Source organism: Prionailurus bengalensis, chromosome C1 (assembly GCF_016509475.1).
Source record: "Prionailurus bengalensis isolate Pbe53 chromosome C1, Fcat_Pben_1.1_paternal_pri, whole genome shotgun sequence".
NCBI lineage: Eukaryota > Metazoa > Chordata > Mammalia > Carnivora > Felidae > Prionailurus > Prionailurus bengalensis.
In genome coordinates this window covers 201916509-201987906 of record NC_057345.1, presented here as the reverse complement: position 1 = coordinate 201987906, position 71398 = coordinate 201916509, and the positions used below count along the sequence as shown (strand labels likewise).

The following is a 71398-nucleotide window of genomic DNA, read 5'->3' as shown; positions in this document are numbered from 1 at the left end:
GGCCAAAGAGAGTTAAGGGCAGTCCATGAAGATCCACAAAGATTTGTACTCTGTCCAAGGACAGAGGGAATCCATATTTTTATCACATCAGATTTGGGTTCCCAAAGAATCACTGTCTTCGAAGTGTACACAGACATACCTGTTAGGAGGCAAAGGAATCCTTACCACACATGGCAGCTTAGACAGGGCTGAGAAAAGGCAAACTGGCAAAACTGGCAGAGAACTACAGAATTCTCAAGTAAAGGGGAAAAAGGTTACATCATAACCATGACCTATTCACAACTCTTGGAACTTCATTGTTTATTAGTGAGACAGACGATGTAGATCAGCTTGAGCGCTTCAATCCTGTCAATCCTCTACGCAAACTGAAAAATGGAGAATGGTGTGGAATTTTGCAAAATTTGCTCTAAAATTGTTCCGTGTTATTTTCTGCAGATGCTGATACAATGTGTGGTAAGACAAAACACCCAGAAGTCAGGAGGCAATACATACCATCCTATCTTTAGAAACAAAACAAAACAAAACAAAACTAACTGATCTAAAGACAAAAGTCTGCACAACTTGAACTAATGTACCTCAAAGAAGTTGAACTGGCAAGGATACACGCATAGAAAGCGAAGATGCATACCTAATCTCTAAGACTCATATTTTTGTCACATGTCATCTGACTACAGAAAAATGCGCTATGATGATAACCCACCTCAGCACCCTTTTCCAAGAAAATTAGGATTTTTAATTTCCAAGTCTTCTGAGAGCAAAATTAATGCAACACTAATTGGAACATCTAATTAATAAATTTAACAATACGCCAAAGTAATTTTGTTATATAAATTAACCCATTTATTATAGGCTAGCAATGTTTCAAATGGTGAAGCTTCTACTGGTCTTTCAACTCCTTCAGTCTTCTGATGGCCGACTTTACTGTGACAGCAGAAGTGGTGCTGGAAAGAAAAACAGAAGTTGGTTCCAACACAGCTACACTAACATGTGAAATGGCATAGTAGTAAATCCCGCCTTTTAACAGTACAATCTTTTTTTTTTTTTCAACGTTTATTTATTTTTTGGGGGACAGAGAGAGACAGAGCATGAACAGGGGATGGGCAGAGAGAGAGGGAGACACAGAATTGGAAACAGGCTCCAGGCTCCGAGCCATCAGCCCAGAGCCTGACGTGGGGCTCGAACTCCCGAACCGCGAGATCGTGACCTGGCTAAAGTCGGACGCTTAACCGACTGCGCCACCCAGGCGCCCCTAACAGTATAATCTTAACGAGGATGGCATCCTTGAACAATGAGTCTTGTCTTCAGGCTCTTGCAGGATTAGACAGGCAATTTAATTTCATGCATCTCATTTATCAAGCAGCACAAAAAAGGAACAGGGAGGAATGAATGGTTGCAAGAGGCTGACCTAAACTCAGGAAAAGGGAATGGACAGAATGCCAGAAGAAACTAATAAACTGTTAAGATGGTATAATACATTAGAAATATCAAGAAAACAATGTCAAAATAGGTAGAATAGAATAAAGCATATTTTGGAAAGACGGCTATTAAAATGACTACAAAAGTTACACCTAAAGATTCAGGAACTTTATCTGGAAAACCCATAACCATCACATACGGTGGGCACAGGAACTTTATCATCACAACCAAGACAGCACCCTAGTCTCCACTTTCCTTCTTGCCCTCATAAAATCCCCACAAGACACATATATAAAAACTATCATTTCAACACTTTTCAGTATTTTACACTGCTGCAATTTTGCAATTTTTGCTTTTCATTTTTTAAGTAAGCTCCATGCCCAGCGCAGGGCTTGAAGTCAACAACCCTGAGATCAAGAGTCAGAAGCTTAACTGACTGAGCCACCTATGCACCCACACACCATTGTTTTAAATCAACATAAAGTTAAAACTTCAATTCTTTGGGGCGCCTGGGTGGCTCAGTCAGTTGAGCGTCCGACTTCGGCTCAGGTCATGATCTCGTGGTTTGTGGGTTCAAGCCCTCCATCGGGCTCTGAGCTGACAGCTGAGCCTGGAGCCTGCTTCGGAATCTGTGTCTCTCTCTCTCAGAAATAAACGTTAAAAAAAAAAATCAGTTCCTCAACCACACTAGTCTTATCATTTTATATGTAGGCGGCTAGTGTATTGACATCTCGCGTCTACGTACTGGCTAAAGGAAGAACACATCAGCCTTCAGGGAAGGCAATGCATTCCAAGATTAGAGGCCTTCGACGGCGGCTTCAATTCCCAGAAATGGATTAACTTGAATCCACTCAATCAATAACTAGCACAGACAGATATATCTCAGCAGTATCACGGGGCACTTGTCAGGGCCCAGCCAATTCTGTTTAGGACGGCAAAGGCGTAGTGGTGCAGGAGGCCTCGTGATTCCAGATACAGTGACGAGCTAAGTGACCTAATTTTTATAAAAACAGCTTGCATTACAAGTCAAGCTTCAGTATGCACCCAGTCTTGCTAATGGGCTTACAGTATCATAGCGCTCAGTGAGGACCCTTAGGACCCTATACAATTCTAAAGTCAGACTTTATTTCAGTAGTTTTGTTTCTATACCTTAAATAACTGAACATAAACCACAGCTCTCAAGGAGTCGTGGAAGACACAAAAGCACACTCACTTTCTCAGTCTCCTAGAGAGTTAAAATTAGCCCATTCAGCCTCAAACCTGAATTCTGCCGTGACCCACACACTTGCAAATGCCACAAAGAAATGGACTCACTTGTAGGTCCAGGCACCACCCGCTACGGTTTTCATGCAGGAACCACAATGCCAGATCCCCACAGCTCGTCTTTTCATCTTGGTCTGTAAAAGAGAATCAATTTTCCCTGTGAACCAATGAAGTCTTTTATCTCGCACACATCCAGGTGTCTGATTTTCATTAGGAAATCCAAGCTGATGCACTGTTACGAGATTATGTGTGTTTCTAATACCCTTAAGTCCTCTAATGCAAAATTTGCATTCCTCATGGTGCCTTATGGCCAGTGATGTGACAGACCCCCTCCATCTTCTCCCAAAACAGTACTTCTGCACCCCACAAAATTTTAGGGAACCCCAGTAGACAAAACGGGCACAATCATTTCCCCCAACGCAGGTCTGGTGTGGGCTGGGGCTCCGTGTCAAGTTTTACCCTTTGGTTCTCAAAAAGCATTTTGCAAAATCCACAGGTATCAACAATACCCTAACGTCCCGTAACTGATCAGCAAACGTCAGCACGCGCAAATCTAACTGCTCAGCAACTCAGAATCGGCACACGGTTTACAAACTTCCTTCACGAGAGGGCTCACTTCGGAAGAAAGCCTTCCCCTCCCTCCCCCCACCATACACCGACCGCCTTACCTTGCCACAAAAGGAGCAAGTGTACTTGGCGTGCTGGCTTATTTCAATCTTCTTCACCATTTTCCTGAGGGAGGCACCATAACGGGTCCCGTATTTACCGACAATTCCGACCTTCTTGGTGCGTTTAGCCTGTTAGGAGTTGAGAGAGAAACCAACCATGTTAGGACCCGGGACGGAGACCTTGCCCCCGCCAAACCCCTTTCCTCCAATCACCCAGCCTCCGCCTGTGACCTAGCTCCCCCTCATTCCATCCCTGCAAAACCAGGACCCAGAGCGGACCCGATGCTCCCACGGCACTCTGTTAACCCGGCCCGGAGAGGCCAGGCGCCACCAAATCGCCCCCGCCCCTCCGCCCCGGTCGGCGTCCCAGCGGGGCGGCGAAGGCACGGAAGCCAAGGACGACGCAGGGCAGGGCGGGTAAGCAGAGGCCGAGCTAGGGCGAAGAAACCAAGAAAAGGTCAGATGCGAGCGGATAGAACTCCAGGCCTCAGCTGCACCAACACTCACCATGTCGCCGCAAACTAGGCCCGAGCCCAGAGAGGAAGAGACTCACTGCGCAAGCGCGGTTTTAGGCGAGCGGGCGGAAGTGGCGAATGGGAGGCCCAGCTAGGAACTGAACTCTATGCTCCGGAGGTTTCCTCGCCCCGGAAGCCTCCCGGGGAGTGTGGCAAGACGTCTTCTCGCCGCCAGGGTTGCCCTGATTCGCAGATTGTGGCAACAAACGAAGCACGCCTCACACATCCACGTTATCTTACACGTGTGTTACAAAGTCCTGCAAGGCAGGTACGATTTCCTCCATTGTACGGACAAGGGAAGGTTCCGATTTTAAGTGACTTGCTCGCTGGCATTTGGCTTACAGAAGTGCTTAAAGTTTATGAACTGCTTTCTGCATTATACCTTCTAAAAATCGTGGGCCCCGTGCAGGTGGCTGGCAAAATGGGGAATAACGAGACTCCATTCTCAGAATTTCAGCCCAGCCAGGAGACGGTCATGGGACCACATTCACCAGTCATAAAATTGCAAACTGACGATAGCTCTGAAGGAGGTTTTTCCTATGATCCTTTTGAAATCAGAACAGTCGTTTTCTGCATTAGTAGGATAAAGAGAGGATATCTTGTGTAATGGTTAGAAACATAGGTCTGGGTTCAAAGCAGGACTCTGCTACTTAACCCTTGTGGGAACTCTTGACAAATTATTTTGCTTTTTCTTCATCAGTTTCTTCAAGTGTACCATCTGGATAATTATAATACCTACCTTAGAAGTTGTTGTGAAGAGTCAGTGAATTAAATGCATGAAAAGTGTTTGCCACAGTGCCTACAACATACCAAACACTATACAGTTGTAACTATTACCATTATTATTCCAGGTGAAGAAACTAAGATTCAGAGAAGTTAAGTAACTTGCCCAAGGTCACATAGCAATAGGCAGTGAAACTAGAACTCAAATCCAGGTCTGCCTGATCCTCCAGTCAGTTCTCTCAATTATTAGCATGTATCACACCAAGTCATAATATTTAGTGCACTGAAAACTCATAACAGAAAATGTACTTAACTTGTAATTAGGTCTCTGGCACTTGGTCCAAACCAGACTCTGCGACTACCTTGTGGGATGACACTTTTGGTTAGCCACAGTCCCTACATGGCCTGGAGAACCACCTCCCTGCCTCTCAGCAGTGACCAACTCTACAATGAGGTACTGGACTTGATGATCTCCAAGCTGGACACTGAGGCCCAGAGAGGTCATATGACTTGCCCAATAAAAGACTTCCAGATCAGTGTTCTGTCTACTATATCACAAGCTTCAAGCTGTTTCCTTGGCTGCTTTTTCAATCCTATTTTCTGTTCAGGGGTCAACAACATCTGCTTTCTACTTTCCCTTAAAAATATGCGCATCTCTTTTTTCCTTAAGTTTTTTTTTTTTTTTTTTTTTTTTTAGCTTGGGCACAATGAAACTATTCTAGTCATGGCTACTGCTACCTGAGGCCCACTGGGGGAATAGGATGTGCTCAAAATCTCCCCGTTCCACCACAGGCTCCATGTACCCTCTACCCCTTTAGGTGGAAGAATCTCGAGGGGCTGAGGGAGCAAGCCTCTCCTCCCTCAGGAGAGAAATGCACTGCATTTGGGGGATGATTTCTGGAAACCTCCACCAAAACTATGCCCTGCTTCTAGAAAACTATAAATTAAAGCAAAAATACATTCCTAGTGGTGCAAACAAATGGGACTGGTGGAAGAAGGGTTGAGAAACAAACACTGCAATGGTCCGTCTCTTCCTGTCTGTGTCTGCAGGCTGGCCCTGGGTGAGGTATAAGCAGGGCCAGCCTTGCCCGGGAGCGGCCCACACTGAGGTGAGCCCTCCCGGGCTGGCTCGACAGCTTAGTTCAGATCATCATTTAGCAAACTGACCATCTTCCCACGCCATCCCCTGTGTAGCTGCCTAGACTCTGGCCTTCAGGGGGTCTGAGAGACAGCAAGAGAAGACAGAATCCATGAGTAAGAATGCGATAGAGTGGCTGAAAATGAGACACTCCATAGTAGGAGGAAATTGTTCATGCCCAGAGCAATTTTGTTAAAACTGAACAACTCTCTTTAAATAGCAAGCTTGAGGGTGTACAAATAAGGCTCTCGTGAAATCAGGTCTAAGTGGCTTCAGAGAACTGTGCACAAAGTCTCAATTTGTCTTATCTGTGGGCTAATAAATCTCCATTCCCCTCAGACGACCACCAGGTGTAGAGATTAATATGTACCCATAAAAGTCTCAGTAAAAATCTCTGCTGAGTCACCCCTGCTCCTCAGGAACAATCAAAATTCACTCTGGCCTTTATTTATTTATTTATTTATTTATTTATTTATTTATTTAACGTTTATTTATTTTTGAGACAGAGAGAGGCAGACCATGAACGGGGGAGGGTCAGAGAGAGGGAGACATAGAATCTGAAACAGGCTCCAGGCTCTGAGCTGTCAGCACAGAGCCCAACGCGGGGCTCGAACTCACGGACCACGAGATCATGACCTGAGCTGAAGTCGGCCGCTTAACCGACTGAGCCACCCAGGCGCCCCAACACTCTGGCCTTTAGAAAAGGAAGTTAAAAGTTGCCTCTAGAGGAGAGTTCTTTTAGCCGTTGAGCCAACCAGTTCTCTTTGGGGCATATGGAACCTTTTATTCTTGAAAGAAATCTGGGGTTCAAGCGTCATCCCCAGTTTATCTCATGCTGGAGACCAGAAGGGTTTATCCTGGAGTCCCAGGCTCCACGCTGTTCCTTCGCTTCGTGTCTAAAGAGCTCTCGCTTGCCCTTCACTGAAGTGCCTGGTGGCCACGGACAAGAGACAAGTCTGCAAAGAATGTCAAGAGCCCTGTGGGTCAACCTCTACACCAGGCAGGGGATTCAGCAAGGGGAAGGTGAGCCCTGCCAAGGTCAAGTCCTTAACACCTAAAAAGAACCAGGTGTCCAAAATGGGTTCAGCATGTGGATTCATTCCCTCCTCTCTTCTTTCCACAAACATCATCCTAGTTGTTTGCTTTTTTTTTTTTTTTTTTAATTTTTAAAGTAATCTCTACACTCAATATGGGGCTCAAACTCACAACCTTAAGATCAAGAGTTGCATGCTCCACGACTGAGCCAGCCCGGCCTCCCTAGTTGTTTGCTTTTTGTTTTAAATGGACATTTCACGGGGCGTTGACACAGGTAATGCATCCATCAGGATGGGAGTTACTTGGCGACTTTTGAAAGAGATAAGGTCAATCAGTATGAAACAATGGCCAAATATATTATGTGAAATGAGCCATTTTTAGTATGAAATGTTTGATACAATTTTTGTGAAAACAATTCTATGTATATTCATATATCTATATGCATAGGGAATAAATTACCAAAGGCTCTATCCCAAATTGTTTATATTGGTTACTACCTGTAGGAAGTAGGGCTAGGAATAGGAGGAATGAGAATGGAGGGCTTTCATTTTTTTACTTACATATTTTTAGATTAATTTTTATATCAAATTTATAACAGTGAAAAGAAGGCAGTGCAGACACTGAATGAAGGGACAGTCTTTTCAATAAGTGATTTTGAGGGGCGTCTGACTGGCTCAGTTGGTTAAGCGTCTGACTCTTGGTTTCTGTTTGGTCATGACCTCCACAGGTCATGACCTCCACGGTTCATGAGTTCAAGCTCTGCGTCAGGGCTCACGGTGCAGAGCCTGCTTGGGATTGTCTCTCCCCCTCTCTCTCTGCCCCTGCCCTGCTCGTGGGCTCTCTCTCTCTCAAAATAAATACATAAACTTAGAAGCAAAATATGACACCGAGAAACTGCATATTCATGTGGAAAAAAATTAATCCCGACCTTACCTTGCTCCCTGTACAAAAATAAACTGCAATTGGATTGTAGATCTAAGCATTAAGAGCAAAATAAATAAATAAATAAAGCTTCTAGAACATACTATATTCACAACCTTGGGGTTATGGTTACATGAGGGTTTATTTTGTAATATTTTGTTAAGCTGTAAATTTATTTTACGAGCTCTTTTGTGTATATTTCACCCCAAAAGGGGGGGATTAAGAACAAAGAGGAAGAGTCCGTGGCACTCAATAAATCATGTGAATGGGGGGGGGGGATGTGGGGGCAGAGGGTGTTGTAAAACCAGGTAACTGTTGGCCGTCATAATATCCCAAATACTGTGACTCACAGGCTTCTCGGTGTTTTCTGCTGTGATTAGGAATCCATTTCCTTCACTGGGACCTCACAGGAAAACACAAAACCAAAATAACACCTATGTATGAGAGAATACTCCAACAAACTCTCTTTAAGCTTCCGTGCCATTTGTTTTTAACTTTGTAATCCTGTGTTGGTAAGAAGTGAGAGGATAGGCTAGGAAATAAGGTTGGACTTCTTTCCATCCCTTTTATAGTTTAAAGTTGCCTTTATTTTGAGAGCGAGGGAGAGAACCCCAAACAGGCTCTGCACTGTCAGCACAGAGCCCATCGTGGGGCTTGAACTCATGAACTGTGAGATCATGACCTGAGCCGAGATCAAGAGTAGGACGCTTAATCGACTGAGCCAGCCAGATGTTCCTCCCTCTTACAGTTTAAATGTCACCTAAAAAGAGCTTCAGAAAGGGTCAGGATTCCAATAGACAAGAATGCACAGACAAGGCAAAACCTAAGAGTCAGCGGTGAGGGGAAGGCGCCGCCAGCTGGGTTTCTTAGCTCTCCCTCTGACCTAGAAAAAGGCCCGTGGGAAGCCAAGAAGGAAAAGACCCAGTAATTCAAATACAAATGGATCAAGGCTCACAGGATCCCTCGCTCCCTCTAGTCTTCCTGATGCCAGCCTGGAGGCAGAAATTAACCAGGGTCACTCAGGGAATAATGGCCCTGGTGAGGGGAGGCAGAGCCTACTCCAGGGGGCCTAGGGGGCCCTGAGGGCACCACCGATGGCAGGGGCAGGAAGTGGGATGAGATGGGCCCAGATTTTTTTATTACCGCTGACATTTCCAGAAAACACAGTGGATGGTGGCAGGTGTGTTTGGACTGAGCTGTGAAGCAAAGGAGGAAAAGGAATTAGTGTGGAAATCCTTCCTTGAACCCAAAGGCATCCAGTCTCCATGAGTAAGTCTAAGTGTCTTTTCTGAACCACACAGTAATGGCTGAACTGTCCTCAACAAAGTTTCAAGGCACCTTTGGGATGGTATAACTTAGAATATACAGGCTTCATGGTGTCAATAGAATTTGCTTTGGAGGGCCTCAGGGGCATCTCAGAGACAGTTCTTCTGCAGAGCAGCTGAAACGGAGATTTAACTAGGGGCTTCTAATGGAGGTTCAACAGGCCATATTTGTTAAGACGATGGAGAAATGGTGGTTTCAAACATGCACACCAAGTTGTAAGGACCAAGGGCAAACCTTCCCAATAGCAGGCATTGCTCTGACACCTTTTGCAGCATCTCGAGGGCCACCAGGCCACGAGGTGAACAAAACAGGGATTTATTAATTTAACAATGCTCGGGAATTCTAAACAACACTGCATATATATATACATATATCTATATATCTATATCTATATATGTATATGTGTATATGTATATGTATATATACACATATATAGATACAGATGTAGATATAGATATCTATATATCTATATATCTATATATATATATTTGGGACAAAGTTAGAGTAAACTTTAGATAGACCCAATACTTATCCTCTGTAAGCTTCCAACAGGTCACCGTCACTATTATAGAAAAACTGGTACAGCTAACAAAATTTAAAAATAAAACAGAGAGCTGGAAGTGAGAGTAAAAGACCACTTCAAGTGGCCTAGATGAGAGCCCGGACAAGCATCCTCTCTCAGGCCTCTGACTCTGAATTTTCTCTAGATAACACTGGGTCGTTCTTGTTTCAGGAAGGAAGGAGGAAACCAAAGGCCTAATTATCTATGGAGATGTGGCACCACCACAGGGCTCCTCATGGCAGGAGAAGCCGGCGGAATGCAGCTAATCTCCACAGTCCTCAGAAAGACGGGAGAAGCAACTCAGGCCCCTTAGACACAGATGTTTGGGCTGGATTTCCTGAGGAGCTCTGACCCGGCAGAGAAGCTCACAGCCAGAGATCAACACAATAATTAATAGGAGGCTCAGTCATCAAATGCCAGGTTTGACCGAGGAAGGCAGAAAGTCAGTATCCTCCCCATTATTTCCCAAGGCCAGAGCCTTACACGGGACATGGCCCCACAGTCCCGATGGTACTGACAGGTCAGTATGCCTGACTGCCCCTGGACAGCAGTGAAGGTGCTTGGGCGGCTGTCAGAGCTCCCTCTCTCAATTGGAGCTGTCTAGAAGCCCAGGAAAGGGGTTGAAAGGCACAAGAAAGTGGTGCATTCCAGTTTCTAGCTTGAGCAGAGTTAGCTGTGAACCCACAGGGAGGCCAGCTCAGGTTCACAGCCAGGGCTGAGCCCCTCAGGAAGGGAGCCACTCGGTAAACTGCTCACAGACCCTCCAGAGCACCACTGAGGCTCCGGCTGTATGAGCCGGGCCCCTGCCCTAGGGTGGGCTCTGGAGGGGGTGGGCTGGCGGGGGGTCCTGCCCTGCCTCTCCCTAGCTGGGACTCCCTTGGCTTGGTTTCTGCATCTGCACAATGAAAATATAACTACCTTCCTCCAAGATGGGGTTCACTGTGTCAAAATGTGTCGTGTTTGGCCCAGCGCCTGGCACCTAGCCAACAGCACAGAAGCGAAAACAGTCCAAGTCCAACGAACAAATGCACGCACAATCGAGCTGGAACACCTTAGGCATCTGGCATTGCTACTAAGAAAATTGGGCTAGCTCTAAACTTCACTTAAATCTGGCCCACTGTCCTTCAGTAATACTGATTAAAGCCCCAACTCCTTCCTTTTTGAAGCACTTTTTCTTAATATTTATTTATTTTTGAGAGAGAGAGAGCGAGTGAGAGAGAGAGAGCGTGTACAGGGGTAGGGGAGGGCAGAGAGAAATGGAGACAGAGAATCCAAAGCAGGCTCTGCACTATCAGCACAAAGCCAGACATGGGGCTCAAACCCACGAACTGTGAGATCATAACCTGAGCCGAGGTTGGACGTTCAACCAACTGAACCACCCCCGGCCACTCCTGAAACACTTAAAAAAAAAAAAAAAAAGTTTATTTGAGAGAGAGAGAGAGCACAAGCTGGGGAGGGGTAGAGAGTGGGGGTGGTGGGGGGCTGGTGGGAGGTGGGGACAAAGGATCCGAAGAGGGCTCTGTGCTGACAGTGGAGAGCCTGAGGTGGGGCTCAAACTCATGAACGGTGAGATCACGACCTGAGCCGAAGTCAGATGCTTCACCGACTGAGCCCCCCAGGTGCCACTTAAACACTTTTTAAAATCCCTTCCTGGACACCCATTTTCTTTGTCCCTCTCTTTGCTGCTTGGTCTCCTTTATCTTCTTCCCAACCCTAAATGTTGGAGTGCTCTGGGGTCAGTCAGATCTGCTTTTTTCCTGAAGCCACCTTACCTGCTTGGTGGTCTCATCCAGCCCCAAGACTATAATAAACACCACTAAATCTGGTGAGGGCAGAATTCACAGCTCTTGTTGTGACTTTCCCCTGCTGGAGACTCAAATCCTACAGCCTACGGAACATCACCACTTGGATCTTGCCCCAAGTTGCGTTTTCCAGGAACACACAGAGTTTGGGGTACAGCGTGTGTATTAGAGATCAGTGTCTGTGAAAGGAAGGGGAGGAAACAGTGTGGCCAGAAGGAGGTGAACTGGAGCCTCAGACAGCCCAGTGCCCAGTGGGCAGTTCTGCAGCGAATACTACTAACCAGAGATGTCCAAGGGGCCCAGTGTTCGTGCCCACCTTGTTCAGTCACCGATGCTGGGTGCCCTAGGAAGGGTGTAACCTCAGACAAAGTGGCTTTCTGTGGGCCAGCACCAACCAGAAGCTGTGGCCTGGTGCAGGCTAGTCGTGCTCCTTGGAGCTGGGCAGCAAGCTTCCCTCCTGGAAGGCATCTTCATCTCAAACTCAACAAGTCCATGACCAAACCCTTGACTTTGCCCTGCCCCCCCACCCCGGCCTACCCTTCCCCATCTTTATCTCCGTGAGTGGCACAACAGCTTTGCACAGGCAAAATCCTAAGTCTAAGTACTGACTCCTCCTTCCTCCAATGCCTGTCCGTCAATCCAGCTCAAATTCTTTCAGCTCTACAGTCAAAATGTGTCTGACCCAAGCACTTCTCGCTTCCTTCACTCCTCTGCTCTGCACGACACACCCCGCGTCGGCTGCCACAGTCCACCAGCCTCCTCTCGAACTCTTCCGTTGCCCGCTCTTCCTCAACAATTTTCTATCCACAAACTGGAGGGATCTTTTAAAAACATAATCAGGGGCACCTGGGTGGCGCAGTCGGTTAGGCGTCCGACTTCAGCCAGGTCACGATCTCGCGGTCCGTGAGTTCGAGCCCCGCATCGGGCTCTGGGCTGATGGCTCAGAGCCTGGAGCCTGTTTCCGATTCTGTGTCTCCCTCTCTCTCTGCCCCTCCCCCGTTCATGCTCTGTCTCTCTCTGTCCCAAAAATGAATCAACGTTGAAAAAAAAAAAAAATTAAAAAAAAAAAAATAATAAAAACATAATCAGATCGCCTCCTATCCCTGCTCAAAACCAGTCAGTGGTTTCACGTTCAAAATTAAATCCCGTTTCTTACCCGACACAGGGGCTCCACATCACTGGCCTCTGTCTGTCTCTACACTGACATCACCTATTACTCTGGCCACGTGATACCCCTCACCACTTTCTAACCCTGTGCTGCCCAACACAGGAGCTACCAGCCCCAAGTCCCCTGGAAATGAGCACTTGAAACGTGGCCACTCCAGACTGGGATGGTGTCAAATACACACCCAGCCTTGAAGACTGAGCATTACAAAAAAAAGAAAAAAAGGTAATAGAAAGTTTCTCAGTTAAGGTTTTTAAAAAATTTTTTTTTTTTACATTTATTTTTAAGAGACAGAGCACAAGCGGGGGATGGGTAGACAGAGAAGGAGACACAGAATCCAAAGCAGGCTCCAGGCTCTGAGCTGTCAGCACAGAGCCTGACGCGGGGCTCGAACTCACAGACCGCGAGATCATGACCTGAGCCGAAGTCGGACGTTCAACCGACTGAGCCACCCAGGCGCCCCTCTCAGTAAGTTTTTAATAGTGATTATAAATGGTGAACTGACAATACTTCAAATATATCGGGGCGCCTGGGTGGCGCAGTCGGTTAAGCATCCGACTTCAGCCAGGTCACGATCTCACGGTCCGGGAGTTCGAGCCCCGCGTCGGGCTCTGGGCTGATGATGGCTCAGAGCCTGGAGCCTGTTTCCCATTCTGTGACTCCCTCTCTCTCTGCCCCTCCCCCGTTCATGCTCTGTCTCTCTCTGTCCCAAAAATAAATAAACGTTGAAAAAAAAAATTAAAAAAAAATACTTCAAATATATCAAGTTAAAGAAAATATTACTAATTTGATCCTTCCTTATTTTTTAAAACACTCTTTCAGATAATTATAATCATGTCTGTGGCTTGTGTTATATTTCTACTGGGTTGTGCATCTCTAGACTAGGAGTTAGCAAACTGCTCCAAGGGCCAAGTCCGGCCCACCGCCTGCTTTCGTATGGCCTGTGGGCTAAGCACATCTTTTCATGTTTTTAAATGGCTAAAAATAAATCAAAAGAATAATAATTCATGGGGCGCCTGGGTGGCTCAGTTGGTTAAGCATCCGATTTCAGCTCAGGTCATGATCTCATGGTTCGTGGGATCGAGCCCCAAGTGGGGGTCCACACTGACAGTGAAGAGTCTGCTTGGAATTCTCTCTCTCTCTCTGCCCCTTCCCCACTTGTGCTTTCTTTCTCCTCTCAAAATAAGTAAACTTAAATAAAAAGAATAATTCATGACATATGAAAACCATATGAATTCGAATTTCAGTGCCCATGACAAAGTTTCACTGGAAGAAAGGCATAATCACTTGTTTCTGGATTACCTCTGGTTGTTCTGACCTACAGCAGCACAGGTGGGTCATTCCAACGGAGACAACCTGGCCCATAAAGCCAGAACTATTCACTATCTATTTACAGAAAAAGCTTGTCAACTCCTGCTCTCTGCCCTTACCTCCTTCCTTTTCTTTGTAGGATGTAGAACTATTACCCCTCCTGTGAGATCACCTCTGCAAAGACACGAACTTTCATTTGGTGAGTTATTGCTGGCACCTGGAATGCTGCCAGGCACATAGTAGGCGCTCTATAAACACTTGGTGAATCGATACATTTAAAAATCCAGATTTCAGGGGTTGTGTGGGACACAGCTCGTTACTCAAAGAACATGAAGTATCACAACTACAGTCTGCTGTCTCTATTTCTCAGCCAGAAAAGCCAAGCTTAAGACCCAAGCAGATCCACACAGAAAGGCCAGAAAGAAAATGCTGACCGTTGGCCTGGTCACGCGCTGGGTTGAAGACAGACGCCAGCACTGCTGTTATGTCAAGAGGAACGCAAGCTTTAAATTTTTTTTTTTTCAACATCCATCCATCCTTGGGACAGAGAGAGACAGAGCATGAACGGGGGAGGGGCAGAGAGAGAGGGAGACACAGAATCGGAAACAGGCTCCAGGCTCTGAGCCATCAGCCCAGAGCCCGACGCGGGGCTCGAACTCCCGGACCGCGAGATCGTGACCTGGCTGAAGTCGGACGCCTAACCGACTGCGCCACCCAGGCGCCCCAAGAGGAACGCAAGCTTTAAAAACAAAACACTTTATTTTAATGAACTCCATGATTTTTAAATGCCTTTCCCCCCCTTACAGGGGAGAGGTAAAGCTGTCAAAATTATCAAAAAATTCAAATCTCCTTTTCTTCAGGGGGCTGTCCGTCAACGTGCTTTCATCCAGCATGCCTCCCAGGTCCTGGAAACCACTTCCAGGGTCAAAGGATTCTGCAGCCTCCAGGAGCTCCCTGTCGCTTCCATCTTCCTCAAAAGACTTCTGGAAGAAGTCGTAGATCTGCTGCTGCTTTGGGTCCTTCATCAGAGAGAGGAAACAAGCGATGAGCAGAAGAGTGTGGGCTCCAGCACTGCCCGCCCCCACCGCCTCCTCCTCTGGGAGGGAGACACAGAGGTGGGGGCTGCACGTTTTACGTTGTCCAGTGCCGCACGATGGCCGGTGCAGCCCCAGGTGGCCTTACCACCTGACATCTTTTCTTCTCTGCTACTCGTGGGGTAAAGGAAAAGAAAAAAAGAAAAAAAGGAAAGAAGGAAAAGGAAGAAACGGTGTGAGAGCAACTGAAGAACGCACTCTCAAACTATAATATTTGTTGGAAACGTTTTCTGCCTTCTAGCTTTCCAAATGGGTATTGAAATTGCTCCCAAGCTCTCACTTCCCGCAAAGCCGTTCTCCACCAAAGGCTAATAGTTAAGTTGTAATTCAACGCCAAAGCAGTGTGCTCAGCCACGGCTTACCCCTAATTTTCAGAGTGATTAATAAAACAGACACATACTTGACACACCGATGAGCAGATTCCCACACTTGTTTCATACGCCCACCAACTCCACGGGTACACAGTCGGCAACGATACAGTGTCAGGTCATGCCCGGCAGTTGAAGTATCCAACCACAGCGACAGGCTCGCGACAACAGCGACGGGCTCGCTGTTACCCCTCTGCTGTCCTCTCGCAAGTGTGAATTCCTGACCCTGACCGTGTTTCCATCCAGAGGGACATTTTCAGGATCTCCGCGGACATCGCAGTCCCATTAAACTAAAGCTGTTTAAACCAAAACCATCTCTCCTCTCAATCCTACATCCTCCCACCAGCAGCTCTTTCCGAAAAGCCCAGTTTTCATGGTTCCCCACCAGTTTTCTCGTCTCCCTGGCTTGCGATCACCAGGGTGTCCCGACCGTGAATGTCCTACGTCAAACTGGCAGCCAGTCTGCCTCTCCTGTCTGTTCCCTCCTCGATGCTCCACAGGCACACCCTTCACTCAGACCGTGGCACTGGGCACCTGTACGGATTTGCAATGGCTCCCCTGTAGGCCTCTTCCCATTTCAATCCCTGGCAGGTCTCTGCCAGGCTGACTTCTGCCCCAGGCTGTCCCTGAACAGGATCTTCTTGTCACATCCTGGGGTCCCCGTGTCTACCTCACTGATGCTAAAGTAGCTTCCCTGGTTTTTCAGCCCCTTTCTAATCAGGTCTCAACCTAGCTGGCCTCTATTTCCTCACTGTTCCTTACCAGAAAGCCCTCGGCACTGGTGACGCTAAGTCCTTGAAACCTGATCAAAGAGCTCCAGATTATCCAATCAACCTGCATCCAACATTCCCTTGCCTTTCAGGACCCCAGCCTTCCCCAGGAGGAGTGATATTAAAGGTCATTAAGGTCAGCCTCACGTGATCCACGTGTCTTCCTCCAAAAACAGTCTCATCGGCCTCTGTCTGAAGGAACTGCAAGGTCAAAGAAATGCTGCCCCACAAGGCAGCCTGTTCCAAGTAAAACAACTGTTAGCCTGCATTTGATTAGGATGGTGGCAAGACCGTGAGCTAATTCGGAGCATGCATGATTAATGGAAGGAAGTTCCAAGATCAGATTAGTATTCCACTTCCCCTCTCGGAAGGCAGGCTATCTCAGCAAGACATAAACTCTTTTGCTTTTACCTCCTACTAGGAGGCAACGTCTTCTTTTCCTACTAGTTGATGAAATTTTCAGCCCTCTTTTAATTAAAAAAATAGATATAATTATCAATCAAAACAAATATTGATAAACTGCATTTATATTATCTTGCACTTGTACCATAGGCAGAAATTCTTCACTAATTCAGAGTAAGTGACGGTAAGGGCAGTATGATAAATGAGTTCTAAATAAATTCATTCGCACCGACTCAGAATCCTTTAAAAATAAGCCTCCTTCTTTTCAAAGGGCATATGATAACCAAGGCTCTGTTAAAATATTTACCATCCAACTGAATTCGAGAGTTCTTTAAAAAGCTCAGAAGTAAGTTTGTCTTATTTGTTTTTAAATTAGGTGTTTGAAATTTTCAACTTATTATTTTTTAATGATTTTTAATTTATTTTTGAAAGAGAAAAAGTGTGAGCAGGGGAGGGACAAAGAGAAAGAGACACAGAATCTGAAGCAGGCCCCTGGCTCTGAGCTGACAGCACAGAGCCCGATGCGGGGCTTGAACCCACTTACAGTGAGATTATGACCTGAGCCAAAGTCGGATGCTTAACCAACTCAGCCACCCAGGCACCCCAAAACTAAGGTTGTTTTAAAATTAGCTTATTAACTGTTTCTATCTATAAGGATAATTTACACTCTACATTTAAAAATATGATCTCTGTGGGGCACCTGGGTGGCTCAGTCTGGTTAAGCATCTGACTTAAGCACAGGTCATGATCTCGGGGTTTACGAGTTCAAGTCCTGCTTCAGGTGAGCCCGCTTCTCTCTCTCTCCCTCTCTCTCACTCTTACTGTCTCTCGTGGGATTCTCTTTCTCTCCCTCTCTCTCTGCCCCTCACTCACTTGTGCCCCCTCTCTCTCAAAAAAAAAAAAAGGAAAAAATGATCTGAGTATTATTTATCTCAATAATTACATTTGAAAGGAAGCCTTTAGTTGCTAAATGAATGTAAATGAAAGATCAAATCCTCAGACTCTCTGGTCTTCCTGTCACTCAAAGATTTTGCTGATTTAACTCCCCTTCTGATTCTGGGCAGTTCCATGAGAAGGAGAGGACACCGAGGTTTCCAGATGAGCTACTGAGCTACTGTAAGGCCGCCTATCTGCACGAGGCTGGGGGAAGTCCCCAGGAGGCATCCACACCTTCTCTCTCAGGACCCAAGGGCTGAGCAGACAACTTAATGCACACCGCCACCCCCCACCCCGCCCCAGTGGCAAGGAGTCATGTGCTGGTGTTACCTTGTGGAAATAATCAGTGGCTTCTGCCATTTCTGAAAAATTGGTCTGAGAAAGTCCGGCTTCACCCAGAACTTTAATCTTCTCTTGAATCATGGGCCTATTGGGGAGAAATGAGCTGCAGTGACTACAAGCTGCACAGAACCAGCAGACTGATTAAAAGGAGACCACCGTCCTTGATTTTATAGGACTGAGGCATGCTGTTTCACTTCTTTGCAGCTCTCAAGGCACAAATACCCATCCAAAAATATTTCCCCCCTCTCAGCTGTGAACCAATTTAGGGCTCATATCATGAGGTTCAAAGTTCTATTGGAAGATGTAGAGGAAATAAATGTCTCATTAAAACAAAATTCTGGGGGCACCTGGGTGACTCAGTTGGTTAAGCGTCCAACTTCAGCTCAGGTCATGATCTCGCAGTTTGTCAGTTCGAGCCCCACATCAGGCTCTGTGCTGACAGCTCAGAGCCTGGAGCCTGCTTCAGATTCTGTGTCTCCCTCTCTCTCTGCTCCTCCCCCTTTTGTGCTCTGTCTCTCTCTCTTGAGAAATAAACATTAAAAAAAAAAAATTTAAAACAAAATTCTGAACCTGGTGCTCTTATGAGATGCCCAGTTAACAAATCCACAAATCCAAAGAATTGGGAAGCAGGGACCGCCTACACATATGGCAAAGGTAAGACTCTGTAGTCATAAGGCTGGAAACAGAGTAGTAGAAACTAACGAGATAATCAAAAAAGTTAGCATTTGGCAGGGGTAAACAGCATTGGGAAGGAGCATTTCGGGATTTTTTGCTTGGTTAACAGACCTGAGCCCCAGCGTTGCGAATTTTACCCCAGCTCTGCTGAGATAGCACCTCCTGGCCCAGAGTGAACCACTCTCTCCAATGGTCAGCAGCACCGCTGGAAGATGGCCTTAGTGTACCAACACGTGGCGTAAAGGGGCACAGGGGGATATCACTGTGTGTCTCAGCAGTGCTTTCATGGCTGGGACACAGTGTCTTACAAGCAAACCTACACCTACACTTCATCACAATCGGCTCCCCCCACCTTGGTCAGGCCAGTGGGAAAGGAGCCACATCGCCTTATTCCTCATGCACCCAGCAAGCTGTGAGTGAAGGCTGAGAAGGAGGCCCGGCATAGTTATGGTGGAAGTGGGAGGGCATCGTTCCTGGGCCTTCTGCACGGGTCCCTGAAGACACCAGCAAGAGCAGGGGCAGTTAGGAAGGAAAATACATCATTGCTATCAGCCCCACTCAACCCCAGGGGCTGGCCATACCAGAGGTAGTCGTCAGCTGTGCCTTTCGCCACGAGGTAATGGATGCTCACGGAGCTGGACTGTCCGATTCGGTGCACCCGGTCCTCAGCTTGGAGCAGCACCTGTGAGACCCGGGGATGAGGACGGAAGCGGGCGGCCCCCTGCCCCCGAGCCCACCACACCCTTCCTCCTCAAAGGACTTCACTCCGTGACCCAAGGCAGCAGGCCAGAGAGCCTCTACCTTCAAACAAGCTGTCATCCAACTAAAGAGAAAACCAAATAAAAATGCTGGCTGGGAGAACTAGAATCTGTGGCCGGACAGCTGCGAATGGACCTCTGGTACTGGGCACAGCACTAGGTGCCATGAGGGAACGAGCAGTGAGCACGAGGCCGCACTGAAGGGCACATGAAGGAAGCCTGGCACACTTCCATTCTTCTCGCAGTGAAAGAAACCATTACCTTCTAAATAAACGAACACATCGCAACCAAGGGAGAGTCCATATATGATTAGGGGGAGGGCGATTTTTTTAATATGGTGGTAAGCACTACAATAAATAACAAAACCCAAGAGCACTGTTTCTATTATACAAGGCCTCAGCCTCGAAGCCCATCCATCATGAAGCAGGGCCCTCCGTGTGGCCAGTGACCCGTATCTGCTGTCACAGCTCTCAGCTGATCAGATAAGGCCAGTGGGCACAAGGACCACGTTCAGGGAACACTCACACCGGTCGCCTGTCGTGGCCCCATCGGCTAAGCAGCTCACAGTGATGGTTAATAGAAGGGACCCAGGCTGGAAAGCCAGAGGCCTGGGCTGCGGCTGCTGCCGCCACAGGACCCCGTTCGGGTAGAGCTATGCACCTGAGCTACCTGTGCCCCAATTTCCTTGCAGAGGGATGGATGCTAAGGTTCCTTCTAGCTTTCTAGAACTTCCATATTCCCATTGGCAAGACGGAGTAGATAATCCTAGTCCTTATGAGGCTGTCGTGAAGACCTAACAAGCCAATCGATGTGCGAGGCTTCGTTCCTTTTACGATGGATGTGTGGGAAGTAGAAATGTGTCTACGAGGCCCCACAGGGACAGACGGAAGAGTAACTGGTGCTAGGGACAGCTGACAGCTACAGGGAACCTTGTCTGCCCAGACTGACGCTCGCTCCTGCTGCCCCACGGCCACGAGCGCGCCCGGGGAGCTCAGGTCGCGCGCGTCCCTTACCCCTGGATTCCAGAACAGCTCGGCGAACACCACCAGGTCAGCCGAGGAGAAGGTGAGGCCCATGCTGGCGGCAGTGATGGACAGCACGGCCACGGCGTGACTCTCGAACAGCTGGAACTGCCGGCACAGGTCGTCCCGGTCTGCTGAGGAGGTGGAGCCGTCGATGCGGATGTGCTGCACGTGCTGCAGGGACAGGGGCGGGGAGCAGGGTGGGCTCTTTTCACTGGCATCACCCCTAAGATCATCCAGCGTGTTGCAGGTGGTGGTAGCTCTTTCCTGTTTTATTACTGAGTCCTACTCCGTAGTGTGGACGTGCCAGTTTTGCCATTCACCTCTGGAGGGAACCTGGCTCGGCTCCAGTGTGGGGCTAATACACCTGTGTGTTCGTGTGCCGTGAACACCTGCACACGTGTTTCCGTGAACACACGCGCTTTCGCTCCTCTGAGGTTAAGTGCCCAGGGGCCAACCGCTGGGCCACACGGTCCTTGCTTGTCCAGTTTAGCTTTATTGGGTTTTAAGGGGCATTTATTTTTTTCTAACGATAAACATTACAAAAAAATTCAGATATCAGTCCTATTACCAACCTATTTTTTCCAGTCACTCTTTTCTCAACGTGTATGATAATCTTTTAAACACAACGTTTTATATCCTGCTTTTTTCTAATAAACATTATATTGTAAATAAACTAAACTATTAAAGTTTTCTAAAACGCAACTTATAATGTCCATATTTTGTTACGTGGCAACAGTATAATTTATCTGTTCGTGTGTTCCTTCACATTTGGCAGATTCTTAATTTTTACTAAAAAAAGGATGGGTCGGCGAATGCCCACCGACAACAGGTGAATGGATAATAACCATGGTATATGCATATGATGGAATATTACTCAGCAATAAGAAGGAATGAACTGCTCATACCCGTAATACCAGATAGGAATCTCAAAATATGTTGAGAGAAATCAAATTAAAAGAAAGTGCACACTGTATTATTCCACATTTATATCATGCCCTAAAAATGCAAATTAATTTACAGTGACAGAGAGCAGCCCTGTGGTGGCCTGGAGACAGGAGGGCAGGGAGAGACAGGAGAGATGACCAAGGGCACAAGGAAATTCCTGGGGCCAACAGACACATTGACTATCTTCTTACCAAGCTGCACACTTTACATGTAGTTTATTCCACATCAGTTATAGCTCTATAAGGCTATTTCTAATATAAAATTTTCTAATAGAAAGAATTTCTAATAAAAATCTCTAAAACATTTTTAAAGGATGGGTTAAAATAAATCTGTTCATGGTTCTTTGCCCATATTTGGTTATTTCCTTAGACTGTACTACTGAAAATCAAAGTACTTGGGCAAAAGGGAGATTTAGTTTAAGGATCCTGATATTATCGCAGAATCGCTTTCCAGTAAGTAACGAATGAGGATGGCCAGCTCACTGCACCGCTATCAAAAGTGAGCGCTGCATGTTTAAAAAAAAATTTTTTTTTTAATGCTTATTTATTTTTGAGACAATGCGAGAGACAGAGTGCAAGCAGCGGAGGGGCAGACAGAGGGAGACACAGAATCTGAAGCGGGCTCCAGGCTCTGAGCTGTCAGCCCAGAACCCGATGCGGGGCTGGAACTCACAAGCCGTGAGATCATGACCTGAGCCGTAGTCGGACGCTTAACCGACTGAGCCACTCAGGCACCCTGAGCACTGCACGTTTTTAAAACCTCTGCTGATGTGATTGGTTTTCATTTCTTTGATTATGAGTGGAGTTGAATTTTTTCATATCTCAGGTTCTTTTTAAACGGTCCTCTGATCTCCAGAAAGTTAAGAAGCACAGATCTACACTATTATTTTTTATAGTTGAATGGACTATCATTTAGCAGTATGCCTATTGATGAACATTTAGGTCTCTATTTGATATTATAAATAATATCACAAATCTTATGCATAAATCTTTGAAATCTTATACATAAATCTGACCAGTTTGATTATTTCCTTAGGATAAATTCCTAGAAGAGAAGCTGGGAAAAATTCGAGTGTGCATTAAGTTACTGCCAAATTGTCCCGCCAAAAGATACCAATGTACAAAAAAAAAAAAGCCCTTGGTTTAACCACAGTGTATATGTGTGACAGAACAGATCCATATTTTTAGGTAATTTAAAATCAGTTCTTTCCTTTGTGATTTCTTTCATTGTTTTTACATTTAGAAGGTCATTCTCCATCCAATGATTAGCTATACATTCATCTATAGTTTCTTCTAATGCTTCATGGCTTTAATGAGCTTTGATTTGTCTGAAATTTAATAAACAGTGAAGTTGAGTTTCATTTAAGTGTTCCATCCAATTACTTAGCCAATTATCCAAACTTTATCTGTTGAATAAATTAAGCCAAATTTTTGATGACTCCTTGATAGTACACTATTTTTTTTTTTTTTTTTAATACTAAAGGGCTACTTAACTAAAGAGTTCTTAACACTAAAGAGGGCTCTCCATTCTATTCCACCCATCTGAACACCAGTTCTGGGACAAGCATGAGTTTTATAACAGATTTTAATATTTGGAGACACAAGTCTATTAACATTGTTCTTTTTCAACATTGTCTTAGCTATCTCTCCTCCTTATTTTTGAGACTCTTTTAGCACAATAATATAAAGTTCCCTTAAAATACCCACTGGAATTTTTATTAGGATTGAGTTAAACCTACAATTCATTTGGGAAGGACCAGTTTTTTACAGCCTTGTGCTTTTTCAATAGAGCATGGCCCAAATCTCTCCAACTCTTCATTGGTTTCTACACTCTTCTTGGTGAGATTACTTTTAGGTACTTTATGCTTTTTTGTGCTGTGAACTTGAATATTTACTAATTAGTTATAGCTGGTACACAAAAAATCTATTTAGTGTATTTATTTGGAATCTAGGCACTCTCCTAAACTCTTGTGCATTCTAATAATTTTCCAATTAGTTGGCTTGAGTCTCCTGAATATACTGACAGCTCTGATTTTTCCTTTCCAAGGATTATGGCTTTTAATTCTACTGCCTGGCTTCCTACATCACATCATATACAAAATTCAAACCCAGATGGATTAATGAACCACCTCTAAAATTTTCAGAAAAAAAATAATTGCAGGAGAAAAAATTTATGACCTTAAAAAGGAAATGATTTCTTAAGCATATCCTGTGTTGAATTTCGAAGGGGGCTCACCTTTCTCTCAAGCTCTTTAGTAAGTGCATCCAGAACCACCTTATGGTGTGCAAACACTAGAAACTTCTCTTTTCCACTTTCCAGTAGGTCCAGGACGTATTCACTGCATTTGACAATGACAGCACAATGAAGTAAACATATACTTATCCAGCTGAAATGACTTCACTGCATTTTTAGCAGACACCTTTGAGGCACCTGCTCTCTCCCCAGCCCTTGCCCTCCCTTTCTCTGGGAGCTGACCTCTCAGCTCTACTGCTCACACCAGGTCACCTGAACAGAAGAAGCAAAATTAGGAGCTGCAGGGAAGCCACCTTCTGCCACGTGCTGAAAGAGTTATTCCTTACTTTTACGTCATCTCCCGCACGCTAATAAATCAAAATAGTGTTACGTTTTATGTGTCTCTGATGATGTTGCTGAAACTTTCTTACTATCTGGGATCACAGAAGACAACAGTTTCACTTTTTCTGCTCTACTATTGTTGTAATGTGTTTTCAATACAAATTGCAATGTCGTCTAAGATCTGAAAATGCCTAAGCGGGGGATTAAGGGATTCTTGACGGTAATCAAATTTCTGGAAGTGCAATATTGAAACGTAAGTATTAGTACTGAAGAGACGGTCGGGAAAAGCTCCCTAGTTCCCTCGCACATTAGACGGCAAGCTGCAAAGCCAACAGTTAAGTCAGTGGTAAGGGAATTTTTTTTCTGAGGCAAAGGAAGATGGAGTGAAGAACCATATTTGCATGCTCTTTATTCTCCCCTTGATTTACTTCTCTCTTCCACAACTGTGTTTTTTCTTGACTTCCCACGCCCATCTTTAGCCATGGCCCCGAAGGAAGGCAGCTACCCTGGGGAGCTGTAGGGTGGGGGTGGTGTATCACCCAGTCAACAAACTCTTATGGCTTCCCTGGGATTAATGCCCTGCGGAGGGTTCACAATCCCAGGACAGGTCACTGTTCCCACAAGGGCAACTGGAAGGTGAGCCTCCTTGGACACAAACAGGACTCACTCTGCCTGAGGCCTTCCTCACACGTGGGTGTGTCTGGGCACAGAACAGACATTGCCCTCCATGGAGAAGGACAAATCTCAAAGGCTTCCTCTAAGCATCTAAGAATTATTTTCAAGCAACACTGGCCAACCAGGGAATGGATTTGAGTTTAATCTGTGAATAGTTGGTACTAATAGAATCTACTTTAATTAGTTTGAGAGACATAAAATTTGCCATGATATAAGCAAGAAAGTTTATTGCTACAGCATCAAAAAGTCACAAAGCCATACAATCAAGCTGGACAGCTCATTAACAACTATAGGTGTCAGTTTTCCTAATTCCTCTCTCTCCTCTGCATCTCAGACACGGCTTTGTATTTCTACCCTTCCCAAGTCCCTAAATTGCCAGGCTGGAAATATCTGCCTACCACAATACCATTGGCTTTTGTATCAAAAGATGCCCATTAAAATGAAAACAGACAAACAACAGCAAAAAAAGGGAAGAAAAACCATTAGCAGAGGAAATTGGGGTTTTAAGATTTATAATGTCATTTCCACTTACTAGTTGTATGACTCTGAGGCTCCGAGATATACATGAAATTTACTTAGTTTCTGCATTTTGAAAATGGGGCCAGTTTCACTTATTTGACTGATCTCACAAAGAGGCTCCAAGTGTGAAAGGAGTTAACAGATGTCAAAATTGGCTGGAAACAATAAAGCACTACCCAAGTTACCGTGGAATTTTGAGAAAGTATGTACAAGGCAGGTAATAGACTAGATGTCTGTGCACCCCCCTCACCAAATCATGGTGAATGATAACCCCCAAGGTGATGTTACTGTGAGATGAGACCTTTGGGAAGTGATAAGGTCATAAGGATAGAGCTCTCATGAACGAAATTAATGATCTTATCAAAGAGACCCCAGAGAGCATCCTCACTCCTTCTGTCTCGTGAGGACACAGCGAGAAGACAGCTGTCTGGGAGCCAGGAAGACGGCCCTTACCAGGCACCTCATGTGCCAGTGCCTTGATCTTGGACTTCTCAGCCTCTAGAAATGCGAGAAATACATCTCTGTTGTTCAAGCCACCCAATCTATGGCATTTTTGTTATGGCAGCCTAAACGGATGAAGACCAGATATTACCAAAGTTTATTTATGAGGTGGCTGAATGGCTAGATTTAAACTTTCTAAGAAAAATGGCTGGTTCTGTGGCTAGCACTCAAGAGACCCTGGATTTTGTAGGTCTTGAGCTGAGAGACTGAGGGAAAGGATCACACCCTTGCCATCTGTTATTCAGCAGCTCGTGAGAGATGGGGTGGTGGGGGCAATTCAGATTAGTTTCTGAGAGATAAGTTTCCAGGTTGTAAAACCACATCTGGAGTTCATTAGTTTCCTAACAGGATCATAAATGAAAAGGGCAGTGCCCAGAGGCTGAAGGAGAGCCGGCCAACATTCAGCAGTCTTTTTGTGCAGAAACTTAGATTTGAATAATGCAGTGAACTCACTCCCTTACCGCATTTAGGGGTGCAGAGGGAGAGGCTGGAGAGGCTGGGGTATCTGGAGGCTGAGTGAGAGGGTGAGGTAGGCTGTCTGTGTCTCAATTTATCCACAGATCTTGGTCCCCACAGCCAAGCTGGCACCACTCAGCCCACACTAAGTTCATTTCCATTGTAATTAAATCACTTGGACCATTATCCTGCCAGAGCCTCACATGAATGTTAAACAATAAAAAATTAGGCAAACGCACGTCATGAGAATTGCCTCAAGTTTCTACCACAGTGAATATTTGAACATGAGTGGGTTTTTCCTTTCTTTAAGAAAAGCAGACAATTTTTCAAGTCAGTGAATACATTTAAGAATAGGAATTAGGACTTCAGCCTTAGTTTATAAGGCAGAAGGAAAACTCAGTGTGACAGTGGCCACTTGCCTGTATCTTTTGAGCAAGCTTGGACAGTTTGTACGACAGCCTTTCTATGTAGGTAAAGAACAGCTGAAACTTCTGTCTTTGGAGAACCCCAGAGAATCCCCATATGAGGGAACCTTCTCGGTCTTCCATGAAACCCCTAATGTTTTTCTACAAGCAAGTGACCATAGTTTTCCGAATAAGGGAAAAAGCTCCCCTTAGTGTTTGGTCAACCCCAACCCTCCTTGTACGTGCAGCAGCTCCACTGATGAGTGGTCAAGACAGGATCTCTCAAGGACCCCAAACTCATACTGGCACTGCTCCCGGGACAGGCCCGCTTCTGCCCTGTGGTGATGAGCCGTGCTGCCCTAAGCCTTGTACGGAAGCATCAATAATTCTAATGCCTGATCATTTCATACAGAGCAATAAAACCATTCTGGCGGACTAAGGTAATAGGTGTTATCTTTCGAAAGACGAGGGAGAGACAGAAAGTGGGAGAGAGAAGTCAGCATGTGGGGGCCACTCACATGACACATGGGATTTTCGCTTCAGCTGTTCTACTGAAGAAGAGGAGGAGGGCTTCTTTTTGCTGCCGGTTCTGTGGAAACAGAAGACTAGGTTTAAAGTCTCCCACTCTGGGAACCCTGGGAGAAGCTGACATAATCATCACCGCTCTGAGCTTTACAGACTCGAATGCCAGTTATCAGAGCCAGGAGGCCCTGACTTTAGCCAAGCCATAGGAACTGTATAGACTCTACCATGTCATTGGAAACGTGACATTACAGGGACCCGGTCATCTCCCAAGAACTGTTGTGAGTACAAAAGCCCCTGGAATGGGGCTTCACCCGCCGTCTGTGCCGAGCTCACATGAGTGGCTGAAATGCAGTCTTGCTAAGCTATTTAAGCCATTTACTACAGCCAGCGACTTCCATGCGCCAGTGGCCTGTGCTGTTCTTGCCTCCCCCTTTCTCTTCTGCCACATCGTGTCCATACCTCAGTTTACTTCTTTTTTTTTAAAGGCTTTTCTTTTAATTTTTTTTAATGTTTATTTTTATTTTTGAGAGAGAGAGAGAGAGAGAGACCAAGCATAAGCAGGGGAGGGGCAGAGAGAGAGGGAGACACAGAATCCGCAGTAGACTCCAGGCTCCGAGCTGTCAGCACAGAGCCCAACGCGGGGCTCAAACTCATGAGCCGTGAGAACATGACCTGAGCCAAAGTCGGATGTTTGACTGACTGAGCCACCCAGACGCCCCTAACTAAGTTTAATTCTATCCAAGACTTACTCAATTGATTCCAACTGGCACCAATTAGCTTATTCTAGTATCATCTCAAAACCGTTATTCACGTGTTTTGGCCTGGCTCCCATATAAGGTGATTGACCTCCTAGGAGAAGAAACAATGTTTTCTTTATAGTTTGCATCTAAATAAATACTAATTGAGAATGCTAACACAGGAGATGCACACATAGTTTCACAATGTCACAAGATAATATTTTCTATCACTCTGGGACCCCAGGGAGGACACTCTTACCATCTTCGCTAGGGTGGCCCTCTCCTTCCACTAGCAAGGGTGGGATTACAGATGCCCTCAGTTTTTCTGTGCCTAGGCCCTGTGAGGCCGGTCACGGACACAATAGCGTCTTCACGGAACAAAGAAGTGATCCCACAGTAATAACACATATGGCCCTGAACTTGTGGATAACTCAGGAAAGCAGCCACAGCCAGGCTGTGGAGCCTGCTTGGGACTGTGTCTTCCTCGCTCTCTGCCCCTCCCCTGCTTGGTCTCTATTTCTCTAAATAAATAAAAATAAATACATACATACATTATGTATATCTCTATATAAGTGTACACGTATATAATACATGTTTTAAAGCAAAATACACACACGTTTTATACAAACACTACCAAATGATACCTTAAACAATGGGCACCACAACGGAGGAGGAGCTGCCTGGCCAAAACAGCTCCCCGGCTCTTAACAGCATCTTTCCTCTAGGACTTGATGAGAAGGAAGAAAGATAACCCGGAACCATAGGAAGCCAGGGGGCCACTGACAGTGCAGCGGAACCACCATCCCTCCTATGTTGTGACCGAGGCCCAACTGAACAATTCAAACTTCCCGGGAACTCTTACTGGAGACGCGACCCCGTGACAGTGTCTTAAACTCTTTCTCAGCTACAGACCCTGTTTAGACTCGGATGGAGCTAGCTCACTTCTGGCCAGTGAGCTCACAGATGTCCTGAAGTCCATTCATGTCCCCTCACAGGGTCCTTGCAGCAGGCCAGGCCCTCTCACATAACACGGTCCCTCACAGGATACACCAAGGGGACAGAGCCAGGCTTCCAGGTACTGACCGCACCTGCAGCGGGAGGGCCACAAGCAGACGGCACCCCGGTCGTCCTTGGTCCTGACATTCACTCCCACGCCCTTTGGACACCACCACCGCTCTCGTCAGGTCCTTCCCTCCCACCCACACTCGCTCACTCCGCACTGGCTAACAAGACAGGGAGAGGAAACGATGGACAAGTGGCGGGAAGCACTCTGGGAGACCTTGCCCATGTGAGATTTGCCGAGAGCTGATGAGGTGTGGGGAACAAACACCCAAGTTCACCGGGCACCTGTGATGTGCACCAAAGCCTTCAAAGTACGCACATCCCTGAGTCGCGGTGACTTTCTCCTTCAAATCTACACTCACCATATAGTCCACATTCACGAATTCCTATGTAAGCTGCTATTACTTAGAATAGTGAACTGAAATAACTCAAATATCTGACTCAAAGTTATTAGCAAAATTATAACATGGGCATGGGGGAAATTTTAAAGGAACATTTAACAACATAGGAAAGTGTTCACAATACGGTTTTGTAACCTGTATTCTTCGCTGGCTGATGGATGGTTACAGGGTATCCATTCTGCTTTTAAAATATGTTATTCAGGGGCGCCTGGGTGGCGCAGTCGGTTAAGCGTCCGACTTCAGCCAGGTCACGATCTCACGGTCAGGGAGTTCGAGCCCCGCGTCGGGCTCTGGGCTGATGGCTCAGAGCCTGGAGCCTGTTTCCGATTCTGTGTCTCCCTCTCTCTCTGCCCCTCCCCCGTTCATGCTCTGTCTCTCTCTGTCCCAAAAATAAATAAACGTTGAAAAAAAAAATTAAAAAAAAATAAAATAAAATAAAATATGTTATTCATTTGGGGCACCTGCGTGGTTAAGATGGTTAAGCGTTTGACTTCGGCTTAGGTCATGATCTCGTGGTTCATGAGTTCAAGCCCCGCGTCGGGCTCTGCGCTGATGGCTCAGAGCCTGGAGCCTGCTTGGAACCCTGTCTCTTTCTCTCTCTCTCTGCCCCTCTCCCCAACCCTCTAAATAAATAAATAAGTAAATAAAAATAAACTTAAAAAACTATATATAAAATCTGTTACCCATATCTCTATATAATACATATTTTAAAGCAAAATATACACGTTTGATAAAAAACTACCCAAATGATATATGCCAACATTATATGATATTTTTAAAAGATGGGTGACTCTTTTTTATAGTATAAGAAACAATAAGTGTTTCTTATAAGTACTTTTATTTTTCAGATTCTGGTAAGAAACAATAAGTGTTTCTTATAAGTACTTTTATTTTTCAGATTCTAGGCAATAGATAGCTACTGTATTTTTAATGTAGGAGAAACCAATAGTTTTATCTTAAAAAAAAAACAAAAAAAACAGACCTTCCCCACACGAAGTAGACATAATACTGGTCCATTAATGATCTCACTTCGTTTGCCAGCTGTGGGCCAGGAAATTCTAAATAACCTGTATTCTCTGTTCTTGTGTCCTTGACTTGTACTAAATTAGATCCACTGGGGTTTTGAATTATTTTTTTAGGTTGGAATTTGAATGCATCGTCAAACAGCAGAAGGGTGAAGTAACACTGTCACCAGGAAGTCTGCACGGACTTGTTCCATTTTTCTGCCTAGTCCTGCTGATCAAAAAAATTACTATAGACAAAAGCTGATCAGAATTAGAGTCAGCTTTTCTTAGCCTGTGAAAAGATATCTATTATTTCAGCTGAAAATAAGACAAAGCTTTCGTCGTGCATTATATTTCATAAATGGGCCACTTCCTCCAGATAGGAAGGTGTGAGGGAACAAAGAATCACTTCTTGACAGGTTAGCAGTGGAACGCACAACACTGCAGGGAAACTTGGGGCTACAAGGTAACTATCAAAATGGGAGGGCACCTTTCTGCAGATTCACAGGGCTTCCTCACTTGACTAAAACCATAAAACCACGATCCCCGAACATTTTATTTTGTTCAACTCAAGCTTTCACAGCCAGCCAGGGTTTGGAAGGCAGGTCAAAAGCCATCTGGTCCCACTCCTGGCTCCCCTTCCTGAATTAAGTGAGGGTGCAGCCTCTGATCAGATCCACAGTGGACAGATGCACCACATCTGTGGCTTTGGAGTGAGACAAGTTCTGGCGGTCCAAAGGGCAAAGCTCATGAATTCATATTCTACTTGGATTTTCCATTATAAAAATGAATTGACATTAAAAAACACAAAAGGGAAGCAATTTTTCAGGGAATTGTCTTGTTATCGGAAAGAATCTAGTAACCAGCTTCAGCATAATGCTGAAGGTAATCTGTACCAACTCAATTTCTCTCTTTTAGGGACAAACTTAATTTTTCTGAGATGCCAAGGAAACATGGCAACTCTAAGCACTGGACTGAGAAGAGCGCTGGGCTCCTTCTCTGCTGGATTCTTGAATTACGCTGCAATTTAGGCTTTCATAATCTGCAAAACCAGTGTTTAAGACCCTGGGAAGAAGGGCAGGGAGACGACAATCACACAACAGGAGGGACTCAGAGCCACTGACACTGTCCTTAGGCACTTTTCCTGCATGAGGTCTAGGAGACCAGTACTGGCTCCCCTTTTTAGGTAAGAAAATATCAAAATATGCCAAGGAATTTAGAGGATTTATATGGCCACCGGAAGTTATAAAAATACCCAACATTCCTGATTTCCATGGTTTAGCCTAGTCAATCTTACATTATCCCTGTAAACTCAGAGCTCAAACTTTCAGGTTACATCTGAAATCAACTTTGGAAAGAGCCCCCTCACCTAATGTGAAGAACTACATAAGCTGGTGAAAAATTTTAAAAATGCTTTCAAATCTTGCTGCACTAAAAGTTAAAAATTCCCATACTTCTATTTATTTCTTTTCCTTTTTAGCGATATTGCACAATTTACAGTTGCCACTTGGCCACACTCAACGTGATGTTCCTCCTCAATTCAAATGCCCACTGACTGCTGTTCTCTGCCCGGTTTGGGAGGGGGCCAGGTACAGGCGAGGGGGTTTTCTAGGGAATTCCATGAAATACCGATAGGCTTACTTCTGTACACACAAGGAACTAAAATAATAGAATGTTTATACACATTCGGATCTTTGCATCTAAAACTATCATACATCTGAATTTTTCCCATTAATACTATATTTGTTGTACTTGGGCATTGGCTTTCTTGACGGAGTTCACTAGTGGGCAACCATTAGTAAACATTAAAGATTTAAGAAAATTATAAGAAAAAGCTTAAACTGAGAAAAAGAATTTCCATTCATCGAATTTTTATCTCTAGACATCAGAAAAAGACCACCAACGCTGATTTTAGCAACAGAACACCTGCTTCTGCTCATGGTTCCACTGAAATACAATTTGAGAATGGCTGGTCTGTGTGTCCACATTGGTATAGGGGAACTTCGCTGGAAAACCCCACAGCAAAGACGTTATGCCCGCTCACTTCCTCCAGACCACCCAGATTATTAGATGCACGACAGCATAAATTAAATACAGCTTGATAGCTTACGGTGCCTCTTCCACCCTAGACTCTGTTTCTTAAAAGTTACCTGCTGGTCTTGCTCATAACATGGTAAAATAACATAAAAAAAACCCCACGCATTCTGTCTCTCGTCATTCTTATTTATTTTGTGCTCTCCCAGAAGGCTGGGATCTCATCTGGATCTAAGTTTCTTTATACAAGGTAATAACAAGCCCAGATAATGCTTTATGATAATGTCAAAAAATGTCAATAACTGTTATTTTCTTGGCAATGAAAACTGCAAGGTTTTATCTCAAAAGGACAGAGATGGAGCTGGTGTAAATTACTTTATAGCACTTAGCACAGTATGACACTAAAGACAGATATGAAAGTGTTTTGAAAAGATGAAACCACCATAGTGGAAAGACCTTAAAATATAGGGGTAACAGGCTTGGTTCTAGCCTCAGCTCTGCCACGGAGCAGCCATAAGTCTTTGGCCAAATCACAACCTCTGTGAGCCTTCGTTTCCCTTCCTGTAAAATGGGGATGCCAACTTCTTGCCAACCATGAATGACTGTAATAAGGATTAAGGGTTAAGAGGGTTGTTTTTTTTAATTTTTTTTTTCAACGTTTATTTATTTTTGGGACAGAGAGAGACAGAGCATGAACGGGGGAGGGGCAGAGAGAGAGGGAGACACAGAATCGGAAACAGGCTCCAGGTTCCGAGCCATCAGCCCAGAGCCTGATGCGGGGCTCGAACTCCCGGACCGCGAGATCGTGACCTGGCTGAAGTCGGACGCTCAACCGACTGCGCCACCCAGGCGCCCCAGGGGTTAAGAGGGTTTGAAAACTCCACTTTGTTATGTAAATGTCAATTTGTTATTTTGACTAAAATAACATGTATTGTCAGAGTGTTAACACATATGTTATCAGATACGCTTAGGACTAATTTCTTAACTGTTACTAGACTGAGTAACAGTTACTAGACTAAGGCATTCTCAAAATACACTAAACATAAATTCCAACTTTCTTTGAGGGATTCAGAATATATATCACCATTCTGCAGTTACCATGGGGTTTATTTTTATGACCATCTGTCAACAGTGATCTACACATGCATAAAACAGCAAATCAGTTAAGAGGTTTTAGAAGCAGACTAGGTAGGCTGAGAAATGACATGGGCTCACTGTCCTTGTCCAGAGGGGTGGGAAGAGATCATGGAAAGGCAAGCTCAGAGAACTCTGGGTACCCCCCGTAGAGCCCTTCCCAGGAAGGAACAGCTGTGGACACATCAACCCCTGAATCCCTGTCTGCAGCCCCAGACTCACAGTTTTCTCCTTGGTGGTCATTTCCTTGGCCGCGGCATCCAGGGCAGCTCTGGCCTTGGTGCTGATCCGGCCTGGGGCAATGACTACCATCTTGCGCTGCTTGGCTGGGAGCTGGGCAAGGACATCACTCTTGAGGCGTCGCAGCATGACCGCCTCTTCCAACAAGAGCTTTAGCTCTCCGAGGTTGGAGGAACCTGAATAATCCCATCCCCAGGGCTGCTGTGGAGAGAAACATACATCCAGTTAGGTTCTCCCAGGGCCAAGTTAACCAGGCTGTGACCTCAACATTCTCACAAGCTTTCTCTTCCTATGGCTTTGTTCAGAGAATTTCAAGTGGCTCTAAAAGATGAATAAAACCTAATATAATACAAATGGGAACTAGGAATGAAAAGAGAAAAAGTAAGGAATGAAGTGAACTAAAAACACATATCCTGGTGTTCTACATGCTGAACTTTCTAGCAGCAAATGCAAGATGCCAAGAGGTCTGGTATCTATTACATTAAAAGACAAGTAAGACACCCAGCTTGTCAAACTATTCCCATATTCTAAATAAACAAATCATCTTCCCTGGGGCTTCTCCTAGAGTTCACTGCACAACATAACAAATCATATTATCAGTAATACCTTTATTTGATGGGATGCACTGGGATTTAAGAAGCTGTTGTTCCTTAGTATGGGCTACACCAACACAACCAAGTGCAGTGACATGAACGCAGGGTGTTGCTGCTGCTGGTGGGAATTGAAGAAGGAACCCAGAGCACAGGATTGTACCAGTGTGGCTGAAACCAGAGGTGGGTTTTAGGGTTCACAGGCAGTCCTTCATAAAATCGGTTTCTTCACTTAGCAGCTCATGAGAGGCAATGAGCAAGAATATCTATTCCCTGTCATATAGCTAGGTAAGATGCTGCAATGAAAACCTTATTCTTCACTAACAATCTTACTCGAAATAAGAACTGATGTCTATAGTCCTGTAGAAAATCAGGGAACCAGGGTGTTTGCTGCCTTATGTTTCCAGCTGCTTATCTCTTCTCCTGTCTCAGCCTCCCCAGGGCCATGAACCACCTCGAGTAGAAGCTAGGCTTGTTCATTCTTGAGGGCCAGTGGACCTAGTCTCTCATCATGGGGATATGGCAGGTGTCCTATAAACCCATGCTACATAGAGAATAGGAAGAGATGGTCCAAGGCAAAGTAAAATGATCAAAAACTGCGTCTTCTTTTAAAAAATATCCTGAAATCAACTGGAAGTTTCAGCAAATGCCTTCATGCTATGCATAGGGTCAAAAATGAGCTCAGCAAGGGGCATTCTCTTCAGTGGCTTCTCTCAATGTAAGAAGCTGGCCACAACAACAACAAAACAGCTCTGGCCTACTGGCTGAATTAAATAAACATCATGCTGACACAGGTGGATACCGTAATTAATCTGGATGTCATGCTCCTAAATGCTACTATGTCAGCTTTTAATCTTATAGGTTAAAACCCAATAATACTAAAGGTTTAAAATTTAGAATATTCACAATCCAACAAGCTTTTATTGAAAAGTTACCATGTAGCAGGCACTGGGCTAGGTGGAAGGAAGGAAAGGCATTGTCTATGTTTGTTTTCTTGACTGGTGGTGGTGGTGGTGGGGGTGCAATGAAGAGAGAAAGGATGAATGAGGATGGCATGAAGACTGGGGAGATGGTGGACAGAGACTGGGGACACAGGAAGGGGCAGTTTGGGGGCAAAGGCAATGGATTCTGTCTTCAGCCCCTATCATCACTAGGTAAACATTCCACTATGGGCCCAGATGGCCGAGGAAGCGAAGGTCCTTCTCAGAAAGTGGGTCATTTACAAATAGGACAGAAGTACAAATCACTCGTGAAGAGTTTTGTGGGACCACGACAACTGTGTGGAATCTAATCTGGATTGATCCTGGGGAAAGTGCATTACAGATTTCGTTAAAGAAGTGTATCGCTTTAAATACATTCAATAACAGAAATTTCCTGCCTCAATAAGCAGCTAAAAATGGTTTGCAATTAACTTTGCAAAGCACTACAATTTACATTATAAGCACTGTGTTTGAACGTAAGTGGGTATTTTTAAAGTACTTGAAAAGTTTTTTGAAAGAGCATTTAAAAAATAAGGCAGACAGTCTTATTTACATCACAAACTTGCATAGCAAGGCTTTTTCTCAAGACGGCATGAGGCATGCACGCAGAAGGAGTAAGCTGCAGCCATTTCTCCAATGTGTCAGCATCTTCGATGCAAATAGTGGCTCAGTATAGTTGTCATTTGACCACAAAACAGGAATCCTTAAGGTCTGAAACAATGAGGTCCTAGAGACCGGTTGGAGCCTTTGCAGCAGGGGCCCCACCCCCAAGAAAGAAGTCAGGGGAGGCTCAGGATGTGGCTTCAAGGTTCACGAAGTTACAAAGTTACAGCAGAACAGCTGGGGGAAAGGAGAAGTGACCTACAGTTGAGAGAGGGGACCTGAGTCTGCCATTCTCATTCAGGGCCGTGTGGACCCTCGTGGGAACAGAGGTGAGGAGTGGAGGAGTCTGACTTTGCCAGATGAAGGATTGCCGCTGAAGGATAAATTCATTGCCCTGGCCACAGTTTCAAAAACAGAGATTAGAAGGAAAAATTGATGAATCTTCCCTCTGGTTTTCAGATTGTGGAAGTTCCGGAGCCTGGATCAAAGGGAGCTACTAGGGGCACAGGAAGAAGACGCCAGCCAGCCCCACTCCCATCCCAACGGCCAGAGAGGTCGCCGGCCGGGACTTCCGCTTCCACCCCCCTCGGCCAACCAAGGCCATGGCACGCGAGCTAACAGAGGAGCTGCATCCCATGGGGGGTTCTGGAGAGGGTGAAGAAGGCACCAGAGCCAAGAAGGAGGAGCCCAAACCCAGAAGAAAACAGCTCAGTGCATAAGGAAAAAAATGAACACCTAAGCAAACGAGAGGCTGATTTTCTGGGTCATCCCTTCTTGGGTTATTTTTGGGGAAGAATATAGGAAACGTGCCCAGGCTTTGGCCAAGCTGGTTATGGCTGCCTGACGCTGAGAGGCCCCCCCAACTCAGGAAACATGCTGAGCCCACCGTAGAGGGAGGCACAGCTGTAGACAAGGAGAGAAACAAGGCTCAGTTAGGAGCCTCCTCTGCTGAGGAAGACAGTGTCCTGTGCTCAGCTGGCTTGATCAGACTGATGCACACTGAGGGATTCAACGGCCCATCAGGAGGAATGCAGGATTGGTAAATCATGTAAACATTTAAAAAATGCCAATTTTCTCGTTTACAAAAGTAATCCATTTCTTGTACATTATTTCGTGTACGTCATCTTCCAATCATATAGGAAAGAGAGGTGCAGGGGAGAGGGGAGGGGAGAGACAGGGATAAAGAGAGGGAGGGAGAGAGAACAAATGAATGAATGAATTATGGGGAAAATTTTGCATCCTACTTTTTTCCCTACTCTTGTATTTCCCCATGTCATTAAATAGACATTTTTTTTTCCAGTTAAAAAAAAAAATCGAGGTTTTAGAAATCAAGATTTTGGGGCGCCTCGGTGGCTCAGTCGGTTGAGTGTCTGACTCTTGGTTTTGGCTTAGGTCATGATCTCACGGTTCATGAGTTCAAGTCCCGCATCAGGCTCCGAGGTGACAGTGCACTACCTCCTTGGGATTCTGTCTCTCCCTCACTCTCTGCCCCTCCCCCATGCACACAGGTGTGTGCCATGAGCTCTTTCTCTCTCAAAATAAATAAACCTCAAACAAAAAATCAAGACTTTGATTGCAATGGCATTCGTGTTCACAAGGCTCTCTCTGACACGTTTGGAGACTGAAGCTGTGCAGATTGTAGCTCCAGAGGAACCTGCTCCACTGGCACTGTGTTCATAGAGAATCTGTAGCTCAGAGGCTTCTAGCCTCCTGAGCAGGCACAATTCACTGTCATGAGTCAACATTTTGACTGACGAGAGCCCACCAAGGCAGCACCAGATCACACTCTCCACTCCACCCATTTCGATGTCTCTGTGGGCTTTTTTGCACAGAGCATATGGGCCCCGGCCTCACCCCTAGCTCGCCCGGGTGCCCTTCTCAGAGTTCTGTGCACCTACGCATCAGCCACCGGTCCCTTTATTGGGAAACACCACCCTGGAATCACAAGCATTACAACTAGGAGGGACTGTTCTTATCTTATCCTTGAGGACACTCGGAGGTCAGAGTTAGGGGCAAAGCAGGACTAAAATCTGGGTCCGGCTCCCTGGCCAGTGTGCCTCTGATCGTAACCATGGCCAAAGAGAAGGAACACAAAGGAGGTCTCAAAATCAGGGTAAGGAATGGGTGGGGGAGAGGGGAGGGGAGAATAAATACCTGCTTGGCATCACAGTAGCGAAGTCCAAATGCATGAAACTGAGGGAAGAAAGTTGGCCTGACCCCAATGATCTGGGTGTAGAGCTCTGCAGGCCGGGACATGGCTGGTGTGCCGGACAGCAGGATCACCCTCTTGGCAACCTAGAAAACAAACAGCCAGAGGGATTGAGAGTGCACAGAGGAGCACATAGGGAATATCCCAAATGCCCCACTGGGATAGGAGCTGGATGCCCCAGAGACAGCAAAATCCCCTGGAATGTAGCGGGAGCATTTCTCACTTCCTGGGCACTCTGCGGCAGTTATCCAGTTTACTGCTCTCAGAACCCAAGGAGATCTGGATTCTGAAGACACTGCAGGCTGGCCTACACCTGGGAACTCTAAGCAAAGGTACATGGCCAGAGAAGAAGAACACACAAGTTCCACAAGCCTCACGGTGTGACCCACGGAAGCAGCTGGATGCCACTTCCTGGGCTGCCTTTGGGACAGCCCTGTCCCCCTGTATCAGGACCTAGCACATTATCCTGAATTCTACCTCTTCTGTCTCCCTCACTAGATTGCAAGCATCTTAAGATCAGGGCTGTGTCCACCTTTATCTTCTGTTGCACAGTACCTGGCACAAAGCAAGTGATCTATAAATACTCGATGCATGCTGAAAAATATTCAGCTAACCAGTAACCAAGGGAAGACAGAAGAAACTCAAAGAATTCAGTATTGGAAGTGGAAGCTGGGGAGAGACCACCAGGTCTGACCTTTTTCCAGAGGGGATCTCTGATCTCTGACATCCAAGTTGAACTTCTGATCAGATAATGACACTGAGGACAGGAGGAAGAGTCAGGGGTGGCCTGTGCGTAAGCCTCTAACTGATTTTCTTTGGAGGAAAAAAAGGCTGTCGCTAACCCAGCGACACAATGCCTTGAGCCCAGAGAGCCCTGATTTAGCCTATTTTTCAGTTAAAAAGGACTTTAAAAAGTGGGACCTGGGTCCATTGACCCTAAACCCAGCCCAGGTCTGCAGCAGCCTGCTTGGCAGTGAGTAGGACAGAAATAAATGGTCTACGCCAAAGATGAGCTCCAAGTTCCCCACCATCCTGACACCAACCTGACCCAAAGGTGATCAAACCGAAATGTACCACGTCGTATTAAGATGGGAAAGAGGGGAGAACCGAAAAGGAGACACTCGCTGCTATATTAGGGGAGGGAATGGCCAAAAATTACTGGAGGTAAAATCCATTTCAGCTCTGGGAAGGAAGCCTACCACGGAGCTCAGTTGTCTAGAAACACCTTGTTAACCACTGTAACCTTGAGTTAACAACAGGAGTGTAAGGCAATCGCACGCAGTAAATCACCTAGGAGAGGAAATTAGGTTTTCAAATGGATATGCTGCCTCATAAAAATAAATAAATAAAGGTGCAACAGAGAGAAGAAAAATGTTTCTTTATAAATATACAATATATACAACTCTCAAGATGCACTTCTGCCCTCTCAGCGACCGCCAATACCTAATTCCATTATGACAGGAGAGCTATGAATTTCTCCAGCTATAATTTTCCACAGTTCAATTACCCAGCCTTCTAATTTCCTGCGCGGTTTAATGCAGACTCATTAAAATAACAATGAGCTTCTTGAATGACGTCTGTAGCACTGCTTGCCTTGGCTCAAGACCATTTCAATGAAACGGGGAAAATGAGAAGCCTTATCAAGAAGAGAAAATCAGCCTATCATCCTAAACCTATTCCCCACGTCGCTGTTGGTGCCTGGGGAGGGGCAGCTCACAAACCAGGTGATGGAAAATCACTCCAGGACAGTGTTAATCTGGAGCCCGTTATCCCATACGCTGCCTTGACTAGGGCTGATGAAGCCGCTGAAAATGGACGTTTGTGGGTGTTTAAAAAGCAGAGGCAGCATTATGGAAAAAGAAAAAGACCAGCTCTGAAAAGAAGCCAGAACAGCGTCTTATCTTTTCTGGAATGATTTAGCCTGCTCCCTGCTCAGCCCCAACACGGTGGTGCCATCATGACTGTCACCCATGCAGCCTGTCATCCTGCCCAGCTGTAAATGATTTGTAGGTCACCGTCCACCTCGGAGAACTTCCAACTTAAGAAAATATAAATGTATAAAATTACATCCATCAACACTAAGCTGAATACTTTACAGTTAACCCCTGTGGCTAAGCACAGAAAGCAGTATCCAAGAAATCCACAAGGGAGCGGTGAAAAAAAATAATTTCTATGTGGTATCCGCAAGAGATCATGTGATTCACAGGAACAGATGCTTGGGGGTAGGGGGGAGGCAGATGACCTTCAAAGGCAGGTTTAGTTTCCTCATGGGTCAAGGTCATCAGGTCAGCCCTGTGGAACAGGTTGCTGGCAGGACAAGTTAATATATGTAATTTGCCAAGGAGAACCCAATCTGACTCACAGTGCATAACCTACACACAGGTTTCTTTTTTCACATAGATTTTTAATTATGAGCTAAGAGAATGTTATGCTGCAAAGAAAAGAACCAAAATTGTAAGTTCGTACAAGACGCAGCCTGGGAATTCTTCCTCGCTTTCCATCATTACCTCTTTTTTTTTTTTTTTTTTTCCAACTGAGCTAATAACTTGCTTTACTGAATTATTCTGACCGGTTAAAACACACTTCACCAAGGCTCCAGACTGGGGAAAAAGTCATGCTTCCCAAAGCCCAAAGTTCTTGCCAAGTGTTATTCCTGATGGTATTCTAAATAAAGTTCAGGCCATAGCGGAGTCCCCTGAGATTTAGAAGTACAACGTGAGAAGGCTGGTGACATCCAAAAGCAGGTCAAGCCCACGCTACCCAAGTGTCCTGTTACACACAAGCTCTATGTGGCACGGACACTGGAGCTATGCTGTCACGAGTGTAGAAGTCATTATAGAATCTTCAAAAATAAGGAGAGAGGCCAACACAGTTTGGGGACACGTGACCAAAAGTACACAGATCAAGAACAAACGCAGGATCATTGTCACTACCCAAGAAACAACCAAAGAGTCAACATCTGTAGTTAAATCTAAATCCTGAGAACAAGAGGGAAACCCCAATCTTCAGGAGAAATCCGGTGACTGGAATCCGAGCAGAAGATCGAGGTTCTGTTCGTCCCCCTGCTCTCCACAACACGCAAGGCCAAACCAAGATAAATAGCATAATTATGCCCCTGTTGACCAAGGGCCACCCCAGGGATCAGCAGTGATCCCTACCACTTAGTGATGCCTCGTAAATGGCCTGAGTCTCTGGTCGGGTCAGCATATTTCATATAAAATAGTTCCCTTCTAGGTTTTAGCCTTTTCCCCAAAAGAGACACAGCTCCAGTCACAAGTCTGAACACCACCACCAGCACTAAACTGATCTGCATGACAATCACAGAGCTTTCAAGGCAGGTGAGCATCACTGCTTCGATATTAATAAAATTCTGATGCCATGTAAAAGGCAACTCATTCTGAGGTAAGAACAGAAACAAGGAAGAACATGACTATAGCAGTTCAAAAACACCAAAATGTACAAGAAAACATTAAACGTTATAATTATAGCTAATTAAAGTTCTGTTGTTTTGACCTTCAAGGCCTGCATGGGTATAGGTATCACTAATATAACACACATGCTCAAATTAAATACTAAGCATGTTTTTTTCCTCCGGAAAAAAGTCTATTTTACCTTACGTACTAGATTCCAATAATTTCATTTCTGATTCTGTGCTGCAATTGAGAGAATTCATACCAGAACAGCAGGACCACAAGGGACTTCTCCTGCAGCCTCGTCAACTGGGACGGCAGACCTTCCAACTGAGACCACTCTCCCTTCGGGCTGAGAGGGGCGAAGAGCCGTCTCTTGTCGATGTGGCGGGACTGGGTTTTCTACCACCTGCTTGTATATCATATGAAAAGATGGCCAAAGCCTGGCTACAACCCCATCAAAACGGAACAGATGACATGTATTATGGTAGAGTCATACAACCAAAAACAGTATTTGTAACAATGAACTTGTGTCATCTGAAATGAGGTGGGACAGTTTCTGAGGTACACTATTAAGAGAAAAAAGGCAGGGGCAAAGGAGTGGTTGTAGAACACTCTAAGAAGGAATGAAGAAAACCCGGATGCACATACTCACCGGGCATAGACTACATTTTAGAAGTAAACGTGAGAATCTGGTAACCTGGGCTGCCTTTGCAGACACAGATCGAGGGCTCAGGGGCCCAGAGGGGGAACAGAGTCATTTTTCACCGTACACCCTTTTGAATATATCATTTATTTACACTCACTTAATGAGGATGGAAAAAGAAAAGGCTCATACATTTTAGACCACTACTCTCATTTCATCTAACCAATCAACAGTGATTTGTAAAAGAGGCTCTATTCACACAAAAAGAAAAACAGGTATTTATTAGGAAAGGATGGTGGGGATTCTGAGGGCTTTTTCTCTCTACTGAAATCATCTAACACTGGTTTGACGGTAAGAAGCACTATAAACCCAACATCACTAAGGAAGACTCAAACACGTACCTCGTTGCACAAAAGAAAGAGACTGACACCCATGAGGGCCAGAGTCATGTGGGAAAGACTGTGTGGTTCAGGCTGAGTGGGAGTAGAGACAGTCATGCTTGGCCACATGGGACATCAGAGGCATCTATCAAAAGGTGAAATTCTGACCCAGCAATTCTGCGTGTAAACATCTGTCCTAATGGGGTCGAGGTGTGCAAGCTGCAAAGACATGGATGGTGCTCGCTTGCAAAATTATTCATAATAGCAAAACAACATCCAACACTAAGGGTTAAATTACGGGACACGTCCACACAACATGATGCTCTAGAGCCATTAAAAATGATGACCCTGCTCTCCAACTGCCATGTTGGAAAAATAACCAAGCTGTTACTGGTGGTTTTCTCCATTGGAAGGAATAAAGGGGATCTGAATTTTGTTCTTCATAGCTTTCTGTCTTGCCTACTTTCATGCATGTATACATAAAAACAGAACTACCTTTCTTTAGTAGCCCAAACAAATAGTGCTGTAGGAGAAGAAAGACGTCACACTTCCCAGGGGACGACACCAGTTTCCTATAACCTCAACCACACGTGCCCTGTGTCTGCCATCACCATTTATGAAACCTGTATTTCCAGGATGTGATCTGGCCTGGCCATCTCACAGACTGGATGGCATAACCTAATCACCCCACCATGCACATTTGCTTAACATGTCTTGAAATCATCAGAATATAGTTCTAGGAGGTGCACAAGTTGGAGGAACAACCAAGTGGAACCAAATTAGGCCCTGACATGGCTTTTCAAGGGCATATTTTACTTTTCCCAACTCTCCTCTTGTTCCAAAAATATTTAGATTCATCTCCTTGGAGTACCTAGATCAGTGGTTCTCAACAGAGATGGGGAGGAGTGATTTGCCCCCCAGAGCACGTTTGGCAATATCTGGAGACAATTTTGGTTGTCACCACTGGGGGGTACTACTGACACTTAGTGGGTAGAGGCCAGGGATGGTGCTACACTTCCTACAGCACACAGGACAGCCCTGCACAACAAAGAACGATCCAGCCCACAGTGTCAATGGTGCCACGGCTAAGAAACTCTGATCTAGATGAAAACACAGCGGAGAGATGAAAGGTTTGAGGCAGAATGCCTCAGCCCCACCTCCACTCACAGGTCTGGAACCCTGTGAACTCAATGTTATATACGAGAGTGGATTCAGGACACCTTCATCAACAGCAGGCTATGTTCGTGGGTCCTGTCTTAAAGTGTTAACACATCCAGGTTGTACAGCAAGTGCAGAGTAATCTATGCTAGTTAACTGCTAAAAAATTTGTCTCAAATATATCAATTTGAAATACACCCACGATATTAAAGATATAAATGCTGCTTTAAAAGGTCTGGCTCAGAAGCACATATTTCGGAAACAAGGATGCGGTCCAGCTTTCCCGGCTGGGCAATGACTGCATTAACAAGAAGGCTGCTCAGAAGCTCCCCAACTATACCTTTAATGATATACCCGATCTACTGTGCCGTTTCTTTGGCCTCAACAATCAAGGGTACACATTTACTTTTAGGTATGGCTATAATACTGGAACCACAGTACGAAGATCTGGTAACATTTTGCAAAAGAGAACATATTAAAGCCTCCTAAAAGAAGGGTCACCACTCTGGGAAAAATGTTTCATTTAAGTGTGTCCATAAATATTTATAGGTAACATGAGCAGAGGATCAAGGTTTTTAAGTAAAGGACTTTTATTTTAAGTTTGGAGCATATGACATAATCCTGCTTTGGAAGATGTATCATATTACTTGTTATTCCTAAAACAAAAGAAAGCAAAATAAAACTTGAAATGAGTAGACGGCTGTGCTTCAGGGGGAGTTGAAAAAATTAAGTGAATTTTCAAATGTTAATAAGCCCCAGCAACACTTAGCATATTTGTTTTCCCTAGTTTAGGTACAACTTAAAGCTTCTTTTAAGCAATGAAAACGCAGGTTTAAAGTGCTGGCACAACACCAAGGCTGCTTTAATAAAGCACAAGATAAACATGTACTTTTGTCTGCTCAGTCTACATAAACCAAAGTAGATTCTCCCAAAGTCATCTGTGAGAGATTTCTACCTTAGGAGAGGAAAAAGCTACCTTCCTAATTGTGGTATTGTCCCCCAATATTAAGAAAAAGCTCCCCACAAAAAGAAGGAAGGAAATTTGGGGGCCTTGCCACCGTCTGGGGTCGGGAGAGTCTGGACACAAGCCACAGACATGGAAGTGTGTGCCAGGTAAAACATGGCACAGGTTGAATTCATGTCAGAATAGAACACATCCAGGTAAAGACCCGAAGCTCCACTAAATCCACACCCCCACCTGCTCTGAAGCCAAGGATCAACCAGCCAAAGCACTTAGGCCCCCATGTAGGCCACAGAAAGGGGTGCACATGGCTGCCCGTCTCGCTAACAAAAAAGGCTTAGGGTGACCCCAGGAAAGAGCACCAGCTTTTGGGCATGACTCGGGTTTGCCAATGCTTCCTGCTGATACCTGATGGCCCGGTTCCAAGTCTGTATGATTCCTCTCCCTTGGTTCCTAGCACCATGAGAGCCGGGTCCCCACAAGTGGCTTAGAATGACAGGAAGCTTCTCCTGAGCTGTTCAGAGGACACGATGCTGGCAGCTCCCCTCTGCCTTGTCCGGGAGCCCGAGGAGGACCCAAAATGCAGTCCCCATCCAGCCTGTGACCTTCAACAGGACTTCATCTCTGAGAGACAGAGGTGACTGCACCAGGCGCCAGTTCCTTAGCAGGACGTCAGGAAGAACACCGAGTCTGGCACTGAAGCCCTACACGGTGATAGCTTCGGTCAACGTAAGTCACGTCCACGGCCCAGAGCCCCTGGCCCTGGACTTACAGCCCCTGCTCTCCTTGGACCCGCCTGCAAGCCTGAGCAAGATACAGCAGGACCTCAGAGCTGGGTGGGCTCCAGCCTCAAGTCTATTCTCAGCAGGACTCACCTTGAGGATGGGCATAGCTGCGCGACAGCGGGCTGTCTTAATGTTCTTGAGGAAGTGAGATTCATCCTGAAAAGAAACAGCCAAATCCTGAGCGGATGGAGACAGGGCTTGTGTTAAGCTTGACCTGGCATGGCGTTGCACTGAGGATGCCTCCCCTAGCGGTTTCTTGTTCAACCATAACCGATCATGAGTCCCTGTCACATTTTCTAAACCCAAATTTGTAACTAATACATTCTTAGTATTTTGAGGGGAAGTTTCTATTTTGGTACATATTCAAATCACTTGCTATGTACCTGAGCAACCAACAGACCTCTCTACAGTTTCTCTATCAATAAAATGGGTAAAATACCACTACCTAACTTATCAGGTTGCTGTAAGTCTTAATGAGCTGACACACAGAACAGTCCTGCCAGCTAACGTAGTAAGCACCCAGTGGTTATTGGCCACACTATGATGGGGACACAGTGGGGGGGGGATCCTGGCTCTATCTCTAGAGGTGATGTGAGAAACCTCCTGTTCCATTTCAGCTATGATAAACCGAAATGGACCTCAAAAGCACAATGGAGGGGAGTATAAGTAAGGTGAACCCACAAATGTCACAGTATCTGTTCCTAGAAAGCTGGGCTGTAATATTCATACTGTGTGATGACGAATGCATATGACAGCCAAGAAAAAGGGATTTATAGAGAGAAACAGCAGAAAGTACAGAGGACAGGGAAGGAAAAGACCCTTTAAGCAGTGGGCTAACATGTACCACCACTCTAACCCCAAGGAATGGCTTCTATCTGAACTCTCCGAAGAAGTGTAACATCTTAGAGTTGACACTTTATTCCCTCTTACAACATTTCTCTGAAATCAGAAGACAGGGCTCTTAAATAACTGAAGACAAACCAACACTGGTGGTAAGTGGCTTGCCAAAAACCATATGGCAGGCTAAGTGTTGAGCCAGAAGCAGAAAAACATGAATTCTACAGCCAGATGCAGTCCAGCTTTGATCAATGACGCCCCATCTTGCTGGCTTCATGCCTGTGGGCAAATCATGTAACCACTTTCACTGTCGGTTCCATTAGGGCTGAAATGGAGAGAACATCTGCCTTAGGAGCCACCGGGAAGATCGGCAGTTACACATAAAGTACCTGACACAGGGTAACCCTCAGGAGATGAAGGCATTATTCTTCCTACACATTGTAGAACCGTCACCATCATCCTGGGATACTTCATGTTTTCATTTTACAGGTATGCTACCATTTTTTCAAAGCCACACCCAAATTTGTGCCAAACCAGAAATGACTCCCTCGAAGACTCATTGCCCTGACAGCTATGGGAAGATATAAACATTTGGGGCACTTGGGTGGCTCAGTGCGTTAAGCATCCAACTCTTGATCAGCTCAGGTCATGATCTCACGGTTTGTGAGATCGAGCCCCACGTCAGGCTCTGTGCTGACGGCTTCTCTCTCCCCCTCTGTCCCTCCCCTGATTGCACACTGTCTTGCTCTGTCTCAAAATAAATAAATAAACTTTTACAAAAAGATATAACCATTTAAGTTTGCTTGAGCTAAGGCCATAGTATGGTTCTCACGCCCAAATCATGATAATAGATGCCCGAGGTCAGCAACTATGCCTTCTTCTTCTCTTCTCTGAGTTCCCACAATACTTGGCTCACACATCTATGAAAGCCCTAAAATGTATTATAATGATCCGTGTGCTATGTGTCTGTCTGTCCTACTGGACTACGGTATCTTAGAGAACGGGGCTGACTCTCCTCCCTCCACACCCCCAGGGCACGGCACCGTGCGGGCCGTGGAGCTCGCGCTCAGCTGTTGGCTGGACATGCGGATGAACGAGCCTCCCATGACAGCCAGCCCCAAGTCGAGAAACCCACAGGCTCTACGGCGACTTGCTGACTTTTCTGGGCCTCCTAAAAACTCATCCCTTTCTCTCCTTCTAGATGAGATATGCACTACACATTTTGAGCATCAAGATTTGGGAAGCCACTGTCAGAGAATTCAGGAAAATACCACTGGCTTTAAAATTCACACGTCTGAATAAAGAAGACTCTTTCATATCGTCCCGAGGCACTGGGTGTCCCTCTTTCACCAAGAGGATAAACAAGGGTAAGCTTCCATTGAAAACCATCCGCTGCGGTCTTCGGCCCTGCATGTCTGTTAGTGGCTACCTGGATGGGGGATGGGGACTGCACACCTTTTCATAATCTTTAGTTGTGGGCCATGTGAACACACGGGGTTCTGACAGGTAGCCGGCACCAGGTCTCTCTAGACTTTCCTTACGGAGTACGTGAAGCATGTAAACAAGGAAAGCCAGTGACTGAAAGATGTGCTGTCACATCTGTGCACAGAACTTGAGTAAAGCCTACTCAAAAAACAACAAACCTGAGGAAAAAGTATAGGTGGCCCTCGAACAACACAGGGATTAGGGGCACTAACCACCCCCGCCCCCTCCCACCCCCCGTCTCGTAAAGTCAAAAGTCAGTGTTTACTTTGGACTCCCCCAAACCTTTACTCATCCAGAAGTCTTACCGATAACATACAGTCGATTAGCACATACTTAGTATGGTATAGGATTATATGATGAATTCTTACAACAAAGTAATCTAGAGAAAAAGAATTAAGGAAATCATAAGGAAGAGAAAAGCCAGTACTGGACTGAACTTATCAAAAAAAAATGTGCCCATAAGTGGGTCCATGCATTCAAACCCATGTGGTTCAAGGGTCAGCTGTACTTTTTGAGGTGGGGGAGGGAGGGTCTTTATACTGGTTGGAAAAAACCTTATTAGCTGTTTGGACCGTATGCCTAAGCCACCCGGACAAGAGGCCGCCACATGAAGGTACACGCCCTTGTTGTCCGCACCAGCAGCCCCTGTCCATGACTTTGTGTTGGAGAGATGGGCTGCAAACCCCCAGTTCAGGCCCAGTAAATGACACTTTTCAAAAAGCGCCCCAGGAGATTCTAATATGCAGCTAGGTTGAGGACTGCTATTTGAGATGAATAAAATGTCAGTTTCCCACAAAATAAAGGCAGTGATTTCTATTCTCTTAGAAACAGAGGGAGGCTCCCGTAGAACACAGGCATCAAAGTTCTTGGAGCTTTTAAGAGAAAGTTTCCCCAGAGAGAAAGTACTTAAAGACTTTGCCAAGTCACTTACGATGATGACAACTTTAAAAGGGGTTTTTAGCTGTTTTTCTAACTTGCTCAGAAGGTCAAAGCTGACAATGTTGACCAAGCCAGCTGTCAGGCGGTCCTTGCCGGTCACCACGACATTGATGCGGTCTGGGCTCAGAGATGGCAGCCACCGAAGGAAGGCCTGGGGATGAGAGGGGAGAATGGAGCCTGGGAGACCCGGCCGGCAGCAGTCAGCTGAGGCCCCAGCCGACCCATCAACAGCACCCCCTCAAGGGACAATGTTAACGCTCCCCGAGAAACAAACTCAGCGCCTTTCTCTCCACACCCTTCTGCATTTGCTGGCACCCTTGGGCCCATGAACAGCAAACACCTCCGCTGCCCTCTTACCCATCTACTCCTTCACTTTCTACTAACGGGTCACTGCTTTCCTTAGTATGCAAATATCATTAGCAGTCACTATGCGGTCTGCGGATTCCATCCCTTCAATCTCTAACTAGATGGCAGGTTTCTGCAGGGAAAGAATGTGACTCTTTCAATGAGGAATTTTATAAAGGAAGTCTTACCAGATGCTGGTATATACCAAAGACACCGATAATGACAAAAATACTTATCACCTGCTCTCTCCAGAAATCTTGCCATCTCTAGCCAAAGCCACTGCCTGCAACCAATGGGAGGCCCCCAGCAGCCTCCGTGTCAGCGGCTGGTGTCTGGGAGCTCCCCTGGCATCCCGGGGCTGACACTGCTGTGATGTCAAGTGCTGCTTCTTTCTCTACTTTCACTTCTGCTCATAACCAAGTGACCACCTGGTTCTTTCTTTCAGCATTTCTGAGGGTGCTGTGGGAATCTAACACGCACCAAATAAATACGTGTTGAATTGTTAGTTTCTAGAGGCAGCGGCAGATTCACGTCATAGGGACAGGGATAAAAAGGTATTGTTTCGATGCACATTTTTAAAGTTTTGCTTTCTCTTCAGCTGGAAGGGCACGTCTGTGCACCGGGCTGAGTGCTACGGGCAGAGTCGCCTCTTCTCCACAAGTGGCTCACGGTGGGGCTGAGTCAGAAGCTGGCGTGTGACGAGGCTGACAGCTGCCATGAGTAGCAGAGAGCTGGGAAAAGCCACTGATGAGCTCTTCATTCTCCACCAAGTTTGCTTGTCTGGGTGTTTATTCCTTTACTGGAAGCACTCTGATCCCTAGATTTATGGAAGACAAGCTCGTGTCGGCTCCTTCGGCTATAATGGTACCTGGTCGACACGGACATCCTGCTCACATCACCTTCGGCAGGGTGCAAGAACTCTGACCTCAGGAGACGCGGCTTCAAGGTCCTGTAATGCTCCCATCACCAGTGAGCACGCTGCTTCACCTCACTGAGATTCAGTTTTGTCATCCATAAACGGGGTTGACATCTACTGCGTCCACTGCACACGGCTGCCTTGGGATGAGGAGGTAACCATTTTGAGCTGAAGTGTGGTACAGGTGAAAGGTGTTACCGGCAGGGGCACAGGACGTACTGGGGAAGAGTCTGCTGCCAGACTGAGGCAACGCGTCCACGTCTGAGCTCACGGCTCCTTGGCTAGCTTTGGAAAGGTACAACCTGATTCTAATTCAGAAAAATCATAAGCCTGGCCTCAGAAGGCCATCTCCTCTCCCTTCCTCCCTCAGCTGAGACAGGATCTTGAAAGCTCCCGGGCCCTGTCCCCAACTGCTACTCGACTGCTTTAACACCGAGGACGCTTCGGTGTTAGAATCACAACCACAAAGGGAACTGACCTGCTCCCACGTGAAGCGCACCGAAGACGGCACCACCACCAGGAGCGGCCACTCCTTCCGATAAAAGGCCGCGATACAGATGGCTTGAATGGTCTTCCCCAGGCCCATGTCGTCAGCAAGCAGCAGGCGGCCTCTTTTCGCTATGGCAAAACTGAAAGCAGATGCGGGAAGGACAGTGGTGTGGCACTGTTAGTGTCACTGTTAGTGTCAGGGCTGTTAGCTAACCACGTAATGGGACGTGCACCACCCGGTGTGGGCCACCGCACGAGGGAACACGGGCCCTGCTCGCTACAGGCCTGCTCCCTGGACAGGGAAGGTGGGAGCCAATTAGGGGACAGTATAATCAACGATAACACTGAAGAGTCAAAATAGGGAAAATGTGAAATGGGGGTCAAAAGGCAGGGAGGGGCTCTAGAGGATAAGCGCATCATGGAAGCCAAGGGAGAAAATTTCCAGGACAGGCGGCCCCTCAGCCCAGTGTAGGCGAGACCTGGGGGAGTGGTCAGGAGGATCCTGGGAACCAGCCCCTAAAGAGGGGCCAGGAGGGACGCCTCTCACGTGAAAGGTCTGCCTAGAAGGGAAAGGAAAAAGAGACGATGGAATTGAAATTAGGCTCTCTCAAGGTCAGAGAGGACGTTTATGCACAGGGGCAAAGGGAAGGAGCCGGCAGAGACAGGACACTGGAGAAGAGGAGGACAGGCCGTGGGGAGGATGGAGCCGGGGTGTCTATCAGGGAGCAGCAGCCTCAGCAGCTTGTCCACCAGGAGCCACCGCAGTCCCTCCGCCCTCCAGTGTGACAACCCCTGCTGACGCTGTGTGCATCGGGGTGCGTTCCAGCGTCCGGGGGGCCAGACTGGCCTGGGGGGCCGCCCGGTTCCACCGCTTCGCAGCTGGGTACCTTCACGCCAGTTACCCAATCTCCTCACGCCTCAGCCGTGAGACGGGCATGAAAGGACCCACCCCAGAGGCCGTTGCCGGGCTTTGACAGAGCTACTGTCTAAAGCACTGAAAACAGTGCCTGCCACCATCCATCCTAAGTGCTGAGGAAGTGTTTCTCTTGTAACTGCTACTCCTCAAAAAGGGAAAAATAATCAAGATGAACAGAAGAAAAATGACTTGCTTGGCTTACAAGATGAATCAGTGAAAAGCGAAACGGATCCCAAGTGCCAGATGTCTGGTCTCCTGCTCCAAACAGCAGCCCTCTTTCCTGTGAATTCCTGGAAAACTGATCATTTGCTCAGAAACCTGATAATAAGCCCATCAACTAGCTCTTTTTCTTTCCTTCTCACAGCCAAGGCAGCGTGTAGCCCCCGTGGTCAGCAGCGGGTATGGCTGGCAAGGGGCCTTTTGAGTTGCCAGAAAGTAGCGTTGCTGCCCTGGGGAAGCCAGTGCTCAGCAAAGACAGAGAAGCGAGCAGCGCATCCGCGGGGGGCGAGCTGGGTGGACTACTACTCATGGCATGTGACGGCACTGTCCTCATCGCCCAGAGGCCACAGCGGCCCAGCCGGGGGGGGGGGGGTATGCACCCCCCCCCTTCATCCCCAGGGCCGTGACCACCATATACCTTCAGTGACAAGAAAGGGAGCCCAGCACACTGCCGCCTCACTTGTCCAACAGACCCAGCCTCTCCTTGGCACACTGGCCTTAGAGAAATCTTCTAGACTGTTTCCAGGATCAACTCTCCACACGGACCAGGTGGGGAGGTAAGTGTGAAAAGACTCATTTTCTCCCTTACTTTTTGATTTACACAACTGATGGCCAGGGCGGACAGGGGCAGGTGAGCAACAAAGCACGGAGGGCCTTGTGCTGCGGCCACAACAGGAGCGCAGCCTAACAGAAAACATGCCACGACGTCGTCACAAAACATGGGTGTCAGCCCCGAGTCCACTCTTGGAAGCTGAGTGACCTCGGGCACATGACTTGCTGGGTCTCGACTCCCTCATCTGTTAAAAGGGACCATTCAGATATTAGAGGAAGCTGGTACCTATCTAGGAGACTTTGCTCCATACGATTAAGGGAGCTCTCACTGTAGTTCTTACAAAACAACATGGGACCGACAGCCCTGTTCCCTCAACACCAAATTCCTCCTCTTCAGAGAATGCAAGTAAAAATCTGCATTTAACTGGGGAGCTCTGAAGAAAGGCTGCAAGTGCAGCTTTAGCAGTTTCATTAGCCTTTCGGTTTAGCAGTTTCAGAGCCATAGTGAAAAAGGTGGAAGCTGCCGGCCAGGCTCCCGTTCAGGCACGTCACACCCCTCGGCGGAGACGAGGTTAACTGGCCGGGCCGGCAGGTGCCACGTGGGCCCCGGTCTCTAACGGAGCCCAGGAGAACTGGGATACTGAAGACAGATGCTGCCCAGGGGTGGGGGTGGGCAGGCTCTCAAGCAAGACGGAGCTGTGCAGAGCGTGTTATCCGTGACAGATGGAACTGGAGGGAAAAACGAGGGAAAGGGTGTGAGCAGAGCTGGGGCCGTGGGAATGCAGGGAGGCGGGACTCGCAGACCAAAATCCCGTCAGAGACAGTGGCCACGCGTTTGCCAAAACCTCACGAGTGGACTGCGTGTGGACAGGCCGTCCTGTTTGCCAGCGCCACGATTTCCTCTCTTCCCCTGCACGGGGCTATATCCCCAGCCACACCACCGAATGGCAGAGGCAGCTCCTGCTGTCTTCTGGATGGCCATGAGGACTGCCTTTTTCCTCTCTATGACCTCCATTCTCTTCACTAGAAGGCAAGTTCAAACCTGCCATTTGGTCCTCCCAAGCAGCTCTAGAACACAGGACAGGTCACGATGTGGGCTTATCTTTTTTTTCTGTCTATAATAAGAACGCCCTGACTTTCTTTTGGAAAACCACCACCTTCCGCTCAATCCAAGTAACTCAGGTGGGGCAGGCCCTACCAGCTGGCTCCAGGGCCTGTCATCCATTCTCACCAACAAGACTCCCCAGCCCCCAGGGCACAGCGACTGGTCCTGGCATCAGCACCGGATTTCAGGCCCTTCAGTGTCAGGCCCACCAGAAAAGAGGTGCTTCCGCTAGGTTGCTGAGCTGACGGGTGCAAGCCAGAAGTGCGAGGCAGCCCTGGCCGCCACACCTGAGGAGCACCTGGCTGAGAACAAAGCAAACTGAGGAGAGAGCCGAGCCGAGAGTGAGACAGGGAGGTGTGATGGGATCTTTGGAGACCCTTGGTTGTCTACTCCATGCACTGAGAAATCTCTCTCCTCGTTGGGTATCTGCACACCTGCGATCCAGAGTCCCGATCAACTCATAGAATTTGCAATCAATGGTTATAATCAGGCTTTGCTGACCGCACACCTGGCTGTTTAATGCCTAGCTGCTCCTAGATGTCCATGAAAGATGAATGTTCCTAAGAGAAGAAGCATCTGAACCCCATTTGTACTAAGTGATGGAGTCCAAGCAAGAAGAAGACCAAGAACCTACTTGACTCCCACTCTCTGGAAGGGCAGCAGACTGGACACGAGCTTGGAGTCCACTCCAGAAAGGTCTGCCTCAGGGATGGTTTCTGGGACACATGGAGACGTCTTCTCCAGCTGTGAAGCGAAAGCCAGGGTGAGTGTCTTGGGCAGAGGATCCAGCTGAACTTGTGGAAGGCAGCGCACTTGTGCAACTAGAAAGGAGCACAGAAGGGTATGAATGGAAGCGCTAATGCCCACGAGAGCTAAGGACAGGGAGGGCGCTTCAAAATACAGAGCTCGGTGGCTGGAATTCTGGCACATGCCGTTTTCTCAAAAACGTAACCGGAGAGAAACCTGTGGGATGACGGTCACATCCTGAGCAAGTCCATAAGGCTAGAGAACTGGTTTTCCCTCTCTATCCCTTAGTTTCTGCAAATAAGAGGGCAGTCACTAATGCCAAATTGATTTTCTACACTACACGGACACTCGGAAGAATTGCAAATGTTTCTGTGACTCTTTTTTTTTTTAACCTAAAGTAATTTAAAAACAATTCTCTCAGTATTCCCACTCAAATAAATAAGGACCCACATTCTTAAAAATCAGCCCAGAAAGACCCATGAAAAAGCAAGATATAGAATGAATAAATCTTGTCATTTCCATTCTCTTCATTTTTTTTAAGTTTATTTATTTATCTAGAGAGAGAAAGTGCGAGAGCAGGGGATGGGCAGAGAGACAGAGACAGAGACAGAGAGAATTCCAAGTAGGCTCCGCTCTGTTAGGGCAGAGCCTGATGCAAGGCTCAAACTCATGAACTGTGAGATCATGACCTAAGTCGAAATCAAGAGTCGGATGCTTAACTGACTGAGCCACCCAGGCACCCCTCTTCTTGTTTTATTTGGGTTTTGATGCTTGAGAAATTGAGAACTCTAAGTTATCTGCTGTTGATAGGCAAGGAAGCACTGTGCTCTGTGCAGAGAAGCTGTTAGGTGTTTCCAAGAAAGATCAGGAGGACAGTAGGGCTATTTATAAACAACAACAATAGCAATGACAAAAGGCAGAGTCACGCTGAGTCCACCAACTTATAAGAATACAAATGGCCCTGCACACTTGAGACCCTTTCCGTAAGACAGAATACCGATCTCCCCTTGAGAGAGGTGAGCTTTACAGCAGTGACATCAATGGTGAAGCAGACGACCAAGTTCCTTGGTTTGGAGGTGACCTGAGAGCACCTCTAAAGTAGGTTGGCAAGCTTAGACCTGCGGGCCAAACCAGCCTACTGTCTGCTTTTGTAGATAAAGTGTTACTGGAACACAGCCATGACAACTGTCTGCCTGCTTGCCACAATGACAAAATCAAGTAGATGGGAGACCACATAGCCCACAAAGCCTAAAATACTTACTATCTGGCCCTTTACAAAAAAAGTTTACCAACCTCTGCCAAGTTCAGAGTCTAAACCGTTCCTAAGAGTGACTATTACTCTGACTCTTTCAATTAAAGCTTGTATTTAGGGGTCTTTACTTTCCTTCCAAGTGTGCTGGTTCCAGACCCCTATATAACGGACAGGGAAATCTCTCCTTCCAGTCAGAGCCATTACCCCAAGTGGGAAAAGTTACTTGGGACCTACAAGAAACGAAAGGAAATTAATTTCAATGGTTTTGCTTTTTGAAAGAATTTAGCCTCACCCGATTTTAAAATTAAGAGGGAAGAAAAAGAAGCTCCTTTATTTAAGAGAGAAACAGAAGGGGCGCCTGGGTGGCGCAGTCGGTTAAGCGTCCGACTTCAGCCAGGTCACGATCTCGCGGTCTGTGAGTTCGAGCCCCGCGTCAGGCTCTGGGCTGATGGCTCAGAGCCTGGAGCCTGTTTCCGATTCTGTGTCTCCCTCTCTCTCTGCCCCTCCCCCGTTCATGCTCTGTCTCTCTCTGTCCCAAAAATAAATAAACATTGAAAAAAAAAAAAAAAGAGAGAAACAGAAAAAGAATAAACCAGAGGTACAAACAAAACAGATAATTCTGGGGGTGGGAGAGAAACAAGTTAAACACCAAAGATGACAGACCTAGACGTCACTGGTGGAGGAATTATCAGCAATCTACTAATCACAGCCTGCTGTCCTATGGGTTGAGGCTTTCGAGATGGCCTTCCCTTTTATCATTGTCCTTTGAAAAATCTAATTAGAAGAGTAACTCCTGTCTGCGGATCTTCTGTTGCTCTTCGTCCTTTCCCTTCTCACGGGCACCTTGGGAGTCACAGTAACCCACCAAGGGGCTAACTGTCTTCAGGAACCTGGTAAAGGGAACCAAACAAGAAACTGGGTGTATTTCATTTCTACCCAGTCGTACTGGAAATTCTAAGGTTGTTGGTTCTGTGTGCCACATGGTCACGTCTTTTCTTAATATCCTCACGAGGTACTCCAAGTCTTCTGCCACTTCATCAAATGGCTACCATTGTAAGTACTGATCTCAAGATGGAGGGCTGAGCCATCTGACTGCTACCTTAAATTGCTCTGTAGTCTCAACATATTTAAATCCATTTCCATCTCTCACTAAATGTACGTACCAGTTATTTCTGGAAACCGTTTGCGTGAACAGAATCACCATGATAAGAAATTAGGTAAGGTTGATGGCTTTAATATAAAAGAGACTTCCCCTACTGACAGAGAAATACATTTTATGCCTCCAAATTAAATCTGCACATGCTGATTTGTGCACACTTCAGGAGACTGAGCACTCCGTGTGCTTTCAGAAACCATTTTTATTTTAATCCTGGTGACCGCCGGTGCTCAAATACCTGATGGAAGCTAAGAAAAGGATGACGACCCGGCCGGTGTGAAATGTGGTGCTTTGTAAGCATTATGTTCTCCCAGCCGTTCAAGAGGAAAAAGCAACCTCCACTCGGTCTCCCACCAGCTACTGCCTCCGTGGTCCTACGCTGCTGGTTCAGCCAAGTGGGTAAGTTTCTGAGACAGCCCCCCAAGTCACTAATGTCCTTTCCAGGTGCTGGAAGATGACAGGAATGTGCTGTCTGGCTTCATGAGTCATCTAGAAATCGTTTCTGTAAAATTGCTCTTCGGCAGAATGCTACTGAGCCACAGAGCAGAGAGATGTTAGTGTTTTCAAATAGCAGCTGACAAGACAAGATCAGTGAGGGGGATGCAGAGCCCTTCTGGACTGTGACAGCCGGGCGAAAACAAAAGGCCTTATGCCAATTTCACTGTGGGCGAAAGGCCTCAAGTCACTTAGAAAAGAGGGAGAAGGAAAGCTCTTAGATTCACCGTTATCTGGAGAAAATAACTGTCACCATGTCATCAATAAGCATTCATGCACTCAGGAGGTCTTACTGTCATTTCTTAATGAGTTTCAAATGCACACGCTCAGTAGCTCAGGGCCAGGAACCTAACTTCACACAGGAGGAACGAGGGCTGGGGGTGGAGGAGAGGCCCAGGTCTGCAGTCTGTCAACAAAATGGGAGCTAAACTGGAGTATTCTGAAGAGCCTTGTCTCCTCAGCCTCTTATTCACGGTGCTGGCATCTACATTTCCAAACAGGTCATGCTACAACCTCAAGATCACCAGCCTGGTCTGACTTCTGTCACTGGCCTGATTGTAAGCCTACAACGCTCCCAATGAGGAAGACAACTGTTTCCTCCTTTCTCTGGGTCCAAGATTTTTGCAATCTATGAAATGTGTAGAATCAGTCTTCTCTTCCACCAGTCGCTGTAATGACAAGATAGCATGTAACACAGCAATCTGAGCCCTAACACTAGAATTCTTAAGATCTGCAGAATTATTAACGTGAAATGCAAAATTTCACGTGTGGCCAGGATGTGCATTTTTCTGGGTGAAGAATCCATCGTGTTCCTCAGGTATTTCAAAGAGTCTATGGCACACACAAGATTTGGAACCATTATATAATGTTACAGGAGTCACGAGACATGGTTTTCCATTACATTCCTCCGCTAAGGCCGTACATTTCCTGCTTCGTGTTGGTCCGTAAAAGTCAAAGCCTTTATAGCTAACATAATTATATGCCTTCCTGCGGTTGAAAAACAAAGGGGCAAGAGGGAAACACTCACTCCTACTGCTTATCAAAAATTTAGCTTTGGCCAAATAGTTCCCTCTGAACCACAAGTTCCAGAAAGCCGCAGCCACAGGGCCTCAGCTCAATGTCGGTCACTGTCGTCATGTCAGCCAGTGTTTGCTGGTGCTAAATAAGGACCCCGTCACAGTCACACTTAACCTTGGGTTTGCTGCAAGTCCTTCCACAAGGAATCAGAAACACTTCTCTTCTATTTAACTTCTGTCAGTAGGATAGAAACAGAGTAAAGACCCCTTTTTTTCACTGAAAGGACAGAGGAGACCCAGAATGTTGAATTCTCTACCTGATGTCACCTACTCAGTCGCTTGAGGAGGAGACAGAGAGAAGAAACCCAGCTTCTCCCTCTTGCTGAAAGTCCTGGGCTGGTGGGCAAGATGGGCAATGACTCAGAGCTGCCCCCTGGATCATGTCTCTCCTGGCCTGACTGGGACCAGCACTGGCTCGAAGGCCCAGCAAGTCCTCAGGGGGCCAAGCAGGAGGAACCTAAGTGGCGCCAGCCACAGACCCACTGCAGGACTGTGCAGCTTGGAAGATGGGTGACAGATGGGCGTTCCAGGGCAGGCTGAGCTATGCCCATGTCCCCCCTTTCTCAGGGACACTAGAATTTACTGCCCGACCCATGCAAAGCACAGAGAGGAAAAATGGTAAGCCCAACTGGCTTCTCCTTCTTATACTGATAGCTGTACACACATCCCTTCCCTTAGTCAGTTTCCAAGGGCTTATTAAATGCTACGCGTGCTACAAAGCCCACAGCCACCTAGACCCTGCAACCTTCGTTGATCATCTGGTTCTCGTAGCAAACCGAGAGCCTTTCTTAGAGGGAATCTATAGTGGCTTCCATCTACACAAAGCAAACCCAGCTCAACTGATTCCCAAAGTCCACATCTAACACTTCTACGATAGGTGGGAAGTTGCACGGGCCTCGGGAACTTGACTAGCACGGCCGCACTCGGATGGAAGAAGAGGTCCTGTGTTTGCCCGAGCTGCCCCAAAGCCACCATCTCAGCAGACGGGGTGTGGCTGCCTGGGACCATCTTCACCTTCACATGTCCTGGGCACAAGCAGGTGAACTTACCACAGGCAGGGGATGGGGGGGTGGGGTGGTGCTCTTTAAAAATATGTTAAATTTAAGGCAGATAATTAAAGCTTAACAACAGCATGATATGAAACAAGCAAGGCAGGCATCTCACTTAATTTATTGTGCTCTTCCAAGAGAAAGCTCCACCTTCTGGTCTTGGCATCTGCAATGATAAGAAACACACAAGCCAACGTGACAGCCTGCCCTTCTGCGACGTCATTACACTTATTCGTTCATTCCCTGGTTTCATAAATCTCCAGAAAGCCAGGATGAGGTGGCTGGTCCTGTGCCCGCCAGTGGGGACACAGAGGCTAGGAGCACCTGCCCGCATGGCTTTCACAGGATTCAGGGAGGAAAGACAAACCGATGTGGCAATAATACTGCATTGTTAAGGGGGTGATAAAGGGTCCTACGGTGATACGTGACCGGGCATGGCCTGACAGGTCAGAAAGGCCCTGAATTTCCAAGATGGGGATAATTACAGTAGCTTACACTTATCCGGTGCTTACTTTAAGCCAGGCATAGTATCAAGAGGTTCACATGCACCTCACTACCCTATAAGCTGGGTACCGGGGTCAGAGTGGTCAAACACCAGTTCAAATCCCAGTTCTGCCGCTTCCTAGCTGTGTGACCTTGGGAAAATTATGTAACACCGCTGTGCCTCAGTTTCCACACCTGAAAAATGAGGACACTACAGCTCCTGCCTCACAGGATTTTCAGGAGGATTATATGAGATTTAAGTATTAAATGCTTATGAAACTGTGCCTGGCAAACAATAAGCACTCAAAAGAAAGCTAGCAACTATAAATTATTATTGTTGTTATTAGTATGATGCCATCCACTGATTGGCATAGTACACACCACACACAGTACTAACCAAGAAGGGGAGTGTCTCACTACCCAACCGTAGCTAAGTTCTTAGAGAGGCTCCCCTACCGAGCTACCTTCTGAGAAAATCATGAAAGCTACATAGTTGCAGATAAATGCCTTCTGGACAGCGGACATGAACTCTTCTCTGTATGACCAACGGAGAAAGCAAGGTGGTTAGGGAACAAGCTGCATAAACATAGTGAGTCAGGTTCTGAACAAAAAGCAAGGTGGCCCCGGTGTAATCTGACAGACCAAAGGCAGACAGGCTACTCCCGCCGTGGGAATAGTACAGGACACTCTTCGTGACAACAGCTTGACCCGGACACTGGCAGAGCAGCAAACGGGGAAGTCTGTGAATAGCAGTGACGGCCAAAAAAAAAAAAAAAAATCCACTCACGGTTTCTAGATGTCTGAGCGTGGGCAGGACTGGGTGCCAATATTTTAGCTGTTCACATTTCCAAAACAGCAGACCGTATCTATTTGGTGTGATTTCAAAGGTCACTCTTTGTGGAATACACACAGGCCTTCTGTACCGGCCTTTTAAGGGCAGCCTACTCCAAACTGAAGTCGAAAATCCAAGGGAGCCCGGAAGGCAAAGAACCCTGGCCCTCGTGTCCGTGGCTCATCTGGCCTTAGGACAGGCCCCGGCACATCTCACCCAAATCCCACTCAGCAGGCGGCCCTTGTGAGTTAAAACTCGATCCACACAAGGAATAAAACAGTAATGGCTGGCATCACCCTTCTCCGGAAGGAGCCCCAAACCCTGATGAAAGCTCACTGAGCAAGTAATTCTATAGAGGCTTCTTCCATAAGATTGCCTAAACATGATGTCTCAAAGGCATGAGGTTTCAAAGGTTTGCTTTCATACTCACCTACAGAAAAGACTAAAACTGTATCAAGGATGGGAAATATTGATCCATAACAGCCACATAAAAGCCCAAGCTGAGAATGAAACCCGGTAGTGCAGAATTCTTAAAACTAACTTCTGCCCCGTGTTCTCATGGGGCACCTTTTCAAGAGCTTCACAAAAACTAAAGCACAACTGCTCTGCTTTGGCCGGCGGTGTTCAATTCTGGCTGATTATTAGACTTTTACAAATACCAATACCCAGGCCCCACCTCGCAACAGTTAAATCAGTATCTGCAGCTGGGAACCAGGCATCAGTGTTTATTCTGGGAGCGGGGCCTGGCAATCTGTCAGGCAATCTGTCACCAAGCCCCCCAAGTGGTTTGGATGCACGCTCAAGTTGGACAACCACTGACTCCGTCTACCCCAGGGCATTTATTTTTATGGCATATGCCTATTTTTTGAGCTCTCCTAGGACAAAAATCACTTCTGAATATTCAAACAGAGAAAAACAACCTGTGTGAGAACATGGACCACCATGCATCCTGGGAATCAGGCGGAAGCCAAGTACTTGCCATAATTTCTGGAATCCATCTGCTTAAACAGTGCAGTCAGATGTTCAGAGTAGCCGATGTCTGCCTCAAAGCGGGCCCGGGAGATGAGCACGCATCGCCCTTTGACAAAGGCAAGGGAGGGAGCTGAAGGCAGGCAGGCCTGGACTACACCACCAGCAGAGGGCAACTCCCTGCTGTCCTCGGCCTCTTCCAAAGGCTGCAGGGTGACGGAGGGGAGGCTCTGGGCTGCTTTCACTGCGGAAGAAAAGGACGTATGTGACAAGGTGGATGACTTTCACAGCACCCTGGGGGTGCTCGGACAGGCAAAGGAGAAGGGCAGGGATGGGACTCGAGAAAAAGCTTGGTTAGATTAGGAAGGCTTGCGAGCGTGCTTTCACTGGGGCGTTGGGAACTGCAGGGTTACTGAATGGAACTTCTGCTCCTTAAGTGTTCAAATTAAAAAACGCACAAATGAACAGGGGGAGGAGGGATCTCACCAAGATGTGTGACCTTATTAGAGAACTTCTGTTGCTGTGTCACAGAAGCCACTGAGGTCAACACCCAGAAATCGTGCCCTTCACCTGACCCCCAGGTCACTGCTCTGCTACCGCTTGGAGAACCAGGGAAAGAGACACAGAACCATCAGTCCAAAAACGCAGTTGCAAGCCTTATTTTATCTGTTACGGATGCATCTTATAGATTAACAGATTTGACTATATAAAACTAAACTGTCGAAAAAACCAAATGGAATTGAAAGGCACAACTACCAAATAAAGATTTTTGCAAGAAATGTGAGTAGAGCTCACTAACGAACTCAAAAGAGGGGAGAAATGACTAACATCTGGAGAAGTGTTCGATGTCACATATAATCAGAGAAATAAAAAGCCATTTTTACTCATCAAATTTGCAAGATTAAAAAAAAAAAAGAGCGCCTGGGTGGCTCAGAAGGTTGACCATCTGACTCTTGATTTCAGCTCAGGTCATGATCTCGCAATTTGTGGTTCAAGCCCTGCATCCGGCTCCACACTGTTCGGGATTCTTTCTCTCTCTCTCTCTCTCTCTCTCTCTCTCTCTGCCCCTCCCCGGCTCTCGTGCTCTCTCTCTCAAAATAAATAAACTTAAAAAAACACACAAACAGATATCTGCATTGCTAGTTGGGAATAAAACCTTTTGGAAAACAGTTTGGTATTATCTAGGAAGAGTCCTAAACACTGATAATGATTCCACTTCCAGGAATCTATCCAAACTGACAACTGAAAATACAGAGATTAACGGATACAGGTTATTTCTTACAGCTTTAACACTGGAAAAACCCAGAGCGGATACAAATGAAATAAAAAGGAAATGATTTAAGCAACTTGTGACACATTTATACCACGGAATGTTATACGACCATTAATTGTTTTTAGTAAGAAATTTTAGAAAAGACAGACATACAAAAAGCCAATATTAAGTTTAACCAAATGAAATCATTTTTTTAGAGGTCAGAGTGGTCCGGTAATGGACACCTGCCTCTTTATAGCTCAGAGTTAGTGGTTAACGTTCACCGTTAATACAAAAATAAAGTGTGTACATTTTAACGCCTAGAAAAAAGGCTGGAAGGCACAGAACCAAAATGCTAATAGTGGTTAACTGAGTGGGGAGACTATGGGGGAATAGTTGTTCCTTGCACGATGATATACTTTCTACACGTTCTATGACGCAGATGTGGCAGGGTTAAAAAGACAAAATCCACAGGTCCGCCTAGAGCAAGTCGGCAGCAAGACCAACAGTCTTTACACACGACACTGATAAAAAGCATAAGCCACTGTGAAGACACATCATAAACCTATCTGAAAAATAAAGACCAAGGGCAGATGGTGGCTGTCCTCGTGCTGAGCACCGCGTAACACAGAGCTGCTGAGTCACCATGCTGTATACCTGAAACTGACGTAACGCTGTGTGTCAACTGTACTTCAACAGAGAGGAAAAAGAGCAAGGATGAACACACAAGTCCACGGTCACTGCGCGAGTGTTCAAGGGCTATCTCAGCAGACAGCGGGTCAATTGGGCAAAACACTGGTAAGGATGTAGAGAGGAACGAAGTTATTCATAAGCAGTAAAAGTCATCTAAAAGCAATAGGGAGAATTTTGTGCCCAATAGTCCGTTTCTTTTTTAAGCTTATTTATTTATTTTGAGAGAGACAGTGTGCAGGACAGGGGCCGAGAGAGGGGGAGAGAGAGAATCCGAAACAGGCTCCAGGCTCAGCTGTCAGCACAGAGCCCGATGCAGGGCTCGATCCCACAAACTGCGAGATCATGACCTGAGCCGAAGCGGGATTCTCAATCAACTGAGCCACCCAGGTGCCACCCAATAACCAGTTTTTAAAAAAGATGTGGGGCGTTACAAAAAGCAACCATATCACACGGAAAACCGAAATGAATTTGCAAAAGCAGAAGTCATCCAAGTCACCATGTGTTGTGAGAAAGGAGTAAAAAGACAGTAAAACAAACCCATGACAGTGGAACTCACTGATCTAAACTGAGCAAAAATGAGAAAACCAGGTGTTGAAACCTGCAATCTTAACCCAGAGTACTGGCTCTCCCCCTCCCAAGACCTAACAAATGGATTAAAATAACAGTAGAAGTGAGCCCTCCCCCCAAAAAACATCACCAGCAGCTACCAAAGAAAGGGATATCACCTGACGCCATACATTTAAAGAGGTGGGACTCCAAAGAGAGACACAGGAAGTTCTGCAGGGGGCCGTCCCATCACCCCTCACGCCCAGAAACGACTGGTGGCTCCAGACAATTCTACCTCAATGCCCCAAACCCACAGAGAAGTGACCTTGACAGGCCTCACCTTTTCCCTATTTGAGCCAGGTGGGGAAAAAGGGAGCATAGAAATGGCTGAGAAAAGAGAGGACGAAAATGGGAGACCAGAACCTCCAGGCTGACGCATAGACAGAGATGTAGGCTCCAGGCACCAAGGTGATGAAAACCTTGGTGTAAGAGTCAATAAAATGTGAGAAGACAGAGTGGGGCATCTGGGGACTCTGACAATGGGCCAGGCTGGGTTAACGGTATCCGCTGGAGCCTGAGCGCTCAGGTTAACTAGCCACATAGCGTTGTGAGGATGGGTGCTGTTTGCCGAGCCGTTACTCTCGGGGCAGCCAGCTTCCTGTCGTAGCTGGAGCCAGCACTCCAGTGGGAACGTGCACTCTGAAGTCAGACTGTGTGGGTCTGAATCCCAGTTGTGCAACTCACTGGCTGTGTGATCCTATTTTAGTTACTTATCCTCTCTGGGTCTCAGTTTTCCCAGATATCTGTAAAACGGTTGTTATGAGAAACAGAAGACGCGGCGTATACAGGCATACCTCGTTTTATTGCTCTTTGCTTTACTGTACTTCGCAAATATCGTTTTTAGAAGTTGAAGCTTTGTGGCGACCCCGCATCGAGCAAAGGTGTCAGCGCCATTGTTCCAACAGTAATTTGCTCACTCCCTCTTTGTCACGTTTTGGGAATTCTTGCAATATTTCAAACTCTTTCATTATTATTATATTTGTTATAGGGATTTGTGACCAGTGATTACAACTTGCTGAAAGCTCAGATGATAATTACCATTTTTTAGCAACAAAGTATTTTTTTACACTGACTCATTTATTTTGAGAGAGAGAGGGAGAGCAAGCACACAAGCCGGGGAAGAGAGGGAGGGAGAGAGAGAATCCCAAGCAGACTCCAAGCAGCCAGCATACAGCCCAACATGGGGCTCGATCTCACTAACTGTGAGATCATGACCTGAGCCGAAATCAAGGGTCTGATAGATGCTGAAGTGATTGAGCCACCAGGTGCCCAGCAATAAAGTATTTTTTAATTAAGGTTTGTACTTAGACTTTGTCTTTAGACATGCCACTACATACTTAACAGACTGTGGTATGGTGTAAACATAACTTTTATATGCACTGGGAAACCAAAACCTTCGCCTGAGTCACTTTATTGTGACATTTGCTTTACTGCGGAGGTCTGGAACCAGACCTGCAAAATCTCTGAGGTATGCCTGTATAGGAAGCTTAGAAAAACCTGCTGTGTAGCAGCTCCTTTAAATGCTAGCTTTTGTTCATATGGGGACCTTCACCCGAGACTGGCCGTTAGTGAGAAGGCAGAAGAACACTGCGGGAGTGTCCTAAATGCCATCTGGACCATGAGCTGGACCACATCTGCTACTCTGGGAGCTGTTTAGTGCCAGTCTCTCCCTGCATGCCAGGCAATGACACGCCCACTTACTTAGGGCACTGTAGTCGGTCATGCTGAAGTTCCACATCTTGGTGGCAGGATCTGAAAGGAAACAGAAGTACTTGGTTTGCTCACAAGGACGTTGATGACTGTCGTTATAAGTTGTACTTAGACATTCAGTAAAAGCTTGCTTAACGAATGAATGAGTACTGAGTTCAAAACAGTTGAGTGAGAGCCCCGACCGATGTACAAAATCCCTGCAGAGGACCAAAAGCAAACACAGTGTTTCTACTCTCTATAGAGGAACTCAAGTCAGGCCCTGGCACGTTATGGCCTCACCTAAGAGGGAGAAGGACAGAGGTGGAACTAGAAGCCAAGTTCTCCGAGACCCAGTAGAGTCAGGCAGAGCACAGTGAGAAGGAGCATGCTCTCTGGGCTGCTGCAGCACCAACCACATCCTGGCTCTGCCCTTCCAGAAGAACCAATGCCAGCATGTTACTTCCCCTTACTGAGCCAGTTCTATGGCCTTTAAAATGGAAATAACATTCATCTATCGCAAAAAATGGTTGTTATGCTTAAGTGCTACAGCACAAATAAAGTACCCGGCAGGGGACCTGGCCTCTCAGTGAATATTCATCCATTCTCCATTCGGCCCTGTGGCAGCCCCCAAGTTTGACAGCTGTTTGGAGGGATGTCTATTACAAAAGGAAACATGAACAAAAACAAAAATTTTTAACAACTGGACGGACAGAATGTGCCAATGCGCTCTCTTCGTATTTATGAGAACCTGTCAGATTAAAAGAGACTCTAAAAATAGGAAGAAACATCAGAAGAACAAGACCAAAGGCTCATTACCGTAACTTCTGCTGGGCAGACTCTTAAAGACTGCAATGAGGTGTGCATTATACCCGATCTTCACCTGGAAACGATCCCCACTCCTTATGCATGTTCCCTGCTGCGAGCTCACTGCTTTGTGGAACGAGGCCCCCGATTTCTGTGGGAGCCTTCCTTCTGGCCTGGCTGTCACACTCCCTGAACCACAGCGGCTGTCAGAAATGTTCTGCCCCGAGGTGGAGGGCCTCTCTGCCTTGGCGTCTAATCCAGGGTCCCTGTGTGGCTGTCCAAAGGAAGAAGCCGGTGTCTTCTGGAAACTCTTTGCTTTGGCCAAAGGCTCACGAGCTGTGTTAGCAAAGGGTGTGGATTTGGTCTCGTGTGAAGCCTGACCTGACTGATAACACAACAGCTGTTGAGTGGGGGCCCCTGGAGGACTTTTTGCCAAGGGAGGAGAGACCCTGGTGGCAGTCATTTGACTCGGTGGGCTGTGGCTCAGGCAGGCTGTGGGCACATCTTCTTGTATCTTCCCGCTCCCCTTTGCCTGCTGTGGAGTGCTTAGATGAAAATGGTGGGGATTAGCAGGTCTTTGGTCACCAGTGGATGAACTGCTGAGATTCTGTTGTTTGAAAAGGACACCATGGCTCACCGGCTTAGGAGGCTCCCTGGGGAGATTGGGGGGCAGACCCTGCTTGGACTGGGAAGAGCTGGTGGCAATGGAGGAGCCGGAGCCTGCGTGCTGATGCTGTTCCGCTAGTAATTTCTCAGCTCTACGGGCCAGAGCCTTCTGTCGATTCTCTTCAATTTTTTTCCTCTGCTCCTCTGTGAGAGGCAAGGACATTTTAACAGGGAAATGCTTATGCAAGGATTGTCACTCTTCAATCAGAAACTTGGCAAAAGCTGAGGAAGGAAAAACAATATTGAAATAAACATCAAACATATTTGCCATGCTCCTACCTTTATGTTCACAAGCTTTTGTCCCAGGAAATGCACAAGGAGTACAATCATAGGATATGTTAAAGTTTCTTTTATAATTAAACACACACACACACACACACACACACACACACACACAGGGAGAGTGGGTAGCATACACTAAAACAAAGATCCTGACAAAAAAGCAAAAAGCAAGGTAAGATCGAATCCAAAGCTAAAATAGTAATTTTGCTGCAATATTTTTCTCCCTCTCATCTCCCCCAGCCAATGTGAGTTATCAGATCCCAAGGAAGTTATGCAGTGCAACCTAGATCTTTCAGATAATGAAAAGGGTGACACTTCAAACCAGAAGTGATCATGGATTAGACTGACATAGACCAAAACAGCCACATACCATGGTGTGACACTTGTGAACACAGACTCTGGCCAATCTGGAAGAAATAAAGAAGGAAGGCAGGATTAGCCTCATATAGACTGCACACTAAACTCACCCCCTTGAATTCAATCCTGTCATCCTTCCTGGCAAACCAATCTGCAGGTGGCCAGGTGAAAGCCACAAGTAGTTGGCCCTGGTTAGAGCAACCATGACGCTTGGAAAAATCAGCAAAAAAAAAAAAAAAAAAAAAAGTAATGCAGGCTCCTTGTACAAACTCAGATGCTACAAAAAGATGTACAGAAAAGAGTAAAATTAGTCTGTAATCTCACCACCCATCAATAAGCACTGTTAGTGGTTTAGAGTAGCTTAGAGTGATTTTTTCTATTCCTATCCGTAGGTGCATGCCACATATTCAGCAGAAACATTTATGTATTACAGAAAAAGATCATTACATACACTTTTTCATGTCCTGGTTTTCTTTTTCAATTTATTTACTTGGACATTTTTCTATGACCAATACAATCTTTTACAGTATTCTAGAACCAAGGAGCTGGACACCAATTTCTCTGGCTTGGTTCAGACCAGACCTCCATCCACGAGGGTTTACAATGACGACCTGAGGATGGAATACAGCAGCGCTGTTCCGCCTCTGAAGGGGTTTAAAGCTTTCCTTGCTGCTAAGACTCTCCTGGGCACAGCTCTGCATCACATGGAGTTTCCATGGTACCCGCAAGACCTTTCACTTCCTCTAACCACCAGCAGTTAGGAAGGATAAGGCAAAGGCTTTGTTCCCAGGTCAGAGCTGAAGCCCTCAGGCTCCCTGGGTAACACGCTCCTAACTTTCCAACCAGGGCTCTCCTGAACCCCCAAGATCTCCAGGCCCAAGCCGGGTGCGCTGACTGCCTTCACTAGCCACGGGAGGCGAGGCCAGGGGACGAAGAAACCCCACTAAACAGCCCCCAAGTCCTGAAGCCATCCCCACCCTCCCATATTCACACCCCGCCGCCCCTCGGCTGGGGCCCCCTGCTCCACCCCATTCTGTGGGCGCGCCTCCCGCCGCCGGGCAATAACAGAGCGCCACGCCCCACTCCCACCCCTATTATCTCCACTTGGATCTACCCTTCCCCGTGGCCGACTCCCTCTTCCAGGCTGGCATTTGGTCTCGTCCGCCTTCTCACCCGTAGAGGCACTGAACACGAGCCACGTTTGAGGCCTCCCCGAACCCAGGGGTTTCTCCAGATCCCTCTCGAGCTAGAGTACCCTTCCCGGTGGGCGGCTAAGAGCGGGTATTCCAGCGCTGCCAGTTCGCCCACCTTACTGCCGCGCTTGGGCCTGGAGGGTGAGAGGTCACCGCAGAACTTCGCTTCCCAGCAGGCAACGCGGCCGCAGTTACGCTTCATAAAGTGGGAGTGATGAAGTGGGTGATGGGGACCGGTGCCGCAAGGTCTTCCGGGACCTGTAGTTTGGGCCACGACCCTGGAGGGAATTAGAGGACACGCACCGACGTGGGCGGGGCGGGACTGGAGCGATGCAGCCTGGGAATTGTAGTCCTCCATGCCCACAAAGGTTTAGGCAAACACCAGGTCTTAAAGTTTCCAAAACGAGAACTTTCCGAAACTAGAAGTTCCCCAAACTAGAGTCTCGCGGTCTCAGCTTGTCTCCAGGGGAATCCCAGACAGCGGATTGATTTGGTAGCTCTTAATAAAAAGTATCCCCTGGAGCATCCATTCTAGGTGTCGATAACCTCGGAATTTAACCCCCGCCCTTTGTTCCAGCTCCTACCTGACCTTCAGGGACTAAAGAGAATTGGCGTCGTGGTCATCATCGTCTTCGTCGGTTGTTGTGCTGGGCATTTAATATGAATTATCTTATTTAACCTCCACAATAACCTAATGGAACATGTGTTATTCGTATCCCTACTCTATAGATGGGAAAACTGAGACAGCTATTAGCTTTTCAAGGCTTTGTTAGACTATTTGTGATTCTGAATCCGAAGTCCCCGTTCTTCAGGGAAAATCTCTAAACTATCTGACACTCTCAGAGTCAGTTTGCCCCATTTCTGAGCATCAGTACCCCTTTCCTTACATGATCAACTCAGTTATTACATATTGATGGTAATATTTCTGTCTCAGTATACACAAAGGTTTCTATTCTGTTTTCAAACATGGCTCACTTAAAAACAAAGAGGTAGATCTCTGCTTAAGGATTTGGAAAAATGGCCAAGATATAATGTTAAGAAAAACAATGCACAGCAGTGTGTATAGATTGATCCGTTAAAAAAGGAAGAAGAAGGAAAGAAAAAAGCCTTACCTCTAAATGCATGTAAACTCATTTAAAAAAGGTTTAGAAAGGAAACCCCAAAACTCACCAAACTGCTCAGGACCAGAATAGGATGGAACACACTTTTCTTTTTAATCTATATATTTTTCTGAATTATTTGGATTTTCTTATAATAATACTGTAGAACTTGTGTGACTTTTGAAACACAGAATCAATTTTGAAACATGCAAATCATTTTTTTTTTTTTAACTGACAAAGATATTGGCCTGTCTTAGCCAACTTCAGAGACATTTAGTACCAGAAAGCGTGCAGATCTCACTCTACCTCTTTTATGGACACACAAGCACAGCAACTGTGTCTCCATTTTCTCATCTGGTATCAAAAACAATATCACCTTGCTAGATCTCCTCGTTGTGGTGAGGATCAAAGCAAGACAAGAGAAGTGCTTAGTGAACTGTGAAATCCCAGAACAGATGCCAGATGGATATTGCTATTATTTGAGGTAAATCTTCTTGGTCTTTCATTTCTCTTCACCCAGCAAGAACTTTCTACTATACAGACGAACAGAAATTAATGAACACCTTTACCTGCCCTCCCTGTCCTCCAACAGAGTCTGTTAATTTGCTAAGAAAGTTGGGTGCTGTGCTTTTCACCGTGTCTGCCCCCTATTTATATAACAGCGAGTTTACTCTGTTGTGCTCACATAAAAACCTGTAAAACCACGTAGTGCCCTTTGACATGTACTAAGAGGGCATGTGGACCAGTGCAGTTTGGATCCTACATTTTCTGTACATTTGTGGATCTTATCCCCAAAAGTCCCAACCTGGTGGGTCTGGAATTGGATTAGAATTTGCAATTACCTTTTTAGCTCTCACTCACTAAAATTCTAAGAATGCCATATTAAAAATAAGAATTCCCTAAAAAAAAAAATCATCTTCAGCAAGTAATATAATCAGATGCCACTTAATATTCACATCTGTTTTGCCAATAGCATCATTTGTTGAGGCCTCACTATATCCAAGGCTTACCCCCGCCCCGCCCATACTTCTGAAGTTCTTGAGGCATCTTATAGTGAAAGTTCATTCATTAAAGGGTTTAAAGACCTGGAGGAGAGCACATAAGCCAAGAAGTGGAGGGAGAAGAGAAGATACTTACAGCAGTTGAGCTCCAGTTGAACTCGGACCTTTCTGGCAGCTAAAGCAAAAAAAAAAAAAAAAAAAAAAGAGGGGGGGGCGGTGCCAGGACCACACAGCTGAAGCTTGCAAACACAGGGCAACTAGCCACTGCCAAAGTGATCTGAAGCGTCACCCGGTTGCCTTAGAAACCCGCAAACGAAAGGACAGTGTAGTGAGTATTCTGTAAAGTTAACATTTTTAAATGATTAATAGAATTACATATAATTATAGGTATAATTATAAATATATATGATATGTATATAAATGTAAATTATAAATCTATAGTTATATAAAAAGAGAGTTTATGTCAGTTTTTAAAAAAAATTTTTTTTTTTTTTTAATTTATTTTTGGGACAGAGAGAGACGGAGCATGAACGGGGGAGGGGCAGAGAGAGAGGGAGACACAGAATCAGAAACAGGCTCCAGGCTCTGAGCCAGCCATCAGCCCAGAGCCTGACGCGGGGCTCGAACTCACGGACCGCGAGATCGTGACCTGGCTGAAGTCGGACGCTTAACCGACTGTGCCACCCAGGCGCCCCAAAAAAAATTTTTTTTAATGTTTATTTATCTTTGAGAGAGCAAGAGACAG

At 46.3% G+C, this 71398-nt stretch overlaps 2 protein-coding genes across 7 annotated transcripts; both read right to left on the bottom strand.

Moving 5' to 3' along the window:
- Positions 1-817: 817 nt before the first annotated feature.
- Positions 818-3987, bottom strand: RPL37A (ribosomal protein L37a). The gene is made up of 4 exons (XM_043577771.1): positions 3855-3987; positions 3348-3476; positions 2731-2813; positions 818-941 (listed from the first exon to the last, which is right to left on the bottom strand). Exons 1-4 carry the CDS (start codon positions 3855-3857, stop codon positions 878-880), a joined length of 279 nt encoding a protein of 92 aa, XP_043433706.1. The 5' UTR covers positions 3858-3987; the 3' UTR covers positions 818-877.
- A 10598-nt stretch (positions 3988-14585) lies between these two features.
- On the bottom strand, positions 14586-68809 carry SMARCAL1 (SWI/SNF related, matrix associated, actin dependent regulator of chromatin, subfamily a like 1). Of its 6 annotated transcripts, none has more exons than XM_043577764.1 (18): positions 68668-68809; positions 67373-67409; positions 66067-66942; positions 65263-65313; positions 61021-61254; positions 58842-58892; positions 53586-53772; positions 50149-50299; positions 48402-48560; positions 45239-45304; positions 37754-37894; positions 33409-33627; positions 26808-26878; positions 23396-23498; positions 20204-20386; positions 19014-19114; positions 17746-17842; positions 14586-14864 (listed from the first exon to the last, which is right to left on the bottom strand). In XM_043577764.1, the coding sequence occupies exons 3-18, from the start codon at positions 66881-66883 to the stop codon at positions 14646-14648; spliced, it is 2850 nt and encodes a 949-aa protein (XP_043433699.1). In that variant the 5' UTR covers positions 66884-66942; positions 67373-67409; positions 68668-68809; the 3' UTR covers positions 14586-14645. The 6 variants fall into 6 exon arrangements, with proteins under 6 accessions (XP_043433699.1, XP_043433700.1, XP_043433702.1 ...); XM_043577765.1 differs by having other exon boundaries at positions 68533-68723; XM_043577767.1 differs by having other exon boundaries at positions 68474-68714.
- Between the last annotated feature and the right edge of the window lie 2589 nt (positions 68810-71398).

Bases quoted from the DNA above. Each gene is read 5' to 3' on its own strand.
- RPL37A (XM_043577771.1), bottom strand. The intron at 2,814-3,347 runs GTAAGGCGGTCG...TCTCTTTTACAG, and splicing joins CTTGCTCCTTTTGTGGCAAG to ACCAAGATGAAAAGACGAGC. The intron at 942-2,730 runs GTGAGTCCATTT...TTTTCTTTCCAG, and splicing joins GGTGGTGCCTGGACCTACAA to CACCACTTCTGCTGTCACAG.
- SMARCAL1 (XM_043577764.1), bottom strand. From the start codon at position 66,883: ATGTCCTTGCCTCTCACAGAGGAGCAGAGGAAAAAAATTGAAGAGAAT. The intron at 61,255-65,262 runs GTAAGTGGGCGT...TTTCTTCCGCAG, and splicing joins GACCGACTACAGTGCCCTAA to TGAAAGCAGCCCAGAGCCTC. The intron at 53,773-58,841 runs GTGAGATGCCTG...GCTCCTTTCTAG, and splicing joins GGAAGAGCACAATAAATTAA to TTGCACAAGTGCGCTGCCTT.